This window comes from Manihot esculenta, chromosome 18, assembly GCF_001659605.2.
Source record: "Manihot esculenta cultivar AM560-2 chromosome 18, M.esculenta_v8, whole genome shotgun sequence".
Lineage (NCBI taxonomy): Eukaryota > Viridiplantae > Streptophyta > Magnoliopsida > Malpighiales > Euphorbiaceae > Manihot > Manihot esculenta.
The window spans coordinates 23,483,506-23,555,594 of record NC_035178.2 but is presented as its reverse complement, the minus strand read 5'-3'; the positions used below and the strand labels follow the sequence as shown (position 1 = coordinate 23,555,594).

At 40.6% G+C, this 72,089-nt stretch overlaps 1 protein-coding gene and 1 long non-coding RNA gene across 3 annotated transcripts; one reads left to right on the top strand and one right to left on the bottom strand.

The window, feature by feature from the left end:
* The first annotated feature begins 45,394 nt into the window (after positions 1 to 45,394).
* Positions 45,395 to 48,900, top strand: LOC110605789 (farnesol kinase, chloroplastic). Of its 2 annotated transcripts, none has more exons than XM_021744425.2 (6): positions 45,395 to 45,759; positions 47,458 to 47,525; positions 47,605 to 47,736; positions 48,122 to 48,237; positions 48,341 to 48,455; positions 48,560 to 48,900. In XM_021744425.2, the coding sequence occupies exons 1-6, from the start codon at positions 45,475 to 45,477 to the stop codon at positions 48,735 to 48,737; spliced, it is 894 nt and encodes a 297-aa protein (XP_021600117.1). In that variant the 5' UTR covers positions 45,395 to 45,474; the 3' UTR covers positions 48,738 to 48,900. The 2 variants fall into 2 exon arrangements, with proteins under 2 accessions (XP_021600117.1, XP_021600120.1); XM_021744428.2 differs by lacking the exon at positions 45,395 to 45,759 and adding an exon at positions 45,991 to 46,124.
* Positions 45,698 to 46,114, bottom strand: LOC122722348. The gene is made up of 2 exons (XR_006349315.1): positions 45,978 to 46,114; positions 45,698 to 45,796 (listed from the first exon to the last, which is right to left on the bottom strand). It is a non-coding gene; the product is annotated as an uncharacterized LOC122722348 (long non-coding RNA).
* Positions 48,901 to 72,089: the final 23,189 nt, after the last annotated feature.

Below are 72,089 nucleotides of genomic sequence, written 5' to 3'. Positions count from 1 at the left end.
CTTCTCCAAGATAGCGGCTCCTATGACCAGATTAACCAGAAAGAACCAGAGATTCACATGGTCTGACCAATGTGAAGAGAGTTTCGAAGAGCTAAAGAGAAGATTAACTTCAGCACCGGTGTTAGCTCTGCCTACTAGTGATGAAGACTTCACAGTGTTCTGTGATTCGTCCCGAGTGGGATTAGGTTGTGTGTTAATGCAAAATGACAGAGTAATAGCTTATGCTTCTAGACAGCTGAAGAAGCACGAGCTGAACTATCCGACACACGATCTTGAGATGGCAGCTGTTATCTTTGCACTCAAGATGTGGAGGCATTACCTTTATGGGGTGAAATGTGAGATCTTTACAGATCATAAGAGCCTACAGCACATCCTGAGTCAGAGAGAGTTAAACTTGAGGCAGAGACGGTGGGTGGAATTGCTTAGTGATTATGATTGCAGGATCCAGTATCATCCGGGAAAGGCAAATGTTGTAGCCGATGCCTTGAGCTGGAAATCACTAGGCAGTTTATCTCACATTACAGCAGAGAGGAGGCCGGTGGTGAAGGACTTCTACAGATTAGTTGAGGAAGGGCTACAGTTAGAGTTAACTGGTACAGGTGCTTTGATTGCACAGATGAAAGTTACACCCGTGTTTCTGGAGCAGGTGGCTCAGAAACAACATGAGGATCCAGTGTTGGTCAAGATTGCCAGGACTGTTCAGTCAGGCAAGAGCGAAGAGTTCAGATTCGACGACCAAGGGATTCTCCGCTACGGGCATAGACTATGTGTACCAGACGATATGAGTTTGAAAGGAGACATTATGAGAGAAGCTCATAATGCGAGATATAGCATTCACCCTGGAGCCACCAAGATGTATCAAGATCTGAAGAAAGTTTATTGGTGGCCAGCAATGAAGAGAGAAGTGGCACAGTTTGTGTCAGCCTGCGAGATATGTCAAAGGGTGAAGCTAGAGCACCAGAAGCCGGCTGGAATGCTTAACCCACTGCCGATTCCATAATGGAAATGGGAGAACATAGCGATGGATTTTGTAGTGGGGTTACCGGCGACGTCCAACAGACTAGACTACATATGGGTGATTGTGGATAGACTGACTAAATCTGCTCACTTCATTCCTGTCAGGAGTGGCTACTCTGTGGACAAGCTAGCGCAGGTGTATCTTAAGGAAGTTGTGAGGTTGCATGGGGCTCCTGTTTCTATAGTGTCTGACAGAGGACCCCAGTTTACCTCCAGGTTTTGGCGAAGTCTGCAAGAGGCTATGGGCACAAGATTAGACTTCAGCACTGCTTTCCATCCACAGACTGACGGACAGTCAGAGAGGACCATCCAGACCATAGAAGATATGCTTCGAATGTGTGTGCTAGATTTTGGCGGATCTTGGAGGCAGCATCTACCCTTAGTGGAGTTTGCCTACAACAATAGTCATCATGCTAGCATAGGGATGGCCCCATATGAAGCTCTGTATGGGAGGAAGTGCAGGTCACCAGTTTGTTGGGAAGAGGTTGGAGAAAGGTCCCTAGCAGGGCCTGAGTTAGTAGAGATCACGAACAGGGTGGTGCCCATTATCAGAGAGAGGCTCAAGACTGCTGTTAGTCGGCAGAAGAGCTATGCAGACGTTCGCAGAAAGCACATAGAGTTTGAGGAGGGGGATCTGGTCTTGTTGAAGGTGTCTCCAATGAAAGGGGTGGTTCGTTTTGGGAGGAAAGGTAAGCTGGCTCCGCGGTACATTGGACCTTTTGAGATTTTGCAGAAGGTCGGAAATGTGTCGTATAAGCTTGATTTGCCTATGTCTATGGAAAGAATCCATCCAGTCTTCCATGTTTCGATGCTAAGGAAGTTTGTGTCAGATCCGAGTAAGGTTCTCAGTGAACCAGATGTGGAGATCCTAGGAGATCTCACGTATGTAGAACAACCAGTGCGGATCATTGACACCCAGATCAGAAAGCTAAGGAACAAGGAGATCCCGATGGTGAAAGTCCTCTGGAACCACCATAACATCGAAGAGTGCACCTGGGAGACACGGGAGTCTATGCTCCAACAGTACCCCCATCTCTTTTGAGGTGAGTGTTAGCTTCTTTTGTTCTTTATGTGCTTTATGTTCTGTTCTGTTTGTACTTTGTTTTGAGTTAGAGAGGAACATTCGAGGACGAATGTTCTTAAGGGGGGGAGAATGTAATACCCGGCTAGACCCCGGTATCGGAATTCCTACGTTCCGGCGGATTTTCCGTTGGAAGTCGGGATTCGAGGATGTCGGAGCTTGCCCTAAGGGTAGAAGAAAGGTTTTTAAGATGTTTTTTAAGTGTTTTTATCATGTTTGCATGTTTTGAGTTAAGAAAATTGAGTTTTGGAAATGAAAAGGCCAAGGGGACAAAAGCCAGGTTCGGCCGCCGAAGGTGAAGTTCGGCCGCCGAAAGTTGCATGGTTTTGCATGCACGTTAGGCCGCCGAAGGAAGAGTCGGTTGGCCACCACAAAAGCCCCTTTGCCCGAGACTTGAGTGTTAAACACTCTGTTTTTGGGTCAAAGGTAGGTTCAAGCTCTCCTTGGTGTGATTTCTCATGTTTTCCTCAAATCTTGCATGTTTTAACTTGATTTGAGTTTTGTTTTAGAGTTTTGAGCAAAAGGAAGCAAAGTTGAGCACTTGGAGATTTTGAGTGAGTTTTTCCCTATCTCCAAGCTTGGATCATCAATCCTCTAGTTCTTCAAGAGGTAAGCATGGATCCTCACCTCCCCTTATGTTTCAAGCAAGTTTTAAGAGTTTTAGAGAGTTTTATGGCATGTTTTGGGGGTATAAACATGAGTTTGAGCATATGTTGATCATATGAGTTTCTATGAGTTTTGTTGTTGTTTTTGAGGCTTGAGCTAGTTTTTAGGCCTCTATATGCATGAGTTATGTTCTTTGTGAGTTGAGAAGTGTTGGTATGCATGTTATGGGTGTTTGATAGGATTTTGGAGGCTGAGAGCATGAGTTGTGCTCGGATTCTGCCTTTCTGGAGAATCCAGGTTCGGCCGCCGAAGCAAGGTTCGGCCGCCGAACCCCTTGTGGAGGCAGTTTCGGCTGCCAAACCTTGCCCCCGAAAGCTAGGCTTTTGGGTGAGAAAGAGGCTTTCGGCCGCCGAAAGAGGGAGTTCGGCCGCCGAAAGTGCATGAGTTTCGTCTCTGGACGAGACTTTCGGCCGCCGAAGGTGCCGCCGAACATGCATGAGTTTCGTCTCTGGAGGGAGGTTTCGGCCGCCGAACCAGCCGCCGAAAGTGCCCAGTCCAGCCTTCTTTTGCCCATTTTTCCATGCATGCCTATGATGTTTTAGAGGGGTTTTGGGGAGATATTAAGAGTTATGTTTAAGTAAGTTTGGTCCTCATTTGAGTCCACCTGTGTAGGTACGGACCCGAGAGACCAAGGAGGCCCACAGAGTTAGAGTTACAGAGACTGCCCAGCAGTTGACAGAGGTGAGTGGAACAGAACTTTATTTTAAAAGTTAAGAACTGTTTTAGCATGATTCATGCATCATTAATGCCATGTTTATGTAGGATGCTTTGCATTAGTATTCACCAAGTTGATGCATTGCATTATTACTTGTATATGTGGATTGGACCGAGGCGATCTCAATAGCCCATAAGTCTGTCATTATTGTATGTCCTGTGTGAGCTCCTTTGGGGGCCGGGCATTTACCTTGGATGAGTCCTGTGAGAGCCCTTATAGGGTCGGGCACCATGAGTAGTTAGTGAAAGACCTGTGTGAGCTCCTTTGGGGGCCGGGCACTGACAGAGGGAGTTTTGGGATCATGTCTAATCCGAGATGTGAAATGTTTGTGCAGTGATGCATCATATGATAGCATGTTTTAAATGTGATTTTTTAAGATTCCGCTCACTGGGCTTTAGCAGCTCATCCCTCTCCCTAACCCCATTTTTCAGGGCCTCAGAGAAGAGAAAGAGAAAGAGAAAGCAAGGGTAAAGGCATATGTAATAGTATAGAATAGTGGACATGATAATGATGTACAGTACAGAGTTTATGTAATGTATAGAAATGATGTAATAGCAAGTTATGTATTGAGTTATAGAATTGTGCTTGGCCCTAGAGTATGTTTATCCCTTTGCACGTGATCATTGTATGATTGAGATAATGTTGTTATGATGCGCTAGGCTTGGTGCATGGTAGTCTTTCTATCTCTGTAGTTACTGTATGGTACCATAGCAGGTATCACTCTTCGAGTGCATACAGACAGAGCATGCATAGTCCAGGCTTAGTGGATGAGAAAAGTTTCAAGAAAAGAAAAGATAGTCAAGCAAAGAAAAAAAAAAAAAGTAACCGTGTTAAGCTTAAGTGTGATCATGTATGGGATTTATCAGGTACACAGAGTTGACAGTAGGCTTACTACGGGTCCCGGCGGCCTTAAGCTGATCTGGATCCTAGTGCCGGTGATGGTCCGGTAAGCGGGCTGTTACAAGCCTGCTTCAGATGCGGGCAAGAGGGACACATGGCTCGGGAGTGTCCTAGGGCAGCCTTTGGAGCACAGTCTCACCAGACAGCTTCTGGTAGTGTGCCTCAGCCAGCAGCTCCAGCCGCGACTCAGGCCAGTGGCAGAGGCAGAGGGAGAGGGGCAGCCTCTTCTTCAGCGGGTTTCAGAGGTGAAGGTCCATCAGCTCCAGCACGGATCTTCACAATGACACAGCAGGAGACAGATGCATCTAACACCGTGGTGGCAGGTAATTTAGTCATTGGTTGTTCAGATGTGTATGCCTTGATGGACCCTGGTGCATCTCATTCTTTTATTGCTCCGAGAGCCGTTCAGAGGTTGGGGTTGATGATCTCTGAGTTAGAGTGTCCTCTCTGGGTCAGTGGACCCAAGTGTGATCCATCAGTGGCAGAGTCAGTCTGCCAGTGCAGTCCAGTCTTTGTTGAGGGAAGATGCTTGTCCGCCGACCTGGTGGTTCTAGATTTGACAGACTTTGACGTCATTCTAGGGATGGACTGGTTATCTACCCATGGTGCTACCTTGGACTGCAGGGACAAGGTAGTCAAGTTCAGAGGTCAGGATGGATCAGAGGTTGTCTTCAGGGGAGACAGGAGGGGTACACCTAGAGGTCTGATATCAGCTCTTCAGGCTCGTAGGTTGCTTAGGAAGGGATGTCAGGGGTATTTGGCTCATGTGAGAGAGCTTAGCAGTCAGGTTAGAGAGCCCGCCTCGGTGCCAGTGGTTAGAGAGTTTCTAGACGTCTTCCCAGACGAGCTGCCAGGTTTACCACCTGCTAGGGAGATAGAGTTCGAGATAGAATTGATGCCTGGAACCAGACCGATCTCTATCCCTCCCTACAGGATGGCTCCAGCCGAGTTGAAAGAATTGAAGGAACAGTTGCAAGAGTTGGTAGAAAAGGGCTTCATCCGACCGAGCACTTCACCTTGGGGTGCACCAGTTTTGTTCGTGAAAAAGAAGGATGGATCCCTTAGACTTTGTATCGACTACAGGCAGTTGAACAAAGTCACTACCAAGAATAAGTACCCATTGCCAAGGATCGATGATCTATTCGACCAGCTAGCTGGAGCAGGTTGTTTCTCCAAAATAGATCTGAGATCGGGGTACCATCAGCTAAGGATAAGGGATGAGGATGTGCCGAAGACAGCCTTCAGGACCAGATATGGGCATTTTGAGTTCCTTGTAATGCCGTTCGGGTTAACCAACGCCCCTGCAGCATTCATGGATCTCATGAACAGAGTGTTTAGCCAGTACCTGGATCACTTCGTTATTGTCTTCATAGATGATATCTTAGTGTATTCCAGGAATGCAGAGGAGCATGCCCATCATCTGCGGTTGGTCTTGCAGACCTTGAGGGAACATGGCTTGTATGCCAAGTTCTCTAAATGTGAGTTCTGGCTGAGGAGCATTTCGTTCTTGGGGCATGTAGTGTCAGAGAATGGGATTGAGGTGGACCCCAAGAAGACAAAAACTGTGGCTAACTGGCCTAGACCCACTTCAGTGACGGAGATCAGGAGTTTCTTGAGTTTGGCAGGTTACTACAGGAGGTTCGTTTAGGACTTCTCGAAAATAGCAGCTCCTCTGACCAGACTAACCAGGAAGAATCAAAAGTTTCTGTGGACCGACCAGTGCGAAGAGAGTTTTGAAGAGCTTAAGAAGAGGTTGACTTCAGCACCAGTGTTAGCTCTGCCATCTAGTGATGAAGACTTTACAGTCTTTTGTGATGCGTCCCGTGTGGGACTGGGTTGTGTACTAATGCAGAATGAGAGGGTGATCGCTTATGCTTCTAGGCAGCTAAAGAAGCATGAGTTGAATTACCCCACACATGACCTTGAGATGGCAGCAGTAATCTTTGCACTCAAGATGTGGAGGCACTACCTCTATGGGGTAAAATGTGAGATCTTTACAGATCATAAGAGCCTGCAGTACATCCTGAGTCAAAGAGATTTGAATTTGAGACAGAGGAGATGGGTAGAGCTGCTGAGTCACTATGATTGCAAGATTCAGTATCATCCGGGTAAGGCGAATGTCGTGGCAGACGCCCTAAGCCGGATGTCACTAGGCAGTCTATCCCACATCACGGCAGAGAGGAGACCAGTGGTGAAGGAGTTTTACAAGCTCATTGATGAAGGTCTATAGTTGGAGTTGTCTGGTACAGGTGCTTTAGTGGCCCAGATGAGAGTGACACCTGTGTTTCTGGAGCAAGTGGCTCAAAAACAGCATGAGGACCCAGAGTTAGTAAAGATTGCCAGGATTGTTCAGTCAGGCAAAGATAGTGAGTTCATATTTGATAGTAAGGGGATCCTCCGCTATGGGAGCAGACTTTGTGTACCAGATGACATAGGGCTAAAAGGAGAAATTATGAGGGAGGCTCATAATGCAAGATAAAGCGTTCACCCCGGAGCCACCAAGATGTATCAAGATTTGAAGAAAGTTTATTGGTGGCCAGCGATGAAGAAAGAAGTGGCACAGTTTGTGTCAGCCTACGAAGTGTGTCAGAGGGTAAAGCTGGAACATCAGAAGCCGGCTGGAATGCTTAACCCGCTACCTATTCTAGAGTGGAAATGGGAGAATATAGCTATGGACTTCGTAGTGGGGTTACCGGCGACGTCCAACAAATTGGACTCCATATGGGTGATTGTGGACAGACTCACCAAATCTGCTCACTTCATCCCTGTCAGGAGTGGCTACTCTGTGGACAAGTTGGCGCAGGTGTATGTTGATGAGATCGTCAGGCTGCATGGGGTTCCTGTTTCAATAGTGTCTGATAGAGGGCCCCAGTTCACCTCCAGGTTTTGGCGGAGTCTGCAGAATGCCATGGGTACTAGGTTGGATTTCAGTACTGCCTTCCGCCCCAAGACTGATGGACAGTCAGAAAGGACCATCCAGACTATCGAGGATATGCTCAGAATGTGTGTGCTGGACTTTGGCGGTTCTTGGAGGCAGCATCTACCTTTGGTGGAGTTTGCCTACAATAACAGCCATCATGCTAGCATCGGGATGGCTCCATATGAAGCTTTATATGGAAGGAAGTGCAGGTCGCCTGTTTGCTGGGAAGAAGTTGGAGAAAAGGCCTTGGCAGGGCCTAAGCTAGTAGAGATTACCAGCAGGGTGGTACCCATAATCAGAGAAAGAATCAAGACTGCTGCAAGCAGACAGAAGAGTTATGCAGACATCCGCAGACGGCAGGTAGAGTTTCAGGAGGGGGATCTGGTATTGCTCAAGTTGTCTCCAATGAAAGGAGTGGTTCGGTTTGGAAGGAAAGGTAAACTGGCTCCATGGTACATCGGACCCTTTGAAGTCTTGCAAAAGATTGGGAATGTGTCGTACAAGCTGGATTTACCTGCTTCAATGGAAAGAATCCATCCGGTTTTCCATGTTTCCATGTTGAGAAAGTTCGTGTCAGATCTGGGCAAGGTTCTTAGTGAGCCTGATGTGGAGATCCAAGAGGATCTCACCTATGTTGAGCAGCCAATACAGATCCTAGACACCCAGATCAGGAAGCTGAGAAACAAGGAAATCCTGATGGTGAAAGTCCTTTGGAACCACCACAATATGGAAAAATGCACTTGGGAGACACGGGAGTCCATGCTCCAACAATATCCTTATCTTTTCTGAGGTTTGTTCCTTATGAGTTTTATGTGCTTTGTATGTATGATTATGTGTATGTCATGCTATGTGCTAGTTGAGGAACATTCGGGGACGAATGTTCTTAAGGGGGGGAGAATGTAATACCCGGCTAGACTCCGGTATCGGAATTCCTACCGTCCGGTGGAATCTCGGATGTCGGAAGCCTCTAGTAGGGTAGAAACATGTTTTCATAAAATGTTTTAATGTTTTTCATGGTTTTAAGTAAAGAGGAAATGAGTTTTTGAATGAAAACAACCTTGGAGGAAAACCCAGGTTCGGCCGCCGAACCTCAGGTTCGGCCGCCGAACCTCAAGTTCGGCCGCCGAACCTCAAGTTCGGCCGCCGAATATGCAGGCATTTCGGGTGTGCCTTAGGCCCCCGAAGGCATAGGTTGAGGAAAGTCTAGGTTCGGCCGCCGAACATGGCATGCATGCGGAGGCACGTTCGGCCCCCGAACGTGGCCTGGCCAGCCACTATAAAAGGGTCCCTTAGCCGAAAACGGGCAAGTTTTTCTCCCCATTGTCGGCCAAGGTGAGCTCTCCGCCATTCCTCACCAATCCTTGAGTTTTTCCTTCAAATCTTTCCAGATTTTCACAAGTTTTTGCTTTGTTTTGAAGATTTTCGAGTTTAAAGCAAGTTTTGGAGCTTTGAGGTTCAAGAACTAAAAAATCTCCCACCTCCGAGTTTAGGACGTCTCTCTCTCGATCTTCAAGAGGTAAGAGCCGATCTTAAGCTCATTTCATGTTTAAAGTAAGTTTTATGCAAGATCTATGGGGTAGAATGCATGTTTAGCTCATAGTTAGGTTTTTGAGTTTATGTTGTGTTTATGAGCAATGTGTTGTTGTTGTGTGTTGTAGTTGGGGTTTAAGTTAGTTTGAAGCCCCTAGGAGCCAATGTATGTATATTTGCATGATTTGGTTGAGTTATATGCATGTTGGAAGTTTTGGAGGCAAATATGCATAGAAGAGCTGAGTTTCTGCCATTCTGGGAGAAACCAGGTTCGGCAGCCGAAGGAACTTTCGGCCGCCGAACCCTCTTGTGGAGGCAGCATTCGGCTGCCGAAGCTTGCCCCCGAAAGAGGACTTTTGCCTCTGTCTAGGAGTTTCGGCCGCCGAAAGTGCCGCCGAACATGCATGAGTTTCGCCTCTGTCTGGGAGTTTCGGCCGCCGAAGGTGCCGCCGAACCTGCCTGACTTTCGGCTCTGGAGGGACTTTCGGCCGCCGAACTTGCTACCGAAAGTGCCCTGTCCAGCCTTCCTTTGCATGTTTTTGCATGATTGTTTTGAGGTGTTTTAGGGGGTTTTTGGGGGATGTTTTTAGAGTTATGTTCTAGTTGTTTGGTCCCTCATTTGAGTCCACCTGTGTAGGTTCGGACCCGAGGAACCGAGGACCTCAGCAGTGAGTTCAGCTGCTTCTGAGTCAGTAGAGCTTCAGCCAGAGGTGAGTAGAATAAACCTTTATGTTTAAAAGCAAAAGAATTATACAGTTGAGCATGTTCATGCATCATGAATGTCATGTGATGAATTAGGTTGTTTGCATTAGAAATCACAAATATGTTGCATTGCATTTATGATGTTGATGTGGATTGGTTATTGAATGATCCTTTAGTCCTCATATGGTATGATGATGCTACGGCATGATATGGTATGGAAGTCCAGGTTGTACCCATTCTACGTCCCTGGCACTATGTAAGAGAAAGTCCAGGTTGTACCCATTCTACGTCCCTGGCACATTGGTATGTATGATATGTTATGTTAAGAGAAAGACCGGTTGTACCCATTCTACGTCCCGGCACTTTGGAATGTAGAGGACTATTGGTGACAATACCATCCGAGATGTGATTTGTTGTGATGTGTTGCATTACATGATGGCATGAGATTTAATTGTTGTTTTCTATTATTCTGCTCACTGGGCTCTAGTAGCTCACCCCTTTTCCCTAATCCCCCCGGATTGCAGGTACGGGCTAGACAGAGAAGTCAAGAAGAGTAAAGTCTTGTAATCGTAATAGTTAGAAAGTGGACATGATAAATTGTAAGATAATGTATAACTGAGTAGTTATGTTATATATAATGATATTGAGGATTAGAAGTTGTGCTTGACCCTATAGATGTTGTAATCCCTTTTTTGTTACATGATCTTAATGTTTATGGATGACTATGTTAGCCAACTCAACACATGTTATGCCACCCATTGGGGGCATTGATGAGATCCCATAGAGGGGTCAAATTTATGATGATGATTATGTTCAGTGCATGCACAGGTTGAGTTTGGCGTATGATAGAATGTATGAAAGAAAAGTTTTAAATTTTTATGTATGTTGTTGATCATGTATGGGATTAAACAGGTTTACAGGTTGCATGTCAGGCTTGCTACGGGTCCCGGCGGCCTTAAGCCGACCTGGATCCTAGCGCCGGTAGCGGTTCGATTTTCGGGTCGTTACAGTTTCAAATGAAAAAGGAATTGATTTTTGAAAAGAATAGGCCAAGGAGGAAGGACCCAGGTTCGGCTGCCGAACATGAGGCTGTTTCGAGAGTGCTTTAGGCCTCCGAAAGCTTTGAGGGCAGAAACCAGGTTCGGTCGCCGAACCTCAAGTTCGGCCGCCGAACATGGGATAGTTTAGGAGGCACTTCCGAAGGTGGTGAAGCTGCGAAGGCAGCTTAGGCCGCCGAAGGTGGTTGACCGGCCACCTATAAAAAGGCCCTCAGACTGAGAATGGGCGAGTTTTCTCCCCATTCTCGAGCTCAGGTGTGTTCATGCCCTCCTTTGGCTGATTTCATGTCTTTCTTCTCTCTCCCAAAGTTTTTATAAGTTTTAAAGCTTAGATCGAAGTTTTGGAGCTTGGAGATCTTTGGAGCTTGGATTCTCCATATCTTCAAGTTAGGATCGTACTGACCCTCGATCTTCAAAAGGTAAGTGTAGATCCTTGCTTTCCTTTATGTTTCTTAAAGTTTTAAGTAATTTTAAGGAAGTTTTAATGCTAGAGTATGGGAAGATATGCATGTTAGGGTTTATGTGGGTTTTATGCCCAATGGATGTTATGTGATGTTTGTGTTGGGGGTTTAAGTTGGTTTATGCCCCTATATGCATGTGGGAGTGTGTTTGCATGTTTGGGAGAGAGCATGTGAGGTTTTGGGTGGTTTGGAGGTTGGTTTTGCTTGTGACGGATTCGGACCTGCTATTCAGAGGGGACCAGGTTCGGCCGTCGAAGGTATGTTCGGCCACCGAAACCTGCATGGAAGGCAACTTTGGCCGCCTAACGTGCCCCCGAAGGCCAGGACTTTCGGATCTGTGAGAGGCTTTGACCGCCGAACCTGCCGCCGAAGGTGCCAGACTTTCGGCTCTTGAAGGACTTTCGGCCGCCGAAAATGCCCCCGAACCTGCATGGCTTTCGGCTCTGGAAGGGACATTCGGCCGCCGAAAGTGCCCTGTCCAGCCCTTTCATGGTTGTTTTTTATGCATGTTTTGAGGATGTTTTAGGGGGTTTTTGGGGAGTTGTTTATGAGTTGTTTAGTGTGTGTTTGGCACCTCATTCAAGTCCACCTGTGTAGGATCGGACCCGAGGGACCGAGGAGGCCAGCACTGTTAGCTGTTGTAGAGTCAGTCCAGCGTCTGCCAGAGGTGAGTAGAACTAACTCAAATGTTTTAAGCATGTTTCACGCATCATGAATACCATGTATATGTAGTAGGTTGCTTGCATTAGAAATCATGAATGTGCTGCATTGCATAATTTGTTGTTGATGTGGATGGACCAAGGCGACCCCAATAGCCCTAGCTATGATATGTTAATGAAGTCCTGAGGAGCCCGAAGGGCCGGGCATAATGAAGTCCTGAGGAGCCCCACCGAGGGCCGGGTATAATGAAGTCCTGAGGAGCCCGAAAGGCCGGGCATAATGAAGTCCTGAGGAGCCCGAAGGGCCGGGCACCATGATATGTTACAGACAGAGGGAGTTTTGGTGGTCATGTCCATCCGTGATGTGAAATGTTTGTGTTGTGACGCATTCCATGAAAGCATATGATTTATTATTGTTTTCTATGTTCTGCTCACTGGGCTTTTTAGCTCACCCCTTTCCCCTAACCCCAGGTTTGCAGGTCAGAGGTAGTTCAGGAAGACGTCAAGGGTAAAGGTTATTGCTTATGTAATAGATTAGTGTTTTAGTGTGGACATGTATTGTAAATTGATTTAATGTATTGTAAGATAATGTGATGTAATGTAACGTAAAGTAGAGTTATGTTTATGGATTAGTATTGTGCTTGGCCCTAAGGTTTAGTTAGTCCCTTTTTAGTACATGATGTATGTAATGTTTTAAATGATGAGTTGTGTGTGAACCAAACTTGTGGCATGTGATGTTTACCACGCTAGAGTATTTGATGAGGAATCTAGTGGAGGTTTTATGTTTATGGTTTTGATGCATGCACAGGTTAGGTTTTGGTTCATCGGATGTGATCCAAGCTTGATATATGTAATGTTGACCCAACTAGAGCATTTGATGAGGGCTCTAGTATAGGGATCTTTTATGTTTACAGTTATGTAGCATACAGGTCAAGCTCGGTGTATACATCAGATGTTTAAGTTTTTATGTTAATATTTTGATCATGTATGGGATTTGACTAGGTAACAGGATGTATGTTAGGCTTGCTACGGGTCCCGGCGGCCTTAAGCCGATTTGGATCCTAGCGCCGGTAGCGGTCTGGTTTTCGGGTCGTTACATCACCTATGTTGAGCAGCCAGTTTAGATCGTAGACACGCAGATCAGAAAGTTGATGAACAAGGAAATCGCGATGGTGAAAGTTCTTTGGAATCATCGCAACATAGAAGAGTGCACCTGGGAGACCCGGGAGTCCATGCTCCAGCAATACCCCTATCTCTTTTAAAGTAAGTGTTATATGCTTTCATATGTGTTCTTGATGTTTATGTTTGCTTTGTTGAACATTCGGGGATGAATTTTCTTAAGAGGGGAAGAATGTAATACCCAGCTAGACTCCGACGTCGGAATTCCAATCTTTCGACAGAATTTCCGTTGGAATCCGGAATCTCGAAGCTGGAATCTCCTTAGGAAGGGTAAAATAAGGTTTTTATTAAATGAATTTTGAAAATTTTACAGTTTTAAGAAAGAAAGAAAAGAGTTTTGAAGAAAATAGTTTTGGAGGGGAAAAACCAGGTCCGGCCGCTGAACCTTAAGTTCGGCCCCCGAAGGTGGTGCCGCCGCCAAACCTTAAGTTCGGCCCCCGAAGGTGGTGCCGCCGCGGGACCTCCCTTTTCGGCCCCCAAAGGTGGTTTATCCAGCCACCTATAAGAGGCCTTCAGCTCGAAAATGAGAGAGTTTTTGTCTCCATTTTCGAGCAGAGTGAGTCATTGCCCTTCCTTTGATGATCTTGTTGTTTTTCCTTCAAATCTTTCAAAAAATTCATGAGTTCTGCCTTGTTTTTGAAGATTTGAGCTTTAATACAAGTTTTGAAACCTTGGAGACCTCTGGAGACCGTTTTACCTCATCTCCACATTGGAGTTGCTGTCACCTTTAGATCTCCAAGAGGTAAGTCTAGATCCTTGCTTTTCTAATGTTTTAATCAAGTTTTAAGAAGGGGTAAAGGGTTAAAAATGAATGAAATGGTTAGATCTAAAGTCTTAGGGTTTGTGTTAGTTTTGATGATGAATGTTTGCTCTTATGAGTTTTTGTGCTTGTTTGTTGGGGTTTAGGATAGTTTTGATGCCCCTTATGCTTGATGGGTGAGTATGCATGTTTTGAGGAGCTGGGTGTGAGGATTTGAGAGTTTTGGTGGCTGAGTACATAGGGCAGAATTGGGTTCTGCCTTGCTGGAGAACCTAGGTTCGACCGCCGAAGCAAGGTTAAGCTGCCGAACCTGCTGGTGAAGGCAGCCTTTTGGTAGCCTAACCTGCCCCTGAAAGCATAGACTTTCAGATCTGTGAAGGGGTTTCGGCCGCCGAACTCGCCTCCGAAAGTCCTTGACTTTCGGATCTGTGAAGGGCTTAGGCCGCCGAACCTGCCGCCAAAAGTCCCCTGCCTAGCCTTCTTTTGCTTGTTTTGTATGCATGCTTTGGTATGTTTTAGGGGTTTTGGGGGAGTTATTTAAAGTCATGTAATAGTTATGTTTGGTCCCTCATTTGAGTCCATCTATGTAGGATCGAACCTGGGAGACCGTAGAGGCCTTCAGTGAGTTAGCTGCATCATTGTTAGGCGAGTGCCAGCCAAGGTGAGTAGAACTAAACCATCTTTTCAAAGTAATCAAACTTTTTAGCATGTTCACGCATCACGAATGCCATGTTTATGTATTAGGCTATTTGTATTAGAATTCACGAATATGATGCATTGCATAATTTATTGTTGATGTGGATGGATATTGGATGACCCACTAACCCTCGAGATGTTATGATATGATATGATACGGAAAGACTAGGGCTTGCCCATTCTACCCCCCTGGCACGATGTAAGGAAAAGACCAGGGCTTGCTCTTTTTACGCCCCTGACATTATGGATATGTTATGTTATGTTTAAGCGAAAGTCCTGAGGAGCTCCGTCGAGAGCCGGGCACATTGGAATGTGTAGAGGGTTACTGGTGACAAGTCCATCTTATTGTGAATTGTTTGTGTTGTGACGCATTTCATACGAGTATATGCTTATTAAATTGTTTTTATGTTCTGCTCACTAGGCTCTTGTAGCTTATCCCTTTTCCCTAACCTCAGGTTTGCAGGGTCAAAGATAGCATCGGGAAGTCGGCATAGTAGCTAGTATAGTTTAAAGTAATAGAACAGTTATGGACATGTATTATTTAATGGATTAGAATTATGCTTTGCCTTAGTTTTTACCTTTGTAATCCCTGTTAACATGATCATTATGTAAAAGTTTTTAATTATGAGTTATGTTTGAACCAAGCTTGAGGCATGTATTGTTTACCATACTAGAGCTTTTGATGAGGGCTCTAGTATAGGATTTTATGTTTTCAGTTTTGATGCATATACAAGTTGAGCTCGGTTTCATGGAATGTTTAAGTTTTTGTGATAATGTATAATCATGTATGGGATTTTAACAGGTACATAGGATGTATAGTAGGCTTGCTACGGGTTCCGCCGACCTTAAGTCGATCTGAATTCTAGCGCTGGTAGCGGTCCGATTTTCGGGTCATTACATTATCACTCACATCTCCAATTAAGACTAGCTTGCTAACACACTGACGAAACCAGTTCTTAAAGCCTCATTCCATCATCATCTCACCAAGCTAGTTGTTATTCCACATCATTTACCTTGAGGAGGGTGTATTATCACCTATGATCTTTATAACTGTTAATATCTTTTGTTGTATCCTATTCTTTAACCATGTCACTTGGTTTTTTATTATTACATTTTTATTTTCATAATTTATTTTAATTTGGATTACTTTTTAAAATAATAGAGGTCTTTTCAATGTTTATGTTGCAGAAGCTATGTATATATATCCACTTGTTCAATTGAATAAAACATATCCTTTCAATTATTTTTTACTTTTTCTATAAGTAGCTATTGGCCGATTTGGCAAGCCATCCCTCATTGTCTCTCTTTACTTCATTTGGAATCTCGTAATTTCTACAGGAAATGTATGCTCTACTTATGTTACAAATATCAGACCAAATATCAAATTTATCACGAATAACACTATCTTCTTGTAGAAAAATATCATTACTCCTAACTTGCACCTGCTTCTTTGATTCAATGATATTCTGGTTTGCATAAGGATGTGAGACTTTGAGACTTTCCTAGTTCCTTATGTAACGAGAATGAAAAGCTCTCAATTTAAAAATGTCAATCTATACAGATTAAGAATCTTAAGTAAGGAATGCATGGCAGCAAACAAAACCACTTGAATAAAAGTAAAAGACTTCCCACCTTTATTGAGTTTTTTTGGAACAAAGACATCTATAACTTCCATAAAGTTAGTTGTAATCTTTTATAGAAAAGTAGCAAGATGCAACCATCAATTCTCTCGAGAGGCCACAATTACCGCTAGCAAATATATTAATGACGAAGAACACATTTTTGCTATGCTACTAATACTTGTACTTGCTCTGCTACTCTACCAAGCCTTACTGAGGAAGAGTTAGGGGTTAAGGGGCATAAAACAAAAGAAGATTCGATTTGGGCATACTATGCAAAAAGAGTAAATCATTAATGATAGCATGCTTTAGGAAATTTTCTAGGTAAATGACAAGAAATGCTTTTTGGTGCGAGATTGATGTCAGGTACAGTGGGCTTAGGAGAAGAGGTTGTTGGAGGCTAAAAGGGAAGGATTTATAAGATATTGGCATGGTAGAGGTATTGTATTGGAGTTTAAGCACTTAAAAAGAACTAATATTATTGGTGGAAGGGAATATTTATGGCTTAGGGTTTATAAGCATATCTTCTATGTTATGTCAAAACATAAGGTGTTTTGATGTTTGGAATTCTATTAAGGATCCTTTGATTTTAGAAAGCCTTGCTTATAGACAGGCCATCAAATAAAAATAGGGATTTTCCTAATATCATAATTTTGTTATTATTATAAACTAGAGAACTTTCTTGCACTTCCAAATACGAATAAGAATAAAGAGTTTGAGTAAATTATATAGTTCAATGACAACTACTGAGAAAGGCTCTTAGGAATTAAGAGAAGAGGTTAGATAATATATGTCATATTTATGGTTCTTGATTATCTTAATTAGTTTTTATGCAATGACCTTGTTAAGAGGTCATCTGGTTTTGGATTACCGTTAAAAAAAAAATAGCAATAACGACAATGTGAAAACGTTAAAGATTGGCCTATTGATGAGACCAATTTTGAAGTAATCTATAGAAGAATGTTTTGTTTAAAAACAGGTATCTAGGTTTACATATGAAGCAACTGTCAAGCTTTTACTCCACAATTGATTTTTGAAATGGCTCTCTTTCATAGCGACGAGGATGATTTGCTTAAAAAATTTGCTTTCAAGATCCATAATTATTTTTGTTTATTCAATATTTATAATATTGATCAACTAACAAAATAATTATTCTAATAAAAAGTAATATTCCCTTTAAATTTAATTTAGAATTTTTTAGAAGAAAATGCTTATAATTTTTATGTTTGTCTTAAGAATTTTGATGCAGCTATTAGTGATAAGAGGAAAAAGATATCAATTTATAAAATTTCTGCAGCCACACATGTAGAATAATTATTAATTCATCGTAAGCATGAATATAATATGAATCATAAACATAAAATTCATCTAACACCCTAATAATAAATCTTGAATAAATTACATCTCACAAATATAGAAAAATGTATTTGATGCAAAATTAATTGATCCATTTTAATTCAATAGGAGAGAGCTACGAATTTGAATAAATTAATTTCTCTCTTTTGACCCTTTTTAATTTTATATAATCTTTAGTGATTGAGACTTTCTAAAAGACATGACCTTAATATCTCTTATATTTAGAAAGAATGCATATAAAACTTATAATGGATAGAGAAAGGATTATTTTAATTAAAGTAGACATCCTTTAATATTATGTCATTTTATTGGATAAAATTTTATTCCAATATGGAATCCTATTGGAATTAAAATAGACATTCTCTCATATTTACTCATATATATTTACCATCAGGTGTGAGTGCAAATAACATAAACTTTAATTCTATAAATATCAGGTGCAAATAGAATAAATAAATTTTTTCATATCCTTTATAAATATCTTGCTATGATAATCTACTAAACACTGTAAAATGGCGATTGTATATTATTTAGTCATATACTTTCTTCCATATACAACAATAATAATAACTTACTATATCAGAATCATAAATCATAATGGATATATGTATTACATCTCATGGTCCACTATAATATCTCAAAATGCTTTTTTGTTTTCAATCATTAAATAATTATGTGTTCACAATTATAATGAAATATGAAATTCATAAATGTAGGTTAGAAACCACATAATTGAGCTCAGAGTATTTTAAAACTAATACATTATTCATTAATACAAAGACTTATTATAAGAACATGTTTTTTTAAATTTCTTTGGTTGTAATTCTTTAGCCAATACATCTGCAATTATGAGATTAATTCTTATATGATCAATAAATACTCTTTATTTTTAAAATCTCTCCTTAAAGATAAATTACTTTAACTCCATATAGTTTTCACATACAGAATATTTGTTGTTTTTAGAGAAAAATATTATTATGAAATTATAGCAATAATTCTCAGCAGCTTGCTAACGACGTCTACTATCCCAAGTCCTAAGATAAAATTCTGCATCCATAATATATTAATTGTGGCTCCAAAATATGCCACAAATGATACTTCCATGATTGATGATGTAATGATAAATTGTTTGATTTTTCCATAATACTACTCCTTCTATTAATAGGAACAAGTAACCAAAAGTATACTTTATACTATCAATATATTTAATAAAATCTGAATCTAAGTATTTAACAACTTTCAAGTGATTAGATCTTGTATAAATGAGCATTTAGTCTTTAGTTCCTTAAAAGTATTGTAAAATTATCTTTGCAACTTTATAGAGGATATATATTAAATTGCTCACAATAAATAATATAAGATTTTATTCTATTTTGCTAGATTCTATATCATTTTTTAAATATTATTTAAAACTAAATTTATCTCATTTCTTTGGTCTAATAAAATATGTCCAAATAATTTGCAACATGCAATAAATCATCATTACAAAAATAAGAAAATAAACTTACTCATGATCTTCTTAACAATAATATTTTTCTTTAAGATAAAAAGTCTTTAATGATATCATTAAACTTATTATAACATAATCAAGATATTTGCTTAATTTCATATATTAATTTTTCAAGTATACACATAATATGGTCTTTTCCTTCAAACGAGAAATCTTCAGGTTATCTAAATAAATTTTATCTTCAAAAATTTCTCTATTTAGAAAGACAGTTTTCATATCTATTTGATACAACTCTAGGCCATAATGAGCCACCAAAACCATAATTATCCTTTATGAGTCTTTCTTTGAGAGCGGTAAAAATATCTCTTTGTAATTAATACAATCTTTATGAGTATATACCTTAATAAAAAATCTTACTTTATGTCATTTGATATTGCTATTTAAGTTATGCTTAATCTTAATAACCCATTTATCTCTAATTCATTTAAACAATTTGATGAGATCTTATACTTTATTTTGTTACATGATTTTTTTAACTCATATAATGATGTATCAGACTCAATACTTTTATAGTTTTTCAAAATGAAACTTGATCCTTATTGATTCCAAAATCAAAATATGATTCTTACAAATAAACCACATAATATTCAACAATCGTCAATCTCTTTTCTTATTGAGGTCTTTCTTGTGGCATTTTTTGGGTTTAATTTTATCAATACTTTTCTGCAATTCTTGGACTAAGTTTTGAAACATAAAACCTATATCCTTTAGATTTCTCTAAATCACTATTAAAATATCTATTAATCATTCGGGAATTTAATTTCTTTTCATGTGGATTGCAAATTCTTACTTTCAATGGACAACCCTTATATGTATGTTGCCTAAGCTAGGTTCCTTCCTATCCATGATTCATAAAGTGTAGGAATCTTAAGTATACATTCATTCACATAATTATAGGTAAGGAAGAGTTTATTATTATACAAAAAATCATATTCATTAATGTCCATTTTTGCTTTCTGTTGCACCAATTTGTTGAGACGTACCTAGCATAGAACTTAGAATACAGATTAGTACATTATTGTAATTCAGTATGTTTTTTATAGTATTCATGAGTTCTATTTAAACTTACTATTTTTTGCATTTCTATTTAATTGTCTATCTACTGATTGAGATATTTTAAACAAATAAATATATCCATAATGTGAAAATTCATTAATAAAGGTCAACATATATATGTGTGTGTATTATTTCAAAAGCTGATTGCTTGTTGTGTCTCCTTTCTTACCGTGTATGATTTGTTTTCCTTCAATATAATCTATGCACACATAAAATTAGTAAAACTATATTCAATAGAATCTCATTACTTACTAACCTTGATAATCTTTTTTTTTTTTTGGATATATAATCCAAATGCTTATGCCATAAGAAAGTAGAATTATTATTTAATTTACTACATATAATTCCAATATTATTATAAGCAACAATCAAAATTCAACAAAATTATTATTATGTTTCGGTTTATATAAAACTATCAAAGAAACTTCTATTGCCAATAATGAAATTATCATTATTATATAAAGAGTTAATGGACAAAAAGATCCTGTACTTTTAATTTTATTGTAATTACACCCTATAATTTTTTTGTGAATTAAAACGATATTTTAAAGTTGCTTTAATTGTACTCTATCGTTACTTGTGCTGTTAAAAATTAATTGAATTGCTCAGTTCAAAAAAAAAAATAGAATTGCCACGTTACTCGTCATGTCAATGCCACATTAGCATACTACGTCAATAAATTTCAGGGTAAAATTGATAATAATCTTAAAAGTTAGGGTAGAATTGTAACAAAACTAAAAGTATACGGTTTTTTTTAGCAATTATCTATTTTATTAATAACTTTTTTAAAAGCTAAAGGAATGGAGACTGATTTTATAATTTCAGATGAATTACATATTTTTTTAACCACTTAATAAAGTCAGGCTAGACAATCAGATGCTTAATTCATATATTATTAATTTTTTTGAAATCCACTCTAAATATTAGTATAATTTAGAAAAAAAATGGTCGATTAGTATTATATTTGAAAGTTAAAAAAATAATTTAAAAAAACATCCTAAAAATTATTTTATTATTTTTAATATTTTTAAACTAAATCATATTAAATATTATTTTAAATTATTTTTTAATATTTCATAACTGATGTATTTAATAAGATTATTTTCTTAATGATAGTTTTAAAGCAATATTGAATAGTAAGCATATTAGACGGATTAAAAAAAATCAAATAAGCTAAAACATTATTATTATAAAATTATTGATAAAAACTAAAAAAAAATGAATAATAATATAAATATTAATTATTAAATATATTTAATAGTGAAAAAGAGCACCTTGATAATTTTATAAGTTTTCAACTATACAAATAACGGTAGAATGCATTTAATCAAATATTAAAATGACAGAGTTTAATTGGCAAAAAATAAAAGTATATGGTGGAATTGCAACAAAAGTAAAGTATAGTATTATTGGGTGATTAATTTTAAATTTTGTTGACGTGGTGTGGTGACATGGCATTGACGTGGTGATTGACATAACAATTCAGTTCAGTTTTTTGTTTGTTTTGGTTCCATTCGATTTTTAGTTTTAAAAATTTCAGTTATTTTAATTCGATTTGATTTCGATCAGAAAAAAAATAAAAAAAATCAAACCGAACTGATTAGTGATAATAGTATATTATTTTTGATAATATAAAGAGATTAGACCATAATCAAGGTTGAAATATTTCAATTAAATTTTAGAATACTAAAAATAAGTTGTAAAAAAATAAAAGTTTATTAAAAAGTCCAATCAATCAAACCGAATTGAATCGAATCGAATTGAATCAGATCGATTCAATTCAGTTTGATTTTTATTCAAAATTGGTTCAGTTCAGTTTTTATAAATACTAAAAATTCGGTTTTGATTTATTCGGATTGGTTCATTTTTGAATCGAACTGAACGAATACTCACTCCTAAATGAATCCATACATCATATTGGATAAATTAGTAATACCATAATCAAGCCATCACATATCATCATATATCTATAGGAAGTTTAATTAAATTTGATTCAAAATAGACATAAGTAGAAAGATTACCTTTCTTTTTTAATCAAACTTATGTTTATAGTGATCTTTCTGATAGTGTCCCATTTTTTTACATGTATTTATCTACCACTTGTTACTTATGAAGTATCATTAGAAGATTTTTTTTTTTCTTATACTTGTTGGCTTTCAATTTTCCATTATCAGCTCTTAGATTCATAAGTTTGTTGGAGTCATTTCCTTAACCTTTTTCAATATTGTTTCCTCTTAAGTGAACTTACTGGCTAATTCACTAAAATTTCACTTATTCTTGATAGCGATGTAATTAATTTAAAATGATTTTATATTTAGGACGAAGTAAGTTTAGAATGAACTGCACCAAAGAAAAATCATTCACTATCATCCCTAACCCTCTGTTTGGAATAAGAAATTTTTGTAAAAATTCAATTCAATTGAATTATTTTCTTGCAAAATTCTTGTTTGGAATAAAATAATTCAAAAATTTTTAATTTGAAATTTTTTTATCATATATAGATATGAAATCATGAATTATTTTGCAAGAATTCATTTGAATTCTTTTCTTGCAAAATCATTTATACCAAATGAAGGGTAAAATTTTTAATCCTTTTGTAATGTCACTCATTCCAATCATATACTTTTGCATACCTTTTGACCTCAAACTTTATGATCGTGAGTTATGCCATTAGAATATAGTTAGTAACTTATTTGTAAAATAAAATCTATCTTCTGTAAGTTTAATGTATTTCTTATTTCTATTAGTTTTTAGTTTATGGATTAAATGTCATTCACAAAATATAATACTTAATCTGTTTGACTGTTGACATTATTTAACTGTTGATATTATTTATAGGTGAAATTTGAGTTACTCATAATATTCAAAGAAGTTAAACTCGTTAAATTTAGTAATAATTAAGCTTGCAAATAAAGAGAAATGGTTGCAAAATAGTTTTAAATACTCTAAAAGATTCATATAATTTAAACTATCGAAGTATATTACATATCTTTTTTGGTAGATATTATAACATACTATCATAAATTGATTAGACAAATAATTAACTTATATTAAATATACAAGTTGACTTTGAATCGTCTAATATGTATTTAATAAAATATTATTGTCCTCATAATACTATTATTCACGAAATAATTACTCATTTTTGGATAAAATCCTTAAGATTTCATGACTAGTGACTAAAAAATTATATTTATATAGTTAGGCTACTTTGGTGACTAACAAACTATATAAATAAAACCATATAACATGCATGAAAACTCAATATTTATTAATAACTAAATCATACAAACTTAACAATAAGATTTAATTATTGTCCTTAATTAAATTTGGTAACTAATATTATTTAATTTCCTAATAAGAAAATTAATTTTATTTATTTGTTTGTTTCTTAATGAGAATTAAATTTCAAAAAATAATCCCTTTTCAATAGGATATCTTTATGGTCTCTAAAATTTGACCAAAACTTAAATTTATTTACACAACAACTATTAAGTTTAATGGTCAGTTTGAGTTGAATGGATGTTTTAAATCCAACCAGTTAATCAGGCAATTCATATATATTCACACCTATTTCTTGCAAATGATGGTTTTACATGTGTTGTCTCAAAATAAGTAATCGAGAGGGGTAAATAGGTCATTTTATAAATTTTTAAGCTCTTGCTCTAAGTTTTAATGAAAAATTGTGGCTGTTAATTGTAAGTGTGAATAAGTGATAGCTTAAAACAGATATTTCAAATACTTATCTTGAAAGACTAAGGAACAAGCTTATCACAGATAAACATGTACGTGCAAAGCAAAAAATGAAATTAACAAGCTAATTTTACCCATTCTCATTAGTATTAATTTAACCTGTAAATATATATCTCAGAAAAATATTAAAAACTAGAAGTAAAGAGTTTAAGGATAAGAGAATCAAATACAAAGAAATTTATAGCAGTTCGGCAAACACAGCTTACATCCACTCTCCTAAGAACCTTCCTTGAATTTTTATTGCACTAAACCTCTTTTACCAGGCAAGAGTGTAATACCCGGCTAGACTCCGGTATCGGAATTCCTACCATCCGGTGGAATCTCGGATGTCGGAAACCTCTAGAAGGGTAAAACCATGTTTTCATAAAATGTTTTAATGTGTTTTATGTTTTAAGCATGAAAGAAAATGAGTTTTTGCATGAAAATAGCATTGGAGGAAAACTCAGGTTCGGCCGCCGAAACTCAGGTTCGGCCGCCGAAACTCAGGTTCGGCCGCCAAATCTCAAGTTCGGCCGCCGAACATGCATGCGTTTCGGGTGTGCTTTAGGCCCCCGAAAGCATAAGTGAGGGAAGTCCAGGTTCGGCCGCCGAACATGGCATGCATGCGGAGGCACATTCGGCCCCCGAACGTGGTCTGGCCAGCCACTATAAAAGGGTCCCTTAGCCGAAAACGGGCGAGCTTTCTTCCCATTTTTGGCCAAGGTGAGTCTCCGCCGTCCCTCACCCATCTTTGGCGTCTTTCCTCTAGATCTTTCAAGATTTTCATTTGTTTTAACTTTATTTTGAAGATTTGAGCATTTGAGCAAAGTTTTGGAGCTTGGAGGTTCAAGAACTCAAGCTCTCCCAACTTCGAGTTTAGGTCGTCTCTCTCTCGATCTTCAAGAGGTAAGAGCCGATCTTAAGCTCATTGCATGTTTTAAGTAAGTTTTAAGTAGATCTATGGGTTAGAATGCATGTTTAGGTTATGGTTATGTTTATGGGTAACAATATGAGTTTCTTGATGTGTTGTAGATGGGGTTTATGATGGTTTGAGACCCCTAGGAACATGTATGCTTGTGTTTGTGTGTTGTAGAATAGGTTTGATGCATGTTTGGAAGGTTTGGAGGCGAAATGAGCAAAGGGAGCCAAGTTTCTGCCCTTTGGCAGAAACCAGGTTCGGCAGCCGAAGGACTTTCGGCCGCCGAACATGGCTGGGGAGGCAGCCTTTCGGCTGCCGAAGCTTGCCCCCGAAAGGAGACTTTCGTCTCTGTCTGGCAGTTTCGGCCGCCGAAAGTGCCGCCGAACATGCATGAGTTTCATCTCTGTCTGGGAGTTTCGGCCGCCGAAGGTGCCTCCGAACCTGCCTGACTTTCGGCTCTGGAGGGACTTTCGGCCGCCGAACCTGCCGCCGAAAGTGCCCTGTCCAGGCCTCCTTTGCATGTTTTTCTATGGTTGTTTCATGATGTTTTAGGGGATTTTTGGGGAGTAGTTTATAGTTATGTTCAGGTATGTTTGGTCCCTCATTTGAGTCCACCTGTGTAGGTTCGGACCCGAGGAACCGAGGACCCCAGCAGTGAGTTCAGCTGCTTCGGTGCTGTCAGAGTCAGCCAGAGGTGAGTGGAACTAAACTTAATCTTTTAAATTAAATGTTTTATCATGTTTCATGCATCATGATTATGCAATAGGATGATTGCATTAGTGTTCACGAATATGCCGCATTGCATCGATTGTTGTTGATGTGGGTGAATGTTGGATGGCCCAATTAGTCCATGACAGGAAGACCAGGTCCCCATTCTACGGCCTGGCACAGAGTAAGGAAAGACCAGGACCCCATTCTACGGCCTGGCACGGTTATGGGACTCGAAGACCAGGAGCCCAGAGGGGGCCCTGGGACAATGGTAAGTAATGTATGTATGACAGGAAGACCAGGACCCCATGCTACGGCCTGGCACAGAGTTAGCTTGGACTAATTGGTGACAAGTTCACCCAACCCTTATGTGAATTGTCTGTGTTATGATGCATTTCATTGGAGCATAGTGTTAATATGTTTTATAGTTCTACTCACTGGGCTTTTAGCTCACCCCTCTCCCTTTTACCCCCAGGCTTGCAGGTACAAGATAGAAGAGGAGGTCGATTAGAGTAAAGCTTGTGTATGTAATAGATAGAATGTGGACATGACAAATCGTAGAACGATGTAATGTAAAAGTACAGTATAGTTATGTAATGATGTATATGGATGTTAGAGGTGTGCTTGACCATAGAATGTTGTATCCCTTTTTATACATGATCTTGGTTATTTTATGTCATTTATGCAAACCAACTCAGCATATGTTATGTCACCCATTTGGGGGCACTGATGAGATCCCACAGAGGGATCAATGTTATGTTTATGTTATGCACAAGTTGAGTTTGGTTGATGTATATGGAAAGAAAAGTTTTAATTTTTATGTATGTTGTTGATCATGTATGGGATTATACAGGTTTACAGGTTATAGGTCAGGCTTGCTACGGGTCCCGGCGGCCTTAAGCTGATCTGGATCCTAGCGCCGGTAGCGGTCCTATTTTCGGGTCGTTACAGAATGGTATCAGAGCCCTAGGTTCATATGGTCGGACCTAGAGTGTCGGGCTCATAGATGTCATAGAAGGTCAAGCACAATAGGAAAGATCATGTCCACTAGGATAGGATGTGGAGTCCTATCTTGTATGATGATGAGAAATGCCATGATAATATGCATGTGCATTAATGATATGCTATGATATGTGATGTATGTGATGCGGGTTCATGTGTGCCCACATGAACCATATGATGCTAATGTTGTGTTGTGTGTACTGTTTTTCAGAAAACAGGATGAGGGGAACTCGTCGATCAGCAAGATTGACTGGAGTGCCACCTGAGGATGGGGGCATGAGCGCCCGTCCTCCAGCATTGCCTAGGGCAATGTCTAGTAGGTCTAGCAGAGAAAGAGCAGTAAGAGACCCTAGAAGGTCTTTGGATCTGGGTAGAAGCAGATCAGTCAGAGGAACAGTTCAGGGAGGAGCGTCAGAGGACATGGGGGATGATATGGATGTAGAGCAGAGGAGGGATGGCAGTCTGGGAGTTAGCATGTCCGAGGAAGGTATGGGAGAGTCCCAAGGAGGCACTCAGGCCTTGGGATTTGTTTAGCCACCCCACTACCCACACTTCTCACAACATCTCGGGTATTCGATGGGAGGTACATCGAATTACCCTAGCTTCATCCCTTATCCCACACAGATGCCATACCCACCTTACTACCCACCTTACTCACAGTACCCAATGTATCCACCTCCACTCTACTATCCAAATCCAGCAGACCCTACCTCAGAAAATGTTGCACCACCTCCACCACCTACAGAACCAGCAGCCCCAGTTGCTCAGCCATCTAGACCTAGCTCAGCCAGCGGGAGCAAGGTTAAGATGATTGACTACATGAAATTGGGTGCTCCCCAGTATGAAAAAGGGGATGACCCATTTGTATATCTTGAAAGGGTTAAAGTGATCACAGAGGAGATTGGGGCTGATGACAGTAGAGCCATTCAGATGGCTGGGTTCACGCTTAAGTGCAAGAAGGCACGAGAGTGGTTCAAGAATTATGTGAACCCGAGAGTGGACAGCATGTCCTGGGAAGAGTTTGCAAACGAGTTTGCAGGTTGGGCTTTTCCCGATAGTTCAAGGGAGCTGAAGATGATAGAGTTTGAACAGTTGAGGCAGACGGATGAAATGAGTGTAGAGGAGTACACCGACAGATTCTTGGAGCTGTTGCCTTTTGCTGGGCAGAGTCTGGATACAGATTCGAAGAGGTCAAGGAGGTATGTCATGAAACTTCATTCCAGGTATTCCTCCTTGATCCAGTCAGTGGACAGGGAGAGCTTCCATGCCATAGTAGATATGGCCAGGAAAATGGAGGCCAGTGCCATCGTTCAGGGGACAGTTAAGCAGTCAGTGGCACAGTCTTCCGGTTCTAAAACTCCGGGTGGGGGAAGATTAGATCCCTCTACCCTGAGTGCAGCAGCTTCAGGCAGTAAGAGATGGGGTAAGCCCAAGGGTAAGAAGAACAAGTTCTGGAACAAGGTTAAGTCTAGTCTGGGATTTGGGAGTGGCTCAAGCTCTGGTGCGGATAATGCAGTTTGTGTGAGGTGTGGTAGGCCACACAAAGGAGTATGTCGGTTTGGGACAAACGCCTGTTTCAGATGTGGTCAGGAGGGGCATATGGCTTGAGATTGTCCAAGAGTAGTCCCGATGGCTCAGTCCCAGCAAACAGCTTCAGGCAGTGTAGCGCAGCCAGCAGCTCCAGCCATGACTCAGGCCAGTGGCAGAGGCAGAGGGAGAGGAGCAGCCTCTTCTTCAGCGGGTTTCAGAGGTGAAGGTCCATCAGCTCCAGCACGGATCTTCACAATGACACAGCAGGAGGCAGATGCATCTAACACCGTGGTGGCAGGTAACTTAATCATTGGTTGTTCAGATGTGTATGCCTTGATGGACCCTGGTGCATCTCATTCTTTTATTACTCCGAGAGCCGTGGGGAGGTTAGGTCTGATGACTTCTGGGTTAGAGTATCCTCTCTGGGTCAGTGGACCCAAGTGTGATCCATCAGTGGCAGAGTCAGTCTGCCAGTGTAGTCCTGTGTTTGTTGAGGGAAGATGCTTGTCCGCCGACCTAGTGGTTCTAGATTTGACAGATTTTGACGTCATTCTAGGGATGGACTGGTTATTTACCCATGGTGCTACCTTGGACTGCAGGGACAAGGTAGTCAGGTTCAGAGGTCAGGATGGGTCTGAGGTCGTCTTTAGAGGAGACATGAAGGGTACACCTAGAGGTCTGATATCAGCTCTTCAGGCTCGTAGGTTGCTCAGGAGGGGATGTCAGGGGTATTTGGCTCATGTGAGAGAGCTTAGCAGTCAGGTTAGAGAGCCCGCCTCGGTGCCAGTGGTTAGAGAGTTCTTAGATGTGTTCCCAGACGAGCTGCCAGGTTTACCACCTGCTAGGGAGATAGAGTTCGAGATAGAACTGATGCCTGGAACCCGACCGATCTCTATCCCTCCCTACAGGATGGCGCCAGCAGAATTGAAAGAGTTGAAGGAGCAGTTACAGGAGCTGGTAGACAAGGGCTTCATCCGACCGAGTACCTCACCCTGGGGTGCTCCAGTTTTGTTTATGAGAAAGAAGGATGGATCCCTTAGGCTTTGTATCGACTACAGGCAATTGAACAAAGTCACTACCAAGAACAAGTACCCATTGCCAAGGATCGACGATCTATTCGACCAGCTAGCAGGAGCGGGTTGTTTCTCCAAAATAGATCTGAGGTCCGGGTATCATCAGTTGAGGATAAGGGAAGAGGACGTGCCAAAGACAGCTTTCAGGACCAGATATGGGCATTTTGAGTTCCTTGTGATGCCGTTCGGGTTAACCAACGCCCCTGCAGCATTCATGGATCTCATGAATAGAGTGTTTAGTCAGTACCTGGATCACTTCGTTATTGTCTTCATAGATGATATCCTAGTGTATTCCAGGAATGCAGAGGAGCATGCCCATCATCTGAGGATGGTTCTACAGACCTTGAGGGAGCATGGCTTGTATGCCAAGTTCTCCAAGTGTGAGTTCTGGCTGAGGAGCATTTCCTTCTTGGGGCATGTGGTGTCAGAAAATGGTATAGAGGTAGACCCCAAGAAGGTAGAAGCTGTGGCTAACTGGCCTAGACCCACTTCAGTGACAGAGATTAGAAGTTTCTTGGGTTTGGCAGGTTACTACAGGAGGTTCGTTCAGGACTTCTCGAAAATAGCAGCTCCCCTGACCAGACTGACCAGGAAGAATCAGAAGTTCATGTGGACTGACCAGTGCGAAGAGAGTTTTGAAGAGCTTAAGAAGAGGTTGACTTCAGCACCAGTGTTAGCTCTGCCAGCTAGTGATGCAGACTTTACAGTCTTTTGTGATGCGTCCCGTGTGGGACTGGGTTGTGTGCTTATGCAGAATGAAAGGGTGATTGCTTATGCTTCTAGGCAGCTAAAGAAGCATGAGTTGAATTACCCCACACATGACCTTGAGATGGCAGCAGTAATCTTTGCACTCAAGATGTGGAGGCACTACCTCTATGGGGTAAAATGTGAGATCTTCACAGATCATAAAAGCCTGCAGTACATCCTGAGTCAAAGAGATTTGAACTTGAGACAGAGGAGATGGGTAGAGCTGCTGAGTGACTATGATTGCAAGATTCAGTATCATCCGGGTAAGGTGAATGTCGTGGCAGACGCCCTAAGCCGGAAGTCACTAGGCAGTCTATCCCACATCACGGCAGAGAGGAGACCAGTGGTGAAAGAGTTTTATAAGCTCATTGATGAAGGCCTACAGTTGGAGTTGTCTGGTACCGGTGCATTGGTTGCTCAGATGAAAGTGACACCCGTATTTCTGGAGCAGGTGGCTCAGAAACAGCATGAGGACCCAGAGTTAGTGAAGATTGCCAGGACTGTTCAGTCAGGCAAGGACAGTGAGTTCAGATTTGACAGTAAGGGGATCCTCCGCTATGGGAGTCGATTGTGTGTGTAACGATCCGGAAATCGGACCGCTACCGGCGCTAGGATCCAAATCGGCTTAAGGCCGCCGGGACCCGTAGCAAGCCTTACATGAACCTGTAAACCTGCTCAATCCCCCACATGATCAACAAGCATACATAAAAATTTAAAACTTTTCTTTCATACATCCAACTCAACCTGAACATACATTACATAACCATAGTCATGACCCCTCTGTGGGATCTCAACAATGCCCCAATGAGCACTATAACATGAGATGAGTTGGCTTACATAAACATTATAAAACATTTTGATCATGTAATAAAAAGGGGTACCTCAAAACATAATGTCAAGCACAATATCTAATCCTCAATATCATTACACATAACATAACTGTAACCTCTTACATTACATCATAGTACAATTGTCATGTCCACAATCTAACTATTACATAGGCATACTTCAAAACTCTGGCTAACCTCCTGGTCTATCCTGTACCTGCACAGCTGGGGTTAGGGGAGAGGGGTGAGCTACAAAGCCCAGTGAGCAGAATAGTGAAATCATATATTAAAATTTCATGCCATTATGTAATGCAACACACCACAACAAATCACATCTCGGATGGTATTGTCACCAATAGTCCTCTACATAGTCCAACTGTGCCGGGACGTAGAATGGGTACAACCGGTCTTTCTCTTAACATAACATATCATACAGTCCAACTGTGCCAGGGACGTAGAATGGGTACAACATGGACTTCCATACCATATCATGCCATAACATCATCATGCCATATGAGGACTAAGGGATCATCCAATAACCAATCCACATCAACATCATAAATGCAATGCAACATATTCGTGAATACTAATGCAAACAACCTACTATATCTCATGGCATTCATGATGCATGGATCATGCTCAAAATTCATATTTCATTTATTTTAAAACTTAAGGTTTATTCCACTCACCTCTGGCTAGCTCTGACAAACTCTGCAGCAGCTGGCTCACTGCTGGGGTCCTCGGTTCCTCGGGTCCGAACCTACACAGGTGGACTCCAATGAGGGACCAAACATACATAAACATAACTCTAACATACTCCCCAAAAACCCCCTAAAACATCATGAAAACATCACATAAAAACATGCAAGAAATGGCTGAACAGGGCACTTTCGGCGGCAGGTTCGGCGGCCGAAAGTCCCTCCAGAGCCGAAAGTCAGGCACTTTCGGCGGCACCTTCGGCGGCCGAAAGTCCCAGACAGATCCGAAAGTCTTCTTTCGGGGGCAAGCTTCGGCAGCCGAATGCTGCCTCCACAAAGGGGTTCGGCGGCCGAAAGTTCCTTCGGCTGCCGAACCTGGTTTCTCCCAAAAGGGCAGAAACTTGGCTCACATGAGCCTCTTGCCTCCCAAAACCTCAAATCATGCATATAGCTCAACTAAAACATGCATACAAGTTCCTAGGGGTCTCAAACAATCATATACCCCAACTACAACACTTCAAACACACACACAATCAACACACATTGCTTAAAACATTAATATTAACCCATAACTCAACATATATCCTAACATGCATTTCTACCCAAAGAACTCATAAAATCTTACTTAAAACACATAAGGAGCTTAAGATCGGCTCTTACCTCTTGAAGATCAACAGGGAGACGATCTAAACTTGGAGATCCACGAAAATGAGCTCCTGAGTTCCCAAAGCTCCAAAACTTGTTTCAAAAGTTCAAAACCTTCAATGCAAGCTTAAAACTCAAGAAAAATGGTGGGGATTTGAAGGAAGAACACTAGATTTGGAAGAGGGAGGTCGGAAGCTAGCTGTGGCCGAAAATGGGAGAAAGCTCGCCCATTTCGGCTAAGTAACCCTTTTATAGGTGGCTGGCCAGGACACGTTCGGGGGCCGAAAGTGCTTCCGCATGCATGCCATGTTCGGCGGCCGAACTTGTCTTTCGGCGGCCGAACCTAGACTGCCCTCACTCATGCTTTCGGGGGCCTAACGTGCCTCCAAAACGCATGCATGTTCGGCGGCCGAACTTGACTTTCGGCGGCCGAACCTGGGTTTTCCTCCAAAGACTTTTCATGCAAAAACTCATTAAATCTTCATACTTAAAACCATGAAATACCTTAAAACATTTTATGAAAATATGTTTCTACCCTACTAGAGGCTTCCGACATCCGAGATTCCACCGGACGGTAGGAATTCCGATACCGGAGTCTAGCCGGGTATTACATTCTCCCCCCCTTAAGAACATTCGTCCCCGAATGTACCTCAACTAGCACAAAGAATGGCATAAAACATAACATACATACAAGGCACATAAACACAAAGAGATCTAACCTTAAAAAAGATGAGGGTACTGCTGGAGCATAGACTCCCGTGTTTCCCAAGTGCATTCTTCCAAGTTGTGGTGGTTCCACAGGACTTTCACCATCGGGATTTCCTTGTTCCTTAACTTTCTGATCTGGGTGTCTATGATCCGTATTGGCTGTTCAACATAGGTGAGATCCTCTTGGACCTCCACATCAGGCTCACTAAGAACCTTGCTCGGATCTGACACAAACTTCCTTAACATTGAAACATGGAAAACCGGATGAATTCTCTCCATTGAAGTAGGTAAATCCAGCTTGTACGACACATTCCCAATCTTTTGCAAGATTTCAAAGGGTCCGATGTATCGTGGGGCTAGTTTACCTTTCTTCCCGAAGCGAACCACTCCCTTCATTGGAGACACCTTGAGCAATACCAGATCCCCCTCCTAACTCTAACTGTCTCCTGCGGACGTCTGCATAGCTCTTCTGTCTGCTGGCAGCAGTCTTGATTCTCTCTCTGATTATGGGTACCACCCTGCTGGTGATCTCTACTAGCTCAGGCCCTGCCAAGGCTTTTTCTCCAACTTCCTCCCAGCAAACAGGTGATCTGCACTTCCTTCCGTACAAAGCTTCATATGGAGCCATCCCGATGCTAGTATGATGGCTGTTATTGTAGGCAAACTCCATCAAAGGTAGATGCTGCCTCCAAGAACCGCCAAAGTCCAGCACATACATTCTGAGCATATCCTCTATGGTTTGGATGGTCCTTTCTGATTGTCCGTCCGTCTGGGGGTGGAAGGCAGTGCTGAAATCCAACCTGGTACCCATGGCACTCTGCAGACTCCGCTAAAACCTGGAGGTGAACTGGGGCCCTCTATCTGACACTATCGAAACTGGAACCCCATGCAGCCTGACGATCTCGTCCACATATACCTGCGCCAACTTGTCCACCGAGTAGCCGCTCCTGACAGGAATGAAGTGAGCAGATTTGGTGAGTCTGTCCACAATCACCCATATGGAGTCCACTCTGTTGGACGCCGCCGGTAACCCCACTACGAAGTCCATAGCTATATTTTCCCATTTCCATTCTGGAATAGGTAGCAGGTTAAGCATTCCAGCCGGCTTCTGATGTTCCAGCTTCACCCTCTGACACACTTCGCAGGCTGACACGAACTGTGCCACTTCTTTCTTCATAGTTGGCCACCAATAAACCTTCTTTAGATCTTGATACATCTTGGTGGCTCCGGGGTGAATGCTGTATCTTGCATTATGAGCCTCTCTCATAATGTCTCCTTTTAGCCCTATGTCGTCTGGTACACATAGTCTGCTCCCATAGCGGAGGATCCCCTTGCTGTCGAATATGAACTCACTATCATTGCCTGACTGAACAGTCCTGGCAATCTTCACTAACTCCGGGTCCTCATGCTGTTTCTGAGCCACCTGCTCCAGAAACACGGGTGCCACTCTCATCTGGGCCACCAGGGCACCTGTACCAGACAACTCCATCTGTAGACCTTCCTCAATAAGCTTGTATAACTCCTTCACCACTGGCCTCCTCTCTGCCGATATATGGGACAAACTGCCTAGTGACTTCCGGCTTAGGGCGTCTGCCACGACATTCGCCTTACCCGGATGATACTGAATCTTGCAATCGTAGTCACTCAGCAGCTCCACCCATCTCCTCTGTCTCAAATTTAAATCTCTTTGACTCAGGATGTACTGCAGGCTCTTATGATCTGTGAAGATCTCACATTTAACCCCATAGAGGTAGTGCCTCCACATCTTGAGTGCAAAGATTACTGCTGCCATCTCCAGGTCATGTGTGGGGTAATTCAACTCATGCTTCTTCAGCTGCCTAGAAGCATAAGCGATCACTCTCTCATTCTGCATTAGTACACAACCCAGTCCCACACGGGACGCATCACAATAGACTGTAAAGTCTTCATTACTAGATGGCAGAGCTAAAACTGGTGCTGAAGTCAACCTCTTCTTAAGCTCTTCAAAACTCTCTTCGCACTGGTCGGTCCACACAAACTTCTGATTCTTCCTGGTTAACCTGGTCAGAGGAGCTGCTATCTTGAGAAGTCCTGAACAAACCTCCTATAGTAACCTGCCAAACCCAAGAAACTTCTAATCTCTGTCACCGAAGTGGGTCTAGGCTAGTTAGCCACAGTTTCTGTCTTCTTGGGGTCCACCTCAATCCCATTCTCTGACACTACATGCCCCAAGAACGAAATGCTCCTCAGCCAGAACTCACACTTAGAGAACTTGGCATACAAGCCATGTTCCCTCAAAGTCTGCAGAACCAACCTCAGATGATGGGCATGCTCCTCTGCATTCCTGGAATACACTAAGATATCATCTATAAAGACAATAACGAAGTGATCCAGGTATTGGCTAAACACTCTGTCCATGACGTCCATGAATGCTGCAGGGGCGTTAGTTAACCCGAACGGCATCACAAGGAACTCAAAATGCCCATATCTGGTCCTGAAAGCTGTCTTCGGCACATCTTCATCCCTTATCCTTAGCTGATGGTACCCCGATCTTAGATCTATTTTGGAGAAACAACCCGTTCCGGCTAGCTGGTCGAATAGATCATCGATCCTTGGCAAAGGGTACCTATTCTTGGTAGTGACTTTGTTCAACTACCTGTAGTCGATACAAAGTCTGAGGGACCCATCCTTCTTTCTCACAAACAAGACCGGAGCACCCCAAGGTGAGGTACTCTGTCGGATGAAACCCTTCTCTACCAGCTCTTGCAATTGCTCTTTCAACTCCTTTAACTCGGCTGGAGCCATCCTGTAGGGAGGGATAGAGATCGGTCTAGTTCCAGGCACCAACTCTATCTCGAACTCTATCTCCCTAGCAGGTGGTAAACCTGGAAGCTCATCCAGAAAAACATCCTGAAACTCTCTGACAACTGGCACCGAGGTTGGCTCCCTGACCTGACTGTCTAGCTCTCTCACATGAGCTAAGTACCCCTGACATCCCTTCCTAAGCAACCTACGAGCCTGAAGAGCTGATATCAGACCTCTAGGCGTGCCCCTCTTGTCTCCTCTGAAGACGATCTCTGACCCGTTCTGATCTCTGAACCTTACTACCTTGTCCCTGCAGTCCAAGGTAGCACCATGGGTAGATAGCCAATCCATCCCTAGAATGACGTCAAAGTCTGTCAAATCTAGAACCACAAGGTCGGCGGAGAGGCATTTTCCCTCAACAAAAACTGGACTGTACTGGCAGACTGACACTGCCACCGACGGGTCACACTTGGGTCCACTGACCCATAGGGGACACTCTAACCCAGAGACTATCAGACCCAACCTCTCAACGGCTCTCGGAGCAATAAATGAATGAGATGCACCCGGGTCCATTAATGCATACACATCAGAACACCCAATGACGAGATTACCTGACACCACGGTGTTGGATGTGTTAGCCTCCTACTGAGTCATGGTGAAGATCCTGGCTGGAGCTGATGGACCTTCACCTCGGGAACCAGAAGAAGAGGCTGCCCCCCTCCCTCTACCTCTGCCACTGCCCTGAGTTGTGGCTGGAACTGCTGGCTGTGCCACACTACCAGAAGCTGTCTGCTGGGGCTGGCCCATAAAAGGCGCTCTAGGACACTCCCGAGCTATGTGTCCCTCCTGACCACATCTGAAACATGTATTAGTCCCAGCTCGACACACTCCCCTGTGCGGTCTTCCACATCTCTGGCATTCTGTACCATCTGAGCCTGAGCTCGAGCCACCGCCAAATCCCAGACCGGATTTCAACTTGTTCCAAAACTTATTCTTCTTCGGCTTCCTGGTGGTATTATCCCACCTCTTCTTACCTGAGCTCTGAGAAGAGAAACCTGGTCCTCCTCTGCCTGGGGTCTTAACCCCTGAAGACTGGGTCACTGACTGCTTCACTGACCCCTCAACTATAGCACTTGCTTCCATTCTTCGAGCCATATCCACCACAGTGTGGAAACTTTCCTTCTCAGCTGACTAAATCAACGAGGAGTACCTGGAATGCAGCTTCATAACATACCTCTTGGCTTTCTTCGTATCTGTATCTAGAGCTTGCCCTGAAAAAGGCAATAGCTCTAAGAATTTGTCCGTGAACTCCTCTACACCCATGTGCTCTGACTGCCTCAGTTGCTCAAACTCAATCATCTTCAGTTTTCTGGAACTGTCTGGAAAAGCCCATCCAGCGAACTCATTCGCAAATTCTTCCCATGTCATACCGTCTAGTCTCGGGTCCACATAACACTTGAACCATTCCCGTGCCCTCTTGCACTTTAAAGTGAACCCTGCCATCTGAATGGCCCTGCTATCATCCGCCCCTAGCTCATCAGTTATTGTCTTCACTACTCTCAGATACTCAAAGGGGTCATCCCCTGACTTGTATTTGGGAGCATCCAGCTTGAGGTAATCTGTCATCTTTACCTTGCTCCCACCAGCTGAGCTAGGTCTAGGAGGTTGAGTAACTGGGGCTGCTGGTTCTGTAGGTGGTGGAGGTGGAGGTGCAGCATTCCCCGAGGTGGGGTTTGCCGGGTTTGGATAGAAGGGTGAGGGTGGATAAGCTGGGTACTGTGTGTAAGGTGGATAGAAAGGTGGATAAGGCATGTAGGTAGGGTAAGGGTTAAAGCTGGAGTAATCTGATGTACCTCCCATCGGATACCCTGAACCCTGTGGGAAGGGTGGATAATGGGGTGGAAAACCATACCCCGAGGCCTGAACGCCTCCCTGAGACTCCCCTGTCCCTTCTTCCTCCATGCTCACATCCAGATTCCCATCCCTCCTCTGATCCTCTTCCATAACCTCCCTCACATCTGAAGAACTTCCTCCTCTATCAGTCCCCCTTCTGCTAGCATCAAAAGACCTTCTAGGGTCCCTTGACACTCTTTCTCTGTTGGCTCTACAAGACATTGCCCTAGGCAATGTAGGAGGACGGGCGCTCGTGCCCTCATCCTCAGGTGGCACTCCAGTCAATCGTGCAGATCGACGAGTTTCTCTCATCCTATTTTCTAAAAAACAGTACACATCATACAAACATTTGCATCATATGGTTCATGTGGGCACACATGAACCCTCATCACATAGCATAGCATATCATTAATGCACATGCATATAATCATGGCATTTCACATCATCATACAAGACAGGACTCAACATCCTATCCTAGTGGACATGACCTTTCCTATTGTGCTTGACCTTCTAGAACATCTATGAGCCCGACACTCTAGGTCCGATCCTATGAGCCTAGGGCTCTGATACCATTCTGTAACGACCCGAAAATCGGACCGCTACCGGCACTAGGATCCAGATCGGCTTAAGGCCGCCGGGACCCGTAGCAAGCCTTACATGAACCTGTAAACCTGCTCAATCCCCCACATGATCAACAAGCATACATAAAAATTTAAAACTTTTCTTTCATACATCCAACTCAACCTGAACATACATTACATAACCATAGTCATGACCCCTCTGTGGGATCTCAACAATGCCCCAATGAGCACTATAACATGAGATGAGTTGGCTTACATAAACATTATAAAACATTTTGATCATGTAATAAAAAGGGGTACCTCAAAACATAATGTCAAGCACAATATCTAATCCTCAATATCATTACACATAACATAACTGTAACCTCTTACATTACATCATAGTACAATTGTCATGTCCACAATCTAACTATTACATAGGCATACTTCAAAACTCTGGCTAACCTCCTGGTCTATCCTGTACCTGCACAGCTGGGGTTAGGGGAGAGGGGTGAGCTACAAAGCCCAGTGAGCAGAATAGTGAAATCATATATTAAAATTTCATGCCATTATGTAATGCAACACACCACAACAAATCACATCTCGGATGGTATTGTCACCAATAGTCCTCTACATAGTCCAACTGTGCCGGGACGTAGAATGGGTACAACCGGTCTTTCTCTTAACATAACATATCATACAGTCCAACTGTGCCAGGGACGTAGAATGGGTACAACCTGGACTTCCATACCATATCATGCCATAACATCATCATGCCATATGAGGACTAAGGGATCATCCAATAACCAATCCACATCAACATCATAAATGCAATGCAACATATTCGTGAATACTAATGCAAACAACCTACTATATCTCATGGCATTCATGATGCATGGATCATGCTCAAAATTCATATTTCATTTATTTTAAAACTTAAGGTTTATTCCACTCACCTCTAGCTAGCTCTGACAAACTCTGCAGCAGCTGGCTCACTGCTGGGGTCCTCGGTTCCTCGGGTCCAAACCTACACAGGTGGACTCCAATGAGGGACCAAACATACATAAACATAACTCTAACATACTCCCCAAAAACCCCCTAAAACATCATGAAAACATCACATAAAAACATGCAAGAAATGGCTGAACAGGGCACTTTCGGCGGCAGGTTCGGCGGCCGAAAGTCCCTCCAGAGCCGAAAGTCAGGCACTTTCGGCGGCACCTTCGGCGGCCGAAAGTCCCAGACAGATCCGAAAGTCTTCTTTCGGGGGCAAGCTTCGGCAGCCAAATGCTGCCTCCACAAGGGGGTTCGGCGGCCGAAAGTTCCTTCAGCTGCCGAACCTGGTTTCTCCCAAAAGGGCAGAAACTTGGCTCACATGAGCCTCTTGCCTCCCAAAACCTCAAATCATGCATATAGCTCAACTAAAACATGCATACAAGTTCCTAGGGGTCTCAAACAATCATATACCCCAACTACAACACTTCAAACACACACACAATCAACACACATTGCTTAAAATATCAATATTAACCCATAACTCAACATATATCCTAACATGCATTTCTACCCAAAGAACTCATAAAATCTTACTTAAAACACATAAGGAGCTTAAGATCGGCTCTTACCTCTTGAAGATCGACAGGGAGACGACCTAAACTTGGAGATCCACGAAAATGAGCTCCTGAGTTCCCAAAGCTCCAAAACTTGTTTCAAAAGTTCAAAACCTTCAATGCAAGCTTAAAACTCAAGAAAAATGGTGGGGATTTGAAGGAAGAACACTAGATTTGGAAGAGGGAGGTCGGAAGCTAGCTGTGGCCGAAAATGGGAGAAAGCTCGCCCATTTCGGCTAAGTAACCCTTTTATAGGTGGTTGGCCAGGCCACGTTCGGGGGTCGAAAGTGCTTCCGCATGCATGCCATGTTCGGTGGCCGAACTTGTCTTTCGGCGGCCGAACCTGGACAGCCCTCACTCATGCTTTCGGGGGCCTAACGTGCCTCCAAAACGCATGCATGTTCGGCGGCCGAACTTGACTTTCGGCGGCCGAACCTGGGTTTTCCTCCAAAGACTTTTCATGCAAAAACTCATTAAATCTTCATACTTAAAACCATGAAATACCTTAAAACATTTTATGAAAACATGTTTCTACCCTACTAGAGGCTTCCGACATCCGAGATTCCACCGGACGGTAGGAATTCCGATACCGGAGTCTAGCCGGGTATTACAGTGTGTACCAGATGACATAGGGCTAAAAGGAGACATTATGAGAGAGGCTCATAATGCAAGATACAGTATTCACCCCGGAGCCACCAAGATGTATCAGGATCTGAAGAAAGTTTATTGGTGGCCAGCTATGAAGAGAGAAGTGGCACAGTTTGTGTCAGCCTGCGAAGTATGTCAGAGGGTGAAGCTGGAACATCAGAAGCCGGCTGGAATGCTTAACCCGCTACCTATTCCAGAGTGGAAATGGGAGAATATAGCTATGGACTTCGTAGTGGGGTTACCGGCAGCGTCCAACAGATTGGACTCCATATGGGTGATTATGGACAGACTCACCAAACCTGCTCACTTCATCCCTGTCAGGAGTGGCTATTTCTATAGTGTCAGATAGAGGACCCCAGTTCACCTCCAGCTTTTGGCGGAGTCTGCAGGATGCCATGGGTACCAGGTTGGATTTTAGCACTGCTTTCCATCCACAGACAGACGGACAGTCAGAGAGGACCATCCAGACCATAGAAGATATGCTAAGAATGTGTGTGCTGGACTTTGGCGGTTCTTGGAGGCAGCATCTACCTTTGGTGGAGTTTGCCTACAATAACAGCCATCATGCTAGCATCGGGATGGCTCCATATGAAGCTTTATATGGAAGGAAGTGCAGATCACCTGTTTGCTGGGAAGAAGTTGGAGAAAAGGCCTTGGCAGGGCCTGAGCTAGTAGAGATCACCAGCAGGGTGGTACCCTTAATCAGAGAGAGAATCAAGACGGCTGCAAGCAGACAGAAGAGTTATGCAAACATCCGCAGAAGACTAGTAGAGTTTCAGGAGGGGGATCTGGTATTGCTCAAGGTGTCTCCAATGAAAGGAGTGGTTCGGTTTGGGAGGAAAGGTAAGCTGGCTCCGCGGTACATCGGACCCTTTGAAGTCTTGCAAAAGATTGGGAATGTATCATACAAGCTGGATTTACCTGCTTCAATGGAGAGAATCCATCCGGTTTTCCATGTTTCTATGTTGAGAAAGTTCGTGTCAGATTCGGGCAAGGTTCTTAGTGAGCCTAATGTGGAGATCCAAGAGGATCTCACCTATGTTGAGCAGCCAGTACGGATCCTAGACACCCAGATCAGAAAGCTAAGAAACAAGGAAATCCCGATGGTGAAAGTCCTTTGGAACCACCACAATTTGGAAGAATGTACTTGGGAGACACGGGAGTCCATGCTCCGGCAATATCCTCATCTCTTTTAAGGTTAGTCTCTATGTGTTTTATGTGTATAATATGTTGTATGCCTTGCATGTGCTAGTTGAGGAACATTCGGGGATGAATGTTCTTAAGGGGGGGAGAATGTAATACCCGGCTAGACTCCGGTATCGGAATTCCTACCGTCCGGTGGAATCTCGGATGTCGGAAGCCTCTAGAAGGGTAAAACCATGTTTTCATAAAATGTTTTAATGTGTTTTATGTTTTAAGCATGAAAGAAAATGAGTTTTTGCATGAAAATAGCATTGGAGGAAAACTCAGGTTCGGCCGCCGAACATGCATGCGTTTCGGGTGTGCTTTAGGCCCCCGAAAGCATAAGTGAGGGAAGTCCAGGTTCGGCCGCCGAACATGGCATGCATGCGGAGGCACATTCGGCCCCCGAACGTGGTCTGGCCAGCCACTATAAAAGGGTCCCTTAGCCGAAAACGGGCGAGCTTTCTTCCCATTTTCGGCCAAGGTGAGTCTCCGCCGTCCCTCACCCATCTTTGGCGTCTTTCCTCTAGATCTTTCAAGATTTTCATTTGTTTTAACTTTATTTTGAAGATTTGAGCATTTGAGCAAAGTTTTGGAGCTTGGAGGTTCAAGAACTCAAGCTCTCCCAACTTCGAGTTTAGGTCATCTCTCTCTCGATCTTCAAGAGGTAAGAGCCGATCTTAAGCTCATTGCATGTTTTAAGTAAGTTTTAAGTAGATCTATGGGTTAGAATGCATGTTTAGGTTATGGTTATGTTTATGGGTATAATGTGTGTTCTTGAACAATGTGAGTTTCTTGATGTGTTGTAGATGGGGTTTATGATGGTTTGAGACCCCTAGGAACATGTATGCTTGTGTTTGTGTGTTGTAGAATAGGTTTGATGCATGTTTGGAAGGTTTGGAGGCGAAATGAGCAAAGGGAGCCAAGTTTCTGCCCTTTGGCAGAAATCAGGTTCGGCAGCCGAAGGACTTTCGACCGCCGAACATGGCTGGGGAGGCAGCCTTTCGGCTGTCGAAGCTTGCCCCCGAAAGGAGACTTTCGTCTCTGTCTGGCAGTTTCGGCAGCCGAAAGTGCTGCCGAACATGCATGAGTTTCGTCTCTGTCTGGGAGTTTCGGCCGCCGAAGGTGCCGCCGAACCTGCCTGACTTTCGGCTCTGGAGGGACTTTCGGCCGCCGAACCTGCCGCCGAAAGTGCCCTGTCCAGGCCTCCTTTGCATGTTTTTCTATGGTTGTTTCATGATGTTTTAGGGAGTTTTTGGGGAGTAGTTTATAGTTATGTTCAGGTATGTTTGGTCCCCTCATTTGAGTCCACCTGTGTAGGTTCGGACCCGAGGAACCGAGGACCCCAGCAGTGAGTTCAGTTGCTTCGGTGCTGTCAGAGTCAGCCAGAGGTGAGTGGAACTAAACTTAATCTTTTAAATTAAATGTTTTATCATGTTTCATGCATCATGATTATGCAATAGGATGATTGCATTAGTGTTCACGAATATGTCGTATTGCATCGATTGTTGTTGATGTGGGTGAATGTTGGATGACCCAATTAGTCCATGACAGGAAGACCAGGACCCCATTCTACGGCCTGGCACAGAGTAAGGAAAGACCAGGACCCCATTCTACGGCCTGGCACGGTTATGGGACTCGAAGACCAGGAGCCCAGAGGGGGCCCTGGGACAATGGTAAGTAATGTATGTATGACAGGAAGACCAGGACCCCATGCTACGGCCTGGCACAGAGTTAGCTTGGACTAATTGGTGACAAGTTCACCCAACTCTTATGTGAATTTTCTGTGTTATGATGCATTTCATTGGAGCATAGTGTTAATATGTTTTATAGTTCTACTCACTGGGCTTTTAGCTCACCCCTCTCCATTTTACCCCCGGGCTTGCAGGTACAGGATAGAAGAGGAGGTCGGTTAGAGTAAAGCTTGTGTATGTAATAGATAGAGTGTGGACATGACAAATCGTAGAACGATGTAATGTAAAAGTATAGTATAGTTATGTAATGATGTATATGGATGTTAGAGGTGTGCTTGACCATAGAATGTTGTATCCCTTTTTATACATGATCTTGGTTATTTTATGTCATTTATGCAAACCAACTCAGCATATGTTATGTCACCCATTTGGGGGCACTGATGAGATCCCACAGAGGGATCAATGTTATGTTTATGTTATGCACAGGTTGAGTTTGGTTGATGTATATGGAAAGAAAAGTTTTAATTTTTATGTATGTTGTTGATCATGTATGGGATTATACAGGTTTACAGGTTATAGGTCAGGCTTGCTACGGGTCCCGGCGGCCTTAAGCCGATCTGGATCCTAGCGCCGGTAGCGGTCCGATTTTCGGGTCGTTACAAAGAGAATAGCCTTACATACAACAACATGCTTTCTAGATCTTTACAAGTTCGATTCATCCTTTAAACTTCTACCTAGACTTTAAAAGCTGCTTAAAACCTCTATCAAGTGAACACACACACTTCATCAATCTTATATAAGCTTTTATTCAGAAAGAAACACTCTTAATAACTCTTAGCAATTACAAGAGAATGCTATTAAGATGAGAGAGAAGATTTGCCAACTAAGATTAGAAGTTTGAATGAAAGGCTTTTAACACAAAAGCTTTTAACACAAAAGTTTTTATGCTTTTAGAAAATCAGTCCTTTTATTACACATTTATGAAGAAAATTGATATTCTAAATAGGTGACTGAAAAATATTTCTCTTAGCTACAGAGCTAGTTGAACGGTAATAAATTTTGAATATATTAGCCATTATAACACTCAAATTCGTACAGATTGAAATCAGTTAAACTTATAGACTAAAAGTAGTTAGCTAAATATACATGCAGATAGAAATTATACACCTAAATTTAAACTGTATCTAAAATTAGATGTCTAATTTAGCATTCTAAAAATTTAATAAGCTAAAATATTTTACTCTTATTCTATTTAAATGATTTTTAAAAGAAGAATTTTTATTCTAAAATTTCAAAAAATAAAAATTGATCAAACTGGTTCCAATTTGATATCTATGAAATTATATTTTATTAATATAAATAAATAAATATAATTATATACACTAATTTGAAATTGTTAAAATTATTATAATTTTATTAGTTAACCATAATCACTAATTAAAAACCATTTAAAGTTATTTTAAGAATTAAAAACCATTTAAAGTATTTTAAGAATTAATTATAATTTTGATTATAATCATAATGAAATAAATATTTAGATTTTTATGTTTAATTAAATAAATTATTTTTAAAATTAATTACAGTTACAATAAATTTAAAATTTTGAGTTTTATCATTTAAAATTAAAAATTTAAATTATACTCGATAATTAAAAGTAAAGTTTTTACATTTTAGTCTAATAACCCTTATTATTATTGGATTATTGACTGCTAGTGGCAAAATTATGCCATAATTTTGAGTCTTGCAATTGTAATCCGTATTATTTCATATTAAGATTATAAAATTATTTTAATTATATTTTAAAATAATTTAGCCATTTCTAAAAAACAAATAATTTAGGTGTATTAAGATGGGATTTTAAATTTTAGAATAATAATTTTTTTTAATAAAATTAAGAATGTAAATATATATTTAATCTTAAAATGGTAATAGAAATAACAACTATCAGATATTTTTGGATACCCAATCCGACTGAATTCTAATAAAACGAATTTGTATAGTTATAATCGAATTTGAGATGTATTCGAATTTAAAAAATAATACTGTTTGGATCATATTCGAATTTTATATATAGATATCCACTATCCGAATCCGTTTTATATAAATAATTAATTTAATATAAAAAATATATTTTACAATAATATTTATAATTTTTTTATATATTTTTATTTAAAAATTTAAATTAAAATATTTTTTAAAAATATTAAATTTTTTAAATGAAAATTATTAATGAAAAATATTTTTTATATAATTATTAATTAAAATATATAAGACTTAATGAGTTAAGATTTAATTAGAATAATAATAATTGAGTTTAAAATAAATTCAGAGATTTCAAATGAATTTAGATATTATTAATGTAAATCAGAATTTATTTTAGAATAAATTTAAATAATTTAAATTAAATTTTAATAAAATTTAAAATAAATTTAAATATTATTAATATAATTTAAATAATTTAATATTAACGGTTACTCTATCCATTTACACCCCTGATTAATATTGCCATGTGTATGCACTTTTCTTAGTTGCCCTTAAATTTAATGAATAGTAAAGTCATTTTCAAATGAAGTCTTGTGTTGCCTCATCCTCCGAAGTTTTAGCCGTTTGAAATTAAAGCAAAACCAAAATGGCAACACAAGTACAGCTATTCTGCTCTTACCACCTAAACTACCGTCCTCCGCCTTGGTCTGCCCGATTGGATCTTTCTCCGCGTCACAGCCCAATCCCCAATACTACCACACTCCTAAAAGCTCAGAGGTATAGACACTGGGATCTAAGGTCATCGGCGGTCGCGATGCTTCATCAAAATCCTGTGGTCTCCGATATCTGTGCTACTGGTTTGTCCGCTGCTATTGCTCTCTCGCTACTCCGCATCTGGCAAGAAACAGCAAAACGACGCATCTTCGACCAAGTAAATGTCTTTTCCCTCTCCGCCTTTGGCTGCTTTGCTTTGTTGCATAAGTGAAGAGAGAATTAATTGGCTTAGTCTTTTTACTTTTTTGACTAAATCAATAAATAAAATTAGTCTGCTGAGAATTAGGTAAGTAGGCTGTAGAAACAGACAAACTCTTAATGTAAGGCACACAGCTGTAGCAATATCAATAAATCATCCACAGCTAAAACACTTACTAAACGCCTAAGTCGCCGGCGGCGTTGGCCACTATGCTCTTGGATAACCCCCTCATGTCCGATGTTTGTGCCGCCTTTACATCGGCCAGCATCATTTTCGCGCTTCTTCAACTGTGGAAAGAAACAGCCAAGCATGGGGTCGACCAGGTTATTTTCCTATCAGTTTTGAAATTAGTTTTAATTTGTTCTTCATTTATTGAAACTAAGAACCAAGAACGACGGATATGTTTTTATACACGACTTGGAATTTTGTTCTTGTATGTAATTTTGGTTAACCACCAATAAGAAGGAAGATCATTCTTCAAAACAAGGAAGATCTGTTAAAATTCAACAAATCCAAAAGTAATTGGGAGTTTTCGTCTGGTGGATATCTAGAAGCAACGATGAGAAACTTACATGCTTTGACTTTTGTAGTCCACTTGTTCTCTGAATCACTCCACTGCTCTGCCTGTAGAATTAACCTTCTAAAAAATAAGTTGACCAGGTACATGAAGCATCCCATATTTGTGAGATGTGGGAATGGTTAATATAGGGATCTTCATCTTATCCCTACTCTGTGGAGAGGCTATATCCTGAGAATTAATCTTCTACCCGAGTTTCATTTGTAAACAAAATTAACTAGAAAACAAAAAGTTACAGGGAAATCAAATGGGTTCCACATGCATCATGTTTAGGATAGAAGTATTCAGTGTTATTAAAGGTGCTGGGCAAGGCAGCCTCACGTCGACTTGATGAGGTGTGGCCTCTTGCAAGAGGCTAGTGCCTTTCCATGTCTAGCTCGGGGCACGAGGCGTTGCCTATAATTTTAGGGATATATATATATATATCTTAACTAATTAGGAAAGGAATAATGTAATATCTACATAGTTGATTTTCAATATCCAAGTATATTTCAATATTAAAAAGATTACATATTTATATATAATTATGCCTATAATTCAGCTAACTAACTAGAAATATATATCCTTAGCATTATTTTAACTAATTAACTAATTAAGGAGGAATTAATACAATATCTATACATAATGTATATATCTATATCTATACATTATACATGTATATATATACATATATACACTTATATATGTATATATATGTAAGTATGGAACCTCACATCGAAAAGGCATCGCCTTGCCTCTCACCTAAGGCGATATGTGTATACATCTATATTTATAAATTTTATATATATATATATATATATGTATATATAAGTATGATGCCTCACTTCAAAAAGGCATCGCTTTACCTCTCGCCTTGATAATATTGGATTACCACACAATCCAAAGCAGCACTATCACTGTAACTTGCATTTAATGTTATTTATTTGTTTTTACTTCATATGACGATATTTTATTTGTAAGTTGAACTAGTCTGTTGAAATGGGATCAAAATAATTTAGTTTTCTCCTAATATTTTACTATGTGTAACTCCCTCTTCTTCTGTCTCATAATTTGCTTATACTCTACCTTTTCCTGTTTAGAAATTGAATAGGAAGCTTGTTCATATAAGCATTGGGCTAGTTTTCATGCTTTGCTGGCCGTTGTTCAGGTACGTATCATGACTGATGGAGCTTTGCATAATTTACTACATATACGTTTGATGAAATATGTATTCCTAAACATTGCAGTTCAGGACGTCGTGGAGCAATTTTGGCATCTCTTACTCCTGGGGTCAACATATTCCGAATGCTTATCTTGGGTTTAGGCATATGGAAAGATGAAGCCACAGTGAAATCAATGAGCAGATTTGGGGACCACAGGTTAAAACTATTGTCATAAAATTTATTTAGGTTTCTTTGTACAATTTTGAAATATAACAAGTCTTCACATTTCATTGTGGCTTTCTTCTCGGTCTTTGCGGTGGCCAAAGAGCTTATTTTCTCTGATGAAATCCAAATTTGTTTGGTTTTTTAATGATTATATATGACATGTATTAAAAAGGGAACTGGTAATTTTCTAGCTACTAGATTTATTTATTTATTTTATTTTACTTGGGTGCTAATATTTTAAAAGTGACTTTACTTCATTAGATGAAGTTGTCTGAGCAAAGTGTGAAACAAGCAATTGTTGATTTTTCTGTGGCTTAATTTGTTCTTAGCCTCTCTATAAATCAGGCAATCTGTTCTTAACTTCTCTGCACATCAGGGAACTTCTTAAGGGACCACTCTACTATGCTTTAACTGTTACTTTAGCTTGTGCAATCTATTGGAGGACATCCCCTATTGCAATTGCAGCAATATGCAACTTGTGTGCTGGAGATGGTAATTGAATAGAATCTCCTGTGTGAAATTTTCAATGCAAAAGCGATGTGTTTGACCCTCATTTTGTTCTGTAGCTGTGAAACTTCCTTCTGGTTGGTTTCAGGGTTTGCAGACATCGTAGGGAGGCGATTTGGCAGTTGGAAAATCCCTTACAACAGGGATAAGTCCATAGCTGGAAGCATCTCAATGGCACTGGCTGGTTTTTTAGCATCTCTTTTGTAAGTTTTTTCTCATCTCACATTCATCTTTTGTTGATGTTGTTGATGGATTGAAGCTCCACAAACTGCATTGGTTTTTATTAGTGATGTAAAATCTGTGATAGGTTCATGCATTATTTTGCGTCATTTGGATATGTTCGGGAAAGTTGGGAAATGGCATTTGGTTTCTTAGTAATCTCGCTTGCTTCTGCCTTGGTTGAATCACTGCCCATAAGTACCAAGCTTGATGACAATCTCACAGTTACCGTAACTTCTTTATTGGTAGGAAGTCTAGTTTTCTGATGTCTAGAACTAATGTAACCTTCTTATTGTTGGCCAATTCATGTTGTCTAATAGCATCACGTAATCGTTGGCCCCTTATTGTTTAGAAAATAATGTATTCTTAATGTATTCTGTTTGTAATGCGGATGGTCAAATGAAATACACCCAATTATTTTTTCAAAAACATACAAGCTTCAACTTTATGAAATTTGTTTTGGGTAAAAAAAATTGTATTCTTTCATACTAAAAAAGAAAACTATTACAAAGAAAAATAATTTGAATTGAACTTTTATGAAATGTTTTATTCCAAATGGAGCGATTCTGTTTGTAATTGCAACAATAGTCACTAAATAAGTTGGTGGTTTCTATTCTAGTCGTGAATGATCAATTTATTAAAATTAAATTACTACATTTTAATTTTTATTGCAATTAAGTCTAATTGAGCAAACAAACTTCCGTGTATTCACGAAAATGTATTTTGATGATTTTTATTTTTATTTTTAGGTTACTTTTAAATAATTTGATATTCATAACGCAGTAATCAACCCCAATTACAATTAACATTGCCTACTCAATTCAGCTGCTAAAACCAACATATTTAGCACAAGTACAAACCATAGCAGTAATGAACCAATATCCAAACACTACAACAAAGGCAATCTGCTGCAGCATCCATTTTTTGCAGCACAATAACAATTCTATTTTGCACCACCCAACAATACCAATAATGAATCAACATCTACAGATCACATCAGAGCAAATCTGCAGCAGCAACTATTTTTAAGTAGCAATTTTGTGCGATACAAGAGCAAATCCATTGCACACCCCAACCTTGAAAAAAAAAAATGCAGACACTCCCAACAAACAAAGTCATTAATATTAACTGAAATACACACCTATCACCTACAGCAGCCACCCCAAACTGTATTATAGCTCTGCTACATCAAAGCATCCCCAAGGAAGCAAACCAACATCTCCATCATCCCACATATAGCAACAACTAAGCCTAAAAGTAATTCAACCCATAGCTCAGTTGCTGGACGACTTGTTCTAGTCAATACCAGTATGAACATTTAATAACCTCAACCCCATCACCTACAATTTGTTTATAAAAAAAAATCCATTTCGCTCCATCCAAATGATATAAATAGTGGCATTAAATGTCATTCTTCTACAAGCTACCAACTCACTTTTACTACTAGTTTTCCTTGTAAACTAGCTCAGTTTTCTCCTTCAACCCGACCAAACTCTAAAAATGGTATATTTTTGCAACATAACCTTTCAAATTTTACTAGAGAAGGTACATTAAAAAACAAATACTCTGCAGATTCCTGTGCATTATGATAAAAAGGGCATTGTTCATCATCTACAAGTTTTATTTCTTTAATCTGCATTTAACAACAAGCTTATTTTGCAGAGCAAGCCACGGAATAAAACTGTCTCAAGATAAAAAATCTTCCTTAAATAAGCTTGTATTAAGTTACTCTACTACTAGATGTTCTAATTGCCTTTCAAGCACTTGCTATGGTGTACTGACCTGTAGATGTTAGCTTCCATATAATTTCATTATTCTAGTTCTCCATAATTTTATAATTTCTCACTTCCTGTCAAACTACTTCAATACTTGCATCTATAGGATTTGGTAGGCACTTGTTCCAGTTGCTAGACCACTTGTTCTAGTTGCTGAACCACTTGTTCCAGTCAATACCAGTATGAACATTTAATAACCTCAACCCCATCAACTACAATTTGTTAAAAAAAAAAACTCCTTTGCTCCATTCAAATGATAAATTAGTGGCACTACACGTCATTCTTTTACAAGCTACTAACCCACTTTTACCACTAGTTTTCCTTGTAAACTAGCTCATTTTCCTCCTCCAACCCAACCCAACTCAACTCTAAAAATGACACATTTTTGCAATATAACCCTTCAAACCCTACTAGAGAAGGTACATTAAAAAACAAATAGTTTGTATTCCTGTGCATTATAATAAAAAAGGGCACTGTTCATCCTGTACAAGTTTTACTTCTTTAGTCTGCATTTAACAACAAGCTTATTTTGCAGAGCAAGCCAGGGAATAAAACTATGTCTCAAGAGAAAAAATCTTCCTTAAATAAGCTTGTACCAAGTTACTCTATTACTAGATGTTCTAATTGCCTTTCAAGCACTTGCTATAGTGTACTTACCTGTAGATGTTAGCTTCCATATAATTTCATTATCCTAGTTCTTCATAATTCTATAATTTCTCACTTCGTGTCAAACTACTTTAATACTTGTTGCTATAGGATTTGGAAGGCACTTTTTCCAGTTGCTAAGTGGACCACTTATTCCGGTCAATACCAATATAAACATTTAATAACCTCAACCCCATCAACTACAATTTGTCTAAAAAAAAATCTCCATTTTGCACCATCCAAATGATATACACAGGCTTTATTATCCTTATTCTCCATAATTCTTTAAGTTTAGTCAAGATTATAGACAAAACTTTCAATTTTATATCAATATTTTGATTTTTTTCGTAATCGTAGCTAACTCTTAAAATAATTTTGATAAATTTTAAATTGGTGTACATATTATATTAGTGTTATTTACACTACAAAAAAAGACTATCAGCGACGAAGCATTTTGTCGCTGTGGTCTGAAATCCGTCGCTGATACTTTCAGTGACAGATTGCCGACGGACTCAGATCCATCGTTTAAAGTCATATCGACTCAGATCCATCGTTTAAAGTCATATTGCTAATTTTTTCCAATGGACTTGCAATACGTCGAAAATATTTGCAACGGATTTCCGACGGATCTGAACTCAATCAGAAATTATTGACAGATTATTTTGTAAGAAATATTGGCGACAAACTTTGTTCATCGCTAAATCCATGTCAAAAATAACTAGCGAGGAAATCCATCAGCACTATTAAGACTATTTTAACAAAAGTCGTCTCAAATCTATTAAAAATATTAAAATTATTTTATCAAATCCGTCGCTAATCCGTTGAAAATGATCGCAAAATTCTTTATATTTTCAATAATATTTATTATCGTTAACAAAATAATTTTCTGCTTTTATTTAAATATTTCCTGTATAATTTAACTAATTTACAACTAAGATACATATTCAATATAAATCAAACGTCATTCATAATCATTATAATTCATATATATACGCACGAATATTTCATAATCATTATAATTCATATTTATACTCACGAATACTTAACAATGTTTATAAAGTTGAAAGTTAGAATAAATTCATAGTACTTAATAATGTTCATAAAGTTTAGAACTAATCCATCAATTTGCTAAACTAATTTATGGACATTAGCTATGTATACAAAAGGAGCTTAGTTGTGGATTGTTTGGTTGCATGATAAGTTGCTCCCTCGTTGGTCTAGTCGTGCCTAGAAAAGTCTGGCCGCATAGATGAGTTGCTTCCTCGATAATCTAGTAATGCTTGGAGAAGCCTTGATACCTTAATACCTGAGAAATAAAAATAAAAGAGCATAAATCGGAAGTAGTAAGGAAAGCAGTGCCACATAACTCTTCAAATAAAATAATAAAATTTTTAATATATAAGTAAAAAAAAGTTTGGCCATGTTTTAATGGAAATCTAACACTAACCTACTTCAAAATTGCTCCAATAAAACCCAAAAGAAAAATGCTGATGAGCCAGAGAGGCAAATCCCTAGTGAAGAAAAGCTACACAGCTGCTCAGCCTGAACAAAATATAATAGCTGCCATCTCTAGGTCATGTGTAGGATAATTTAACTCATGCTTCTTCAGCTGCCTAGAAGCATAGGCGATTACCCTCTCATTTTGCATCAACACACAACCTAGTCCCACACGGGACGCATCACAAAACATTGTGAAATCTTCATTATTGGTAGGTAGAGCTAACACCAGTGTTGACGTTAACATTTTCTTCAGCTCTTCCAAGCTTTCCTCACACTGTTCAGACCACACAAACCTCTGATTCTTCTTGGTCAATCTGATCATAGGAGCGGTAATTTTGGAGAAGTCCTGAACAAACCTCCTGTAGTCTCTTAATCTCTATAACTGTAGTGGGTCTAGGCCAGTTAGCTATAGCTTCCACCTTCTTGGGGTCCACTTCAATTCCCTTTTCTGACACAACATGTCCCAAGAAGGAAATGCTCTTCAACCAGAATTCACACTTGGAGAACTTGGCATACAAGCCATGCTCCCTCAGGGTCTGCAAAACTATTCTCAGATGATGGGCATGTTTCTCTGCGTTTCTGGAATACACTAAGATATCATCAATGAAGATAATAACAAAGAGATCCAGATACTGGCTAAAAACTCTGTTCATGAGATCCATGAATGCTGCAGGGGTATTGGTTAGCATAAACGGCATTATTAGGAACTCATAATGCCCATATCTGGTCCTGAACGCCGTCTTCGGCACATCTTCTTCTCTGATTCTCAGCTGATGGTACCCGGATCTCAGATCTATTTTGGAAAAACAACCTGCTCCTGCTAGCTAGTCAAATAGATCGTCGATCCTGGGTAACGGATACTTATTCTTGGTAGTGACTTTGTTCAACTGCCTGTAGTCGATACAAAGTCTCAAGGATCCATCCTTCTTATTTACAAACAGCACTGGAGCACCCCAAGGTGAGGTACTCGGTCGGATGAAACCCTTGTCTATCAACTCTTGCAACTGCTCCTTTAGCTCCTTCAACTCTGCTGGTGCCATCCTATAGGGAGGGTGTAATACCCGGCTAGATTCGGCATCGGAATCCCTACTTTCCGGCGGAATCTCCGTTGGAATCTGGAATTCTGAAGATGCCAGAGTCTTCTAGAAGGGTAAAGTGTGTTTTTAAAATGTTTTCACATAATTTTATGGTTTTTAATGGAAAAGAAATGAGTTTTTAAAGGTTTAGGCTAGGGAGGCATTTGCCAGGTTCGGCCGCCGAAAGTGAAGTTCGGCCGCCGAACATGGGAAGGTTTCGGGAGCGCTTTTGGCCTCCGAAAGCTTTGTTTGAACGAACCAAGGTTCGGCCGTCGAACCTCAAGATCGGCCGCCGAACATGCATGAGTTTAGGGGGCACGTTAGGTTGCCGAAGGTGGTTGACCAAGCCACCTAAAAAGAGCCCTCAGATTGGAAATGGGCGAGTTTTCTCCCCATTCTCGAGCTCAGGTGAGTTTTTGTCCTCCTTTGATCGTTTTCATGCTTTCTCTACCCATCCCTCAAGTTTTCATGAGTTCTACCCTTGTTTTGAAGTTTTGAAGCTTAAATAGAAGTTTTGGAGCTTGGAGGCTTTTGGAGCTTGGATCCTCCACACCTCCGAGTTAGGGATCGCACCACCCCTCGATCTTCAAGAGGTAAGTGTAGATCCTTGCTTTCCTTGTGTTTTAATGAAGTTTTAAGTAAGTTTAAAGAGGTTTTGATGGCTGTGTATGGGTAGATATGCATGTTTAGGCTTATGTGGGTTTTGTGCCCAATGTGTGTTTATGTGCTGATTGTTGGGGGCTTGGACTAGTGTTTATGCCCTATATGCATGTGGGAGAGTGTATGCATGATTGGGAGAGGGCAAGTGAGATTATGGGTTGTTTTAATGGTTTTGGCTTATGTGGGTCATAAGCTATTTATGTATGCTTTTTGATGTTGTTTTTGGAGTTTAATCTAGTTGTTAAGCTCCTCTATGAATGGGTAAGGAGTTATGCATGTTTTTTGAGAGGTTGAATGCATGTTTAGGATGTTTGGAGGCTTGTTTGTGCATGAGGCTGAGTTCTGAATGAACTCAGGTTCGACAGCAGAAGGGACTTTCGGCCGCCGAACCTGCCTGTGGAGGCAGCTTTTGGCTGCCGAAACTTGCCCCCGAAAGTTGGACTTTCGGCTCTGGAGGGGAGATTCGGCCGCCGAAGGTGCCGCCGAACATGCATGACTTTCGTCTCTGGGAAGGACTTTCGGCCGCCGAAGGTGCCGCTGAAAGTGGCTGAGTTTCGGCTCTAGAGGGACTTTCGGCCGCCGAACCTGCCGCCGAAAGTGCCCTGTCCAGCCTTTTCTTGGGTGTTTTCTATGCATGCTTTGGTGATGTTTTAGGAGGTTTTTGGGGAGTTGTTTATGAGTTGTTTAGAGTGTGTTTGGTCCCTCATTTGAGTCCACCTGTATAGGATCGGACCCGAGGAACCGAGGTGTTCAGCAGTGAGTTAGCTGCTTCAGAGTTAGTCCAAAGCTAGCCAGAGGTGAGTGGAACTAAATGACAGAGCGCATTTTAGGCCATATTATCATGATCTTAATGATGTTTATTTGCACATTTTCTGCCTAATTTGGTTGTTTTGTTCATGTTTTGCAGAAACTAGGTGTGAAAAGACATTCTGGAGAAAACGCTCTTAAAACTGCCAAAAAGTGCCAAATATGGAAAGTTCCAGAAAAAGAAAGTTTTCATATATGGAAAGTTCCAAATAAGGAAAGTTTCATATATGGAAAGTGTCAAACAAGGAAAGAGTCAAAGAGCGCAGTCAGCAAACTGTCCGAAATTCGAACTGCAGAATCCTTCCTGCCTTGTTTTGAACGTGTGCCAAGAAAGGAAAGTCTTCAAATAAGGCAAGTTTTCAGAAAAGGAAAGTCTTCAAATGAGGAAAGTGCAGAGGCAAAAGCAAATAAGGAAAGCTCAGTCAGAGGATTATTTAAAATTCAAATCGCAGATATTTCTTTCCTTATTCAAAGATGTGCACATACTGCAGCAGTCATATCTTCCAATTTAGGCAGCAAGATCTCATGAAGGCACACTTGCCTCTTCTGCGTTCAGCGTTTAAAATTCAAACGAAGGCTCCACCTGAAAAGGAAAGACTTGGCAGATCCACTTTCCCTCTTGCATTCAATGACTGCGCACTACTTGCCTTCTGCAACATGATCTGCGCACTACTCTCTATTCAGGAAGGAGATCTCTATGCACTTGGCCTTCATTCAGTCCAGATTCATAATTCAATAGAGGATCCATCTAAATAGGAAGTTTGGACAGCAAATATTTCCTATACAGTGCTGTCCGCGCGCCTACCTCTTCTGCAAGGCCTGATCCGCGCGCCTCCTTCCCTTTCAGTGCTATCCGCGCGCATGCCTCCCTCCTGCAGAGCAAGCCACGACTTTTCTTCCTCTATTGGCATCCTTGAATCGCTCTTCCTTCCTTTTCAGACACAAGGTACGCCCCTTTCCTATTCTGAAAGCCATCTGCGCGCACCTGCCTTCTGAAGTGCATGCACTACGATTCTTTCCTCTTCTGCAACAACTTGGGCAGCAAGTTGAGTTTGGGCAGCACCTTGGGCAGCCTCTACACTAATAAGGAAGACCTAGGCAGCACCAAAACTCTATAAAAAGGTACTCTCTTTGGCAGCCACGAATTTTTGGACTCTTTCAGACTCATCTTCTCCTTCTCCATCCGGATCAAGCAAGGCCGCGCCTCCACCACCTTCGGCTTCTTCTTTTCTTCTTCTACCTTTCTTTATGGTTTTTGTTTCAGCCATGAGTGGCTGAAACCTTTCATTCTAGTTGAAGATCAAGTGAAGCTTTAGTTGTATTGTGGATTGAGAGACTTGGACATTCATTGTTTTACCTTTTGTTATTCAGTATTCTTGTGATTTCATGCTTAAGGATATTATTGCTTTGTTATTTAAGATCTCCATTGATTTTTGTTGCAAAGTGATATATTGTTGTTTTGAATGATTTTAAGTCCGTATTTGCTTGAATCGTTTAAACATAAGAACACTTGGTGCACAACCAAGGAAATTGCATGATCTAGTGTTGTCTCCATGCATGTGGGTGACTAGAATTGGTTCTCTCCATTACTTTATGCGATTGACTTTTGCAAAAGGCCTAAGGCTCAAAGACGTTCTTTGGCAATTGTTAATTAGTAATTGATTGGTGGACTTTCCCTAATTAATTTAATCTAAAAGAGAGACTATGGATGTGAGAAGCTTCTTCAATCTCCATGGCCAATTTATTGAATCAACAAAGGAACTTTTGAGTCAATGATCAATCCCATCAACTAAAGTGGATCTAAATCTTCAACTAGAGCTTTTACCATCATTGTTTTACCCTCAATTTACTTTCTGCTTACTTTTTAATTACTCTTTCCATTAGCTTAATCAAATCAATCTCAATACCCCCATTTTTACTTTACATGCACTTGCACTTTCTTTTCTTTTCTGCTCTCTTTAATTTGGTCTATTCAAAGAAGGTAAACGAGTATCAATTCCCTGTGGATACGATCCTCTTACCACTGTCTACAATTTTAATATTGTTGGTAGTTAAACAAGTTATTTATTTTGACCGGCTTCGACAACCGTTCTGTCAAAATTGGCGCCGTTGCCGGGGAATTGTCTAACTTGTTTATTTTCTTTCTTTTATGACTAGATCTGGACGCGAGGAAATCCTACCTTACGATCCAGAAATTGAGCGCACAATCAGGAGACTAGGTAAGCAAACAGGTACACATTTAGGGACGGCGCAATCCGGATTTGCGCAAAGACACCTTGAAATCGCAGATCAGCCTCCTGAAACCACTTCAACGCATCCTGAACCATCTGAAATGGCTGAAAACGTGGCACCACCTGCTGCCAACGCTGAACATGCTGTCCATGAGGAAATTCCTCAAGGAAATCCAGCCGTAAGGGCCCCAGAGCCAAGAATAAGAACCATGGGAGAATGGGCAGCCCTAACAGGTGATCAAGCACCTCTGTGCATCAACTATCCACCTCTGACCGTTCCTTTTGAGCTCAAAACAGGTTTGATTCATATTCTCCCAAAATTTAGAGGATTAGAACATGAAAACCCACACAAGCACTTGAAGGAATTCACCATTATTTGTTCATCCATGAGACCTCAAGGAATTACTGAAGAACATGTTAGATTAATAGCTTTTCCTTTCTCTCTTGAGGACCTTGCTAGAGATTGGTTATTCTATTTGCCACCTGGATCTATAAATTCTTGGGAAGAAATGGTTCAAACTTTTTTGAACAAATACTTCCCAACATCTAAATCAATTGGCATAATAAGAGAAATAACTAGCATAAGACAGAAACCTGCTGAAGATTTATATGACTATTGGGAAAGGTTTGAAAGACTTTGTACAGGTTGTCCACAACATGATATGACAGACAGGTCCCTTATACAATTTTTCTACGGAGGATTGTTATCATCAGAAAGGAGATACATTGATGTAGCCTGTGGGGGATCCATCAAGGAAAAGACACCTGGAGAGATGAGGGAACTGATCTCCACTCTTGCAGCCTCATCTAGGCAATATGGGGAAGAAAAACAGATGCAAAGAGGAATCCATGAGGTAAGTACACCCACTTCCGATTCTGAAGTTTCAAAGCTAACTCGTCTTGTGGAAAAGCTTCTCCTTAGCCAAGCTCAACAAGTTCATCAGGTTCGACAGCCTCAACAGCTTCGACCATGTGGTATATGTGCCTATGTGGGACACCCAACTGATCAATGTCCCACACTTCAAGAAGAGGACCAGCACGTTAATGCAATTGGAGGATACAACAATCAAGTAAGACGTGATCCTTATTCTAACACATATAACCCAGGTTGGAGAGACCATCCCAATTTCAGTTACGCCAGGACAAACAATCAGATCAGCCCCAGGAATCAAGTCCAACCAGCACCTGCAAATCCAGACCATGCCATTGGAGAGTTGACGAAGACGATACAAGTGCTGCAACTGCAGATCGGGGAATTGGCATCCGCAATGAACAGATCTGGCATTCAAGGTAAGTTACCTTCTCAAACAGAAGACAATCCTAGAGAGAATGTGAATGCTATAACACTGAGAAGTGGGAAGGAGCTCCAACATGCCAAGACAGATGAGCCAGAAACCATTCCTGCGCAAGAATCAGAGGTTTCAGCTGAAACCACCCCTGCGCAACATCCACCTGAGCCAGCTAGCCATCCTCCTGCGCAAACTGAAGCACCTTCTGCGCAAAAGGATGACCCCCAGGTACGTTTTCAGATCCCTCCCCCTTTTCCGAAGAGATTTGAGAAAGCACAGAAAGAAAAAGAGGAAAGGGAGATCCTTGACACCTTCAGGAAGGTGCAGATCAACATACCTCTGCTAGATGCTGTGAAGCAGATTCCCAGGTACGCGAAATTTTTGAAAGAACTATGTACCAACAGAAGGAAGCTGGCGGAGAGGGAAAAGGTAAGTGTAGGTGAAGTTGTGACAGCTGTCATTAAAAGAGAACTTCCAGCCAAGTGTAAGGACAAGGGCATGTTTGCAATTTCTTGTAAGATAGGAAATGTTGGGATTAGAAAGGCTATGTGTGATCTAGGTGCATCGATAAATGTTATGCCCCTGTCTATTTACAATTCTTTGAATGCAGGTGCACTGAAGGAAACTAGAGTTGTGATTCAACTAGCTGACAGATCCGTGGTATACCCAAAAGGTGTGCTCGAAGATGTTCTAGTGCAAGTAGATGAGCTTGTCTTCCCAGCAGACTTTTACGTGATTGACACTAAGGAAGACCGCTGCAGCACATCTTCAGACATCCTTCTTGGACGTCCTTTCTTGAGCACTGCCAGAACCAAAATAGATGTGCACGATAGCACCTTGACCATGGAATTTGAAGGGGAAGTAATCAAATTTAATGTCTATGATGCAATGAAATTTCCCCATGATTTTTCCCCTGTTTATGGTTTAGACATGATTGATTGTTTAAGTCAACAGATTTTTAATGAGAATCATGCTGATGTGCTAAACCGTGACTTTTGCAGGGAATCTGATTTGAAAGATGAAGAGCCAGAATTGACAGAAACCGTCTGCAGCATTCAAGAGCTGAGCTGCAAACCACTGCAGGAAGAACAGATGGAAATCGCACCACTCCAGAAAGGACTGCAGAACCAATCGCAGAAGACCTTTCAGCTTCCGCAGAAAGGCATCCTTAGGCCGCCGAACTCCTCAGTGCCTCAATCGGTGCCTCCTGAGCCACTTCCGCAACACCTTCTGCCTCCAGCTCCAGCGCAAATGGTTCATGAACAAACAGAATCCCCTTCACAGCAAATTCTGAAGTCTGAAGAGAGTGAGAATGACCTCTATGAGCAGGTCCACCACACCCAGGATGATGAACCATGGTACGCAGATATTGTAAACTACCTTGCTACAGGTAATCTACCTTCTGACATGCCCAAGCACACAAGAGACAAAATAAAGAATGATGCAAAGTACTATGTTTGGGATGAACCATACCTGTGGAGACATTGTTCTGATCAGATGATAAGGAGATGCATTCCAGATCAAGAAATCGCTTCAGTACTCACATTCTGTCACTCATACAGTTGTGGTGGCCATTTCGGACCACGAAAAACGGCTCATAAAATACTTGAATGTGGATTCTTTTGGCCTACTCTATTTCGAGATGCTAATCTGTTTTGCAGGACATGTGGTAGATGCCAACAAACAGGAAATCTTGGCAACAAAAGCCAAATGCCACAAAACCCTATCATGGTTTGTGAGGTATTTGATGTATGGGGCATAGATTTCATGGGCCCTTTCCCGCCTTCTTTTGGATACACTTACATCATTCTTGCAGTGGATTATGTGTCCAAATGGGTGGAGGCCAAAGCAACTAAGACAGATGATGCAAGGGCAGTAGTTGATTTTGTAAAAACTAACATTTTTGCTAGGCATGGAGTTCCCAAGGCAATCATCAGTGACAGAGGCACCCACTTTTGCAACAAGGTCGTTGCAAATCTTCTCAAGAAGCACAATGTGGTGCACAGAACATCCACCGCATATCATCCGCAGACTAATGGACAAGCTGAAGTGTCCAACAGAGAGATCAAAGCCATTCTAGAAAAAACCGTGTCACCTAGCAGAAAAGATTGGAGTACAAAACTGGAAGACGCCTTGTGGGCATACAGAACAGCCTACAAAACACCCATAGGTATGTCTCCTTATAGACTGGTCTATGGAAAAGCATGTCACCTTCCAGTTGAAATAGAGCACAAAGCCTACTGGGCTGTCAAGAATTGCAACATGGATCTAAAAGAAGCTGAACACCATCGCAAGTTGCAACTGCAAGAGCTAGAAGAGATAAGAAGAGATGCATATGACACTTCGTGGGACTACAAAACCAAGATCAAGGCCTCCCATGACAACCGAATTTCAAGGAAGCACTTCGAGGTTGGTGATAAAGTCTTACTTTTTGATTCTCGTTTGAAACTGTTTCCAGGGAAGCTACGATCTAGGTGGATTGGACCATTCATTGTTGAGTACACTTACCCTCATGGAGCAGTAGACATTCGCAGTATAGATACAGGAAAGCAGTTCAAGGTGAATGGCCATCGCCTGAAGCCTTACTACGAAGGATTCAAAGTACAACTAGTGGAAGAAATTCCACTAGATCGTCACTCACTCTGAATAGGCTCATCGCACCATGCCAACCACACCAAAGGGAAGTACTCAGTTTCTTTGTTCTTTTATGTTTCTATTACATTGAGGACAATGTATGATTTAGGTGTGGGGGTACGGCATTTTAATTTTTGCTTTAGATTTTTGCTTTAAACACATTTTTCCCTTTCAGTTTGCGTTTTTGCTTTCAGTTCTTGTTTTCAGTTTGCGTTTTGCTTGCTTTCAGACTGCGTTTTTGCTTTCATCTTGATTAGCCTCAGTTTTTAATTTTTTTCGTTTTTGCTTTCAATAACACACATCCACAATCTTCTTCTTGATTTGCTTTACTCAAACTGACAAACGAATGTTTTAAGCATGTTCATGCATCATGAATGCCATGTTATGTAATATGATGTTTGCATTAGAATTCACGAATATGATGCATTGCATAATACGATGATGATGATGTGGATGGATATTGGATGATCCTTTAGCCCTCAGTATGATATGATATGACATGTTATGAAATGATACGATATGATATGTATGATATGATATGACATAGAAGACCAGGTGTGGCCGTATCGCCCCTGGCACAGAGTAAGAGAAGACCAGGTGTGGCCGTATCGCCCCTGGCACAGAGTATGAGAAGACCAGGTGTGGCCGTATCGCCCCTGGCACAGAGTATTGCTGAACTTGTTATGATATGAGATTCCTATGTAGAGGGCTATTGGTGACAAATTCATCCTTGATATGATTTGTTTGTGATGTGATGCATTTCATGATAGCATACGTTTTAAATGAACTGCTTTTCCTTTATGGTTTCTGCTCACTGGGCTTTTTAGCTCACCCCTCTCTCCTAACCCCAGGTTTGCAGGGTCAGAGATAGTTCAGGAGGTCAGCAGGTTATGGTTATGGTCATGATTATATAATAGGATAGTAATGGACATGATGTATTTGTAAAGTTATGTAATAATGTAAAAGTATGTATTGAAATGTAAAGATATGTAATGACATGTCATGGTTAGCGTTGTGCTTTGCCTTAGTCATGTATGGTTAATCCCTTTTGGCACATGATCTCTCTCAAATGTTTTAATGATGTTTTATGCAAACCAAGCTTAATGTTTTATATGTTGCCCAATTGGAGCATTTGATGAGGGCTCCAGTGTGGGGTTTTATGTTTATGGGTTTGTGCATGCACAGGTTAAGCTTGGTAAAGGAAAGAAAAAGTTTAAAGTTTCATATTTATGTTTGATCATGTATAGGATTTAACTGGTTTACAGGATGTATGTTAGACTTGCTACGGGTCCCGGCGACCTTAAGTCGATCTGGATCCTTGCGCCGGTAGCGGTCCGATTTTTGGATCGTTACAGAGGGATAGAGATTGGTCTGGTTCCAGGCATCATTTCTATTTCAAACTCTATTTCCCTAGCAGGTGGTAGTCCTGGAAGCTCATTTGGAAAGACATCTAGAAACTCTCTGACTACGGGCACTGAGGCGGACTCCCTAACCTGACTATCAAGCTCTCTCACATGAGCTAGAAACCCCTGACAACCTCTTTTGAGCAACCTACGAGCCTGTAGGGCTGATATCAGACCTCTAGGTGTACCCCTCATGTCTCCCCTGAAGACAACCTCTGACCCATCCTGATCTCTGAACCTGACTACCTTGTCTCTGCAATCCAAGGTAGCACCATGAGCAGATAGCCAATCCATCCCTAGAATGACATCAAAATCCGTCAAGTCTAGAACCACAAGGTCTGCTGGAAGGCATCTACCCTCAACAAACACTGGACTGAACCGGCAGACTGACTCTGCCACTGATAGGTCACACTTGGGTCCACTGACCCAGAGGGGACATTCTAACCCAGAGACTATCAAATTCAACCTCTCTACGGCTCTCGGAGCAACAAAAGAATGAGATGCACCAGGGTCCATTAAAGCATACACATCTAAACAACCAATGATGAGATTACCTGACACTACGGTGTTTGACGTGTTTGCCTCCTGCTGTGTCATAGTGAAGATCCGAGCTGGAGCTGCTGGACCTTCACCCCGGGAACCTGCTGAAGAAGAGGCTGCCCCTCTTCCTCTGCCTCAGCCACTGCCCTGAGTCAAGGCTGGAGCTACTGGCTGAGTCACACTACTTGAAGTCGTCTGCTGGGACGGTGCCATAAAAGCTGCCCTAGGACACTCTCGAGCCATGTGTCCCTCCTGCCCACACCTGAAGCAGGCTGTTGTCCCAAACCGACATACTCCCTTGTGTGGCTTACCACACCTCAAGCATTCTGAACCATCTGAACCTGAGCTCGAACCACCACCAAATCCCAGACTAGACTTTAACCTGTTCTAGAACTTATTCTTTTTCTGCTTGGACTTGCTCCACTTTTTACTGCCTGAAGCTGTTGTACTCAGAGATGAGAGATCAAACTTTCCTCTACTTGGGGTCTTGGAACCCGAAGATTGTGCCACTATCTGCTTAATTGACCCCTCGATGATGGCACTAGCCTCCATCTTCCGTGCTGCATCCACAATGGTGTGGAAGCTCTCCCTCTCTGCTGCAAGGATCAGGGAGGAATACCTAGGGTGGAGCCTCATGGTATACCTCCTAGCTTTCTTCTGATTTGTGTCATATGCTTGACCCACATACTGCAGCTACTCCAGAAACCTGTCGGTATACTCGTCGACACTCATCTCCTCTGTTTGCCTTAGCTGCTCAAACTCAACAACTTTCAGCTCTCTGAAACTGTCTGGAAATGTCCATCCAGCAAACTCATTTGCAAACTCCTCCCAGGATAGGCTGTCCAACCTTGGGTCCACATAATTTTTAAACCATTCTCTTACTTTCTTGCATTTCAGCGTGAACCCCGCCATCTGAATGGCCCTACTATCATTTGCCCCCAACTCATCTGTTATCATTTTAACCGTTTTGAGGTACTCAAACAGATCATCACCTGTCTTGAACTTGGGAGCATCCAGCTTCAGGTAATCTGTCATCTTTACCTTGCTCCCCACAGATGAGCTAGGTTTGGGTGTTTGGATTTCAGGGACCACTGGTTCTGCTGGTGGCGGAGGAGGTACAACATTCCCTGGGTTAGGGTTTGCTGTATTTGGGTAGAAGGGTGAGGGTGGATACATAGGGTACTGGGGATATGGTGGGTAAAAAGGAGGGTAAGGGATGTAGGAGGGATATGGGTTAAAACTGGAGTAATCCGATGTACCCCCATCAGATACCCTGGGCCCTGTGGAAAGGGTTGATATTGGGGTGGGTAACCAAATCCCGAGGCCTGAGTGCCTCCTTGAGACTCTCCCATGCCCTCTTCTGACATGCTCATGCCCAAGCTACCATCTCTTCTCTGTTCGTCCTCCTCTGATCCCCTCATATCAGCTGACATACCACCCTGAACTGTTCCCCTTCTGCTTACATCAAAAGACCTAGGATCCCTTGACGATCCCTCTCTACTTGATCTGCATGACATTGCCCTTGGCAAAGTAGGGGGACGGGCATCTATGCCCTCATTCTCTGGTGGGACTCCAGTCAATCGTGCAGATCGACGAGTGTCTCGCATTCTGATTTCTGAAACACAACACATACACATCAACATTAACATCATATGGTTCATGTGGAAACACATGAACCCACATCACATACATCACATATCATTAATGCACATGCATATAGTCATAACATTACACATCATCATCAAGACAGGACTCTATATCCTATCCTAGTGGACATGATTTTTCCTATTGTGCTTGCCTTTCTATGACATCTATGAGCTCGACACTCTCTAGGTCCGACTATATGAACCTAGGGCTCTGATACCATTCTGTAACGACCCGAAAACCAGACCGCTACCGGCGCTAGGATCCAGATCGACTTAAGGTCACCGGGACCCGTAGCAAGCCTACTATACATCCTGTACATCTGATAAAATCCCATACATGATCATACATTTCCATAAAAACTTTAAACTTTCCATATACCAAGCTTGACCTGTGCATGCACCATAACTGCAAACATAAAACTCCACACTAGAGCCCTCATCAAATGCTCTAGTTGGATCAACATTACATATATCAAGCTTGGTTCAACATCTATCATCATTAAAACATTAACATAAGATCATGTGCAAAAAGGGATTAACCATACATTAGGGCCAAGCACAATACTAATCCTCATTACATCACTGAACAATACCTTACATTACATTACGTTATTTTACATATCCTATCCATTACTAATCTATTACATATACATAGCTTTTACCCTTGACGACTTTCCGGTCTATCCTGAACCTGCAAACCTGGGGGTTAGGGGAGAGGGGTGAGCTACAAAAGCCTAGTGAGCAGAACAGTAAAAACAATTTAAATAACATATGCTTCCATAAAATGCATCACATCACAAACAAATCACATCAAGGATGGACTTGTCACCAATGGCCCTCTACATAATCCAACCGTGCCAGGGGTGTAGAATGGACCTCGACCTGAACTTTCTCTTAACATAACATAACATAACCAATCGTGCCAAGGGCGTAGAATGGGTCTCGACCAGAACTTTCTCTTAACATCGTGCCAGGGGCGTAGAATGGGCCTCGACCTGGACTTCCATACCATATCATATCATATCAAGGGCCAATGGGTCATCCAACATCCATCCACATCAATATCATAATATGCAATGCGTCATATTCGTGATTTCTAATGCAATACAACCTAATACATACATGACATTCATGATGCATGAACATGCTTAAAATTTTAGTTGTTTTTAGTAAAAAGAGTTGTGTTCTACTCACCTCTGGCTGACTCTGAAACAGCTAGCACTACTGGCCTCCTCGGTTCCGCGGGTCCGATCCTACACAGGTGGACTCAAGTGAGGGACCAAACAAACTCTAACATGACTCTAAACATCTCCCCAAAAACCCCCTAAAATATCATAAAACATTCATAGAAAACATGCAAAGAAAGGCTGGATAGGGTACTTTCGGCGGCAGGTTCGGCGGCCGAAGGTCCTTCCAGAGCCGAAAGTCACCAACCTTCAGGGCAAGTTCGGCGGCCGAAACCCCCCTCCAGAGCCAAAAGTCCAACTTTCGGGGGTAAGGTTTGGCGACCAAAACTGCCTCCATAGGCAGGTTCGGCGGCCGAAACTGGCTTCGGCGGCCGAATCTGGGCTCTCCCAAAGGGCAGAACCCAATTCTGCCTTGCATATCCAGCCACCCACAACATCCCAACATGCATCTAACTATACTAAAACATGCATAAACACTTTCTCAAGCATATAGGGGCATAAAACTAACCTTTACCCCAACAAACATCACATTTAACATTTAACTAACATAAACCCTAACATTTTACATCTAGCCTAAACATGCATCAAAACCCTTAACCCCTTCTTAAAACTTACTTAAAACATCATAAAAGGCGTGGATCGACACTTACCTCTTGAAAATCGAGAGGAGATGTGATCCCAAACTTGGAGATATGGAGGAATGAGCTCCGGGGGTCTCCAAGCTTCAAAACTTTGCTCTTTAGCTCAAAAACTTCAAAACAAGATGAAAGCTTGTCAAAAACTTGAAAGATTTGAAGGAAAACATAAAATCGACTAAAGGAAGGCGAAGTCTCACCTATGCCCGAAAATAGAGAGAGAAAACTCGCCCATTTTCGGACATGGAGCCTTTTATAGGTGGCTGGCCAGACCACTTTCGGGGGCCAAAGGTGCTTCTGCAAGAGCACCATATTCAGCGGCCGAACATGAGGTTCGGCGGCCAAACTTGGACTCTTCTTCCATGGTGTTTTCTTTCAAAAACTCATTTTCTTTATTCATTAAAACTATAAAAACACGTAAAAACATTTTATAAAAATATATTTTACCTTTCTAGAGGGTTCCGACATCTGAGATTCCGCCGGAAAGTAGGAATTTCGATACCGGGGTCTAGCCAGGTATTACAATAATAGATCAAGCTAATGAAACTAAAAAACGGTAAAATGTTGAATGCAAATGAAAAAGAAAATCAGAGACCATAAAATAGAGGACTTAAAGAACCAAAAAAAAAAAAAAAAGAAAAGCAGAATAGAATAACTCATTAGAGGGAAGAGCAACAATTAGAGCCCATGGAGCAATGGTTGGTGGGTGCAATCCTCGGTGTGGCCGGCGCGACTGTTGGTTGTGGTCGTTCGCTGGGAGAGGTGATGGTCGCTAGGGGTTGCGCGATTGGGAAGGAGATGCCACTTGCTCGCCATCCGTCGCTATGTCGTCATCGTAGGCTGAGCTGCTGATGGCGGAAAACAATGGAGTTGCTGCTGATCTACTAAAGTGCGAAGAGAGGGGCTGTTGAAGGGGTTGGTGGCTACACTCTCAAAATGAAAAATATTTAGGGTTGTTTCTTTTTGCGTGATTTTAAGTAGCTTTTCAACAGATTAGCGACGAAATAATTTTCGTCGCTAAAATGTCAGAAATTTGTCGAAAACAGAGGTAACATACCTCCGTCGCTAATCTGTCATAATTCCGTCGATAATTATTTTTCCTTGCGACAGAAACTATATCCGTCGCAAAATCCATTGCAGATAGTCCTTTTTTTAGTGTTATTTTTTGTTTAAATATTATTAAATCCAAGTAAGCAATCTCTTAGCTCTATTTATCCATATACCCTAAAATACTACTCTTATAGTTCTAATTTCTAATTTGAACTCCAAAATCTAAAATCTAATACTAGTTAGATTAAATGATTCATTCAAAATGATGATTTTAAATTTTAAATTTTAAATTAGGGATTAGAATAATAAAAGTTAAATGCTTTTAGGATTTATGGTTAATTAGAGTGAAAAGATTACTTATGTAGTTCTAACTAATATTTAAAAATGATAAATAAATAACACATAGTATGACGTGTACAATAATTTAAAATTACTCAAAATTATTTAATAGTTAGCTATTATTGTGGCAAAATTAAAAGGTTTGAGCATAAAATTGAAAGTTTTTTGCTATAATCGTGATTAAATATAAAGTTTATACTTTTTATATCCGATTAGACAAATTATCTTATACATTGATTATAATTGCAACAAACTTAAAAGTTGGGTCTTTATCATCTAAAATTAAAAGATATGAATATGTATCAAAGTCACAGGGTTTGATATCAAAGGTTCCTCAAATTCTTTCATTTTCTACAAACACATTATAGGTTAACTCTCTTTTCATATTATGTAATTTTTATACTTTACATATACACCATGTGAGTAGTGTATACTTTGAGAGTTCAGTTGTTATATATATATTAGGATAATGTAACATCTCAATAAATGGAATTTAAAATATGCATAATATGTATTATTTTAAATCATTTATCACATTTTTCTCTCTCATAATCTCTTTTTACAATTTTGAGTTTATAATTATGTCTATTCGAAATAAACATAATTGATTGATTAAATATTAATATTATAATAATCTTTGTGACATTGAGATCATAAAGCAACTGGGATAAAAAATAAAAGCTATAGAGTCAAGCACAATAACTAAAATCATTAATGTTTACATGTTCAAAATATATAATTTTAAAACATAAACATACTAAAAACCTTTCTCATTGCTTAAACTTTGGATCCTGCACACTGGGAATATACGCGAAGAGGAGTAGGTTATTTTAAATAGTTAAAGAGTAGAATAAAAAAATATTTTTATTTAGATTTAAGCCACATGCCTTATGTATACAACATAACATAACCAATATTACAATATGATAGGTTTGTCACTAGTAGTTTCTAAATTGTCCAATGTGTTCGGCTTTTACTAGAGGTCTTAAAGGACTTCCTCTTAATACATTACATAATAATCCATAGTGACAATGAAGAATGGACTTTGATTTGAACTTTCTCTTAACATAATATTAGGAGAGTATAATGACTCTCGACTTAGACTTTCATATCCATAACATTGCAGTCATAAATATGTGGGACCGGTGGGTCACCAACAGTTAAATGTGATGGATGCATTAGATTCGTAATTTTAATGCAAACGTCTTAATATTATAATGGAATTTATGATATATGAGCACGCTAATTCGTTTTATTTGTTTAATATATTATAAAAATAGGTTCAATTCCACTCACATGTTGTTTATACTCTTGCTTGACTTGCAGTGATCTTACTGTTGCCCTTTTGACTTCCTAAGTCTAGTCTTACACAAACAAATCCAAACGAGAAATGAAATGTAGACTTTTATATATCTAAAACTATTATAAGAAACTCCTAAAAACATACAAGAAAATACATAGAAAAAGCATTGAAAAGCTTGGACAGAATATTTTTAGTGGCACCTTTGACGACCTAAAGTCCGTTTTACAGCGCCGAACCTTTAGGTTAGGTGGCACCTTAAGATGCCAAAGGTGGTAGCTTAAGGGTGCAGGATTGACATTCAAACCTAGATTCCATTTTTGCACGATAAGTTCTTGCCTAAAACTTCTTAAAACCACATAACAAGGCTACAATGAAATTTTCAAAGCAACTACATTAGCCAATAAAACAAAGCAAATTCAATTTGAACTTTAAAAATCACATGCAATCAAAATATTTTAATATCATCTATAAATCACCAACTATTCCTCAACTAACGTATATACATATATATCTATCCCTTTCTCAAAATTGTTCAAACCCATGTGCATTGTTCAAAAGCAACCACATTCAACCTTTACCATAAGGAAAACCAAGGAAAAACTCAACATTAAATATATAAACCCTAACATTCTATCAACTCACATTTTAGTATGTTATAACCATCCCTTCTCCTAAGACATGTAACCATACAATGACATTCTTTTAAGCATGCAAGTTTAAAAAGTGAGAATTAAGGACAATAAAACTATATTTTGGCAAGAAGATTGGCTAAGAGATGGGGTTGATATTTTTAATGGAGATATAAAAGAAAAGGAAATTTACTTTTAACCGTTATTGGAGGAAATTTCCTATCAAATCTCATATTATACGCATTTTAGAGGTGGCAGGCAAAACTACCTTCGCCAGCCGAAATTTAAAAACTTGAAAATCTCTCTATTGTTTTAAAGCACATTTAAAATGCATTTGTGAAAATACTATTTTACCATTTTCTAAATTTTTTGGTTCTGAGATTCTGAATCCAATGAAAATTCCATCGGAAATTCAACATTTTGATACTAGAATTTAGGTGGGTATTATTACATTCTTCCCCTATTAAGAACATTCATTCTCAAATGTTCAACCAAACATAAAAACATATAGCATACAAGCATAACTTAAAGCATATTGACTCGCGGTTGTCGAAACCGGTCAAAAATAACCTTTCCGGTTATCAACAATATTACTACTGTAGATAGTGGTAAAAGATCGAATCCACAGAGAATTGAAAACTAATCTATTTTTCTTAACAAGACTAAGAGAATTAACTGAATGAGAAACTGAAAGCAAGCAATTGAAAGCGGAATAAAAATAAATTGCAGTAAAAGTAAAATGGGGGGTTTGAGATTGATTTGATTAACAAACTACTGAAAGCAATTAAATGAGCGAATAATTAAAATAAAAGAGAAAGGTCTAGTTGAAGAGATGGGTCCACTTCGGTTGTTTGGATTGATCATTGAAACTTATATTCTTTAGATTAACTTAACAGATCAGTTATGGAGATGGAAAACGCTTCTCACCACCATGTCTCTCCTTATGATTAAATCAATTAGGGAACGTCCTCTAATTAATTACTAATTAACAAATTGCCAAGGAACTTCCATGGGCCTTAGGCATCAAAATAATTGTCAATTGCATGAAGATAAAGAGAGATCCAATCCTAGCTACTCAAACGCATGAGATGTTGCTAGATCACATAATTTCTTAGTTGTTACACCAAGTGTTCTTATGTCTGAACAATTCAAGCAATTAAGGACTTAAAATTATCCAAACTAACAATTAATTACCTTACAATCAAGAATCAAGTGACCAATTTAATCAAAACAACAAAGTAATAATAGATTCAAGCACCAAATTGTATGAATATTAAACAAACTAAAGACAAACAATTTATGTTTAGATCTCACAATCCATTAAAACAACCTTAGTTTCAACCAATTTTCAACTAGATTAAAAGGTTTCAGCCACTCATAGCTGAAACAAAAACCAAAAAAAGAAAGAAAGGAAGAAGAAGATGAAGAGAAGATGGAGCCGGATGAGAGGCTTGCGCAGATGGTGTTGCAAAAACGTGGAGAGAGGATCGGCTGGCCTTTAAGGAGTCTTTAAATAGGTTTTAGATGCTGACCTTGCTGCCCTAGAGGTACTTGCTGCCCAAGTTGAGTTAGAAAAGGAAAGATTCGCGTTCCAAAATTATTAAGAAGGAAAGAGGCGTGCGCTTGCTCTTCAGATGGAAAGTGGCGCGCGGAATGGCTTCAAAAGGTAAGAGTGTGCTGTCCAAGATTTTACTTGCTGCCCAAGTGTCTTCAAGATGCTGCCCAAGAGGTACTTGCCGCCCAAGTTGTGTCTGGAAAGGAAGGAATCGCATTGCAAGGTCTTCAGAAGGAAAGAGGCACGCGGATGCTCTTCAGGGGGAAGGTGGGCGCGCGGTATGCATGTGCAGAAGGGAAAGTGAATCTGTCCAGTCTTTCCTTTTTAGGTGGAGCCTTCTTTTGAATTTTGAATGCTGAACGCAGAAGAGGCAAGTGCATCTTCATGAAATCTTGCTGCCTAAATAGGAAGATATGACTACTGCAGTGTGTGTACATTTTTGAACAAGGAAAGAAAGATATGCATTTTGAATTTCAAATAATCTTCTGACTGAGCTTTCCTTATTTGCTTTTGCTTCTGCACTTTCCTTAATTGAAAGCAAGCGTGCTGATAGTATCAAAGACCTGACTTTGGCGGCAGAGGAGTCTAAACTTCAAAATCAACAACTCTGCCAAGAAGTTAAAGCTTTGGAGAAGAGATGCTCAGCTCTGCTCGAGGACGCCAAGCTCGCGGAAGACAGGGTCTAGTTGGCGTGTGAGGAGCGACTAAGGGAGT

Excerpts from the sequence above, each read along its gene's own strand:
- LOC110605789 (XM_021744425.2), top strand. The coding sequence starts at position 45,475 with ATGGCAACACAAGTACAGCTATTCTGCTCTTACCACCTAAACTACCGT. Across the intron at positions 45,760-47,457 it reads AACGACGCATCTTCGACCAA|AAATTGAATAGGAAGCTTGT; the intron begins GTAAATGTCTTT and ends TTTCCTGTTTAG. Across the intron at positions 47,737-48,121 it reads AGCAGATTTGGGGACCACAG|GGAACTTCTTAAGGGACCAC; the intron begins GTTAAAACTATT and ends TCTGCACATCAG.